At 37.1% G+C, this 72,089-nt stretch overlaps 2 protein-coding genes across 2 annotated transcripts; one reads left to right on the forward strand and one right to left on the reverse strand.

Moving 5' to 3' along the window:
- The first annotated feature begins 29,230 nt into the window (after positions 1-29,230).
- LOC118479577 lies at positions 29,231-32,483 on the forward strand. The gene is made up of 4 exons (XM_035974176.1): positions 29,231-30,794; positions 30,890-31,426; positions 31,801-32,147; positions 32,223-32,483. Exons 1-4 carry the CDS (start codon positions 29,231-29,233, stop codon positions 32,481-32,483), a joined length of 2,709 nt encoding a protein of 902 aa, XP_035830069.1.
- An 11,406-nt stretch (positions 32,484-43,889) lies between these two features.
- Positions 43,890-44,644, reverse strand: LOC110864051. The gene is made up of 3 exons (XM_022113189.2): positions 44,512-44,644; positions 44,112-44,354; positions 43,890-44,030 (listed from the first exon to the last, which is right to left on the reverse strand). Exons 1-3 carry the CDS (start codon positions 44,596-44,598, stop codon positions 44,013-44,015), a joined length of 348 nt encoding a protein of 115 aa, XP_021968881.1. The 5' UTR covers positions 44,599-44,644; the 3' UTR covers positions 43,890-44,012.
- Positions 44,645-72,089: the final 27,445 nt, after the last annotated feature.

The following is a 72,089-nucleotide window of genomic DNA, read 5'->3' on the forward strand; positions in this document are numbered from 1 at the left end:
GAAATTTGGAACAATTTTCATCATTGATTTCCCGAAAATACAATTCCAAGGAATTTAAACGTGTAGAGTTTGCAATGGCCAGTCTCCCACTAACAAGAACTTGCCATATTTGTAGGAATTAAATATGCCACTACTTAATAATGCATAACTTAAAATAAAACTGATTTAAACAAAAGGGAACATGTGCATAATTGAAAGATGTTGCAGAATTATTCTCTTAGGTTGGCGGGCTTCCTGATTTCATGTGACAACCTTGAAAAGCCTGGAAAATCTCATTCAATCTTAGCGACACAACTTATGCTTATTCAATTTTCGGGACGAAAATTCTTTCAACATGGGGATAATGTGACATCCCACACTTTCAGGTTAACGCCATTAACTTTTCTCAGTTAAATCCCTTATAATTTAATGAGCATTGCATTATATCACATGTATGTTATAACGCACGAAAACAACAAAAACTAGTTGGACTAGTTTGCAAATAACATAAACTAGCGGGACTAGTTTCATATATGCAATTATTGGTCGTTTATATTAACTTTTTATACAAGTTTTGAGATTTAGAAACACGAAGAATTAGTTCTGTAATAACACAAAGTTTATGTATTAACTTATTACCGGAATTCTAAAAAGTAGAAACATGAGGGGGCCTTTATGTTAATTATGAAAAGCATAATAAAAAAACAAATCCTAAACCCTATAGTGTTTGGGCGAATGGCTGAAAAGAAAAAAAACGCAGCAAGGAGCATAATTCTTCATCATCTTCATCGATATCTCTCTCAGCCTCTCTCTTTCAATCTCTCTCTCTCGTCTCTCTCGTCTCTCTCAGTCTCTTTCTCTCTCTCGGTAAGTACCACTTTCCATATCACTTGTATTTATACGAATCAAGGTTTTTGTGATACATGATATCTTGCATGAATCAGTTTTTAGGATAGCATGTTATTGTTGTTCCGTGTTAGATGTGTTGTTAAATGATTTAGGTTTGTGTGGGTTACATGATGTTGATGCTATAGGTGCAAACTTCTGATTCACAAGGTTAAAACATGTTAGAATGGTTAGGATTGTGATGATAATGAACCATGTAAACGTTTTATTATATGCAGTAAGTTTTAGCTTTCTTCTGATCAGAAATTTTGTTGTGTTGTGAAAGCCATATCTCGGCCAAAACCTAATGAAACTGGGTACTTCTTGAGTCTAAAACATAGTTCAATGAAATAGCTTTTAAATCCCACTGGGCTCATAATTTTTGCGGCAAGTTTAGGTCAGCAAAAGATTTAAACGGAAACATAGGTACATGCTGCATTTTTTTCTGCAGAAAATAGGTCTTATCACGAGAGTCATAACTCAGTCAATATTTGAAGTTAAAGTCTGAAATTTTTACTGTACATAAATCTAGGAGGTCCTAAGAAGTTCCAATTGGAATTTCTCTAAACGGATTAACGGGGATTTTAAATAAAATAAACCATAAACTGTTGACAAAAGGGATGAATCTGACCCATGTGTGCTAAATAATTTTAGTGATTATTCTGTGAACAATTATACTCTAGCAAAATTACACAAGGTCAACTAAACTTAGTGACATGTATCAAATATTATTTGGAATTTTTCTAGTCCGTTTACTATTTTAAACAAAAATTGCAAAACGGTCCAAATACGGGCATTACGTTGAAACTGTGAAACTTGATGATTATGTTTATAAATGCAATTGCTTGTTGTTATAGGGTGTTAAATTGTTATCTGATATCCATACAAACATCATTGAATGTGTTGCATGTTGTTAAGTGTACACGTGCACATACCCACACGAACGAATAACTAAGTGTCAACGTACGTGCATATTATGTGATAGCATACGTGTAGCGTTTAAGTGACTTGCGTGGATACTTACTAGCAACATAATGGTAACCATATCAGGACGTGGTTGACCACATCTACTCTTAGTCACTTTAATTCAAGCAGAACAAATCAAAAATGAGTTCACGGCCCCTATATCTTAAACTTTTATAAAACACAGGGGAAGAACGCATTTACAGCATTACAGTAATGTAATGTCTTAACGTTATGGTAAAGTAACGCCGCTAGCAATTAGGGGGTTTTTATATTTGTTATGGTCACAAAAGTGCACATTATCACAGGAAGTCCTACATCTCGGACCGTTAATATTGGGTTATAGCGAGGGAATTTTCAGTAGTACATCTCGAATGGGTGTTAAATTTGCCTATCACATCGCCACGGTTAGTGGTAGACCTAGAAAATCAAGGCAACAACATACAATTAGTCAGCTTCGGTTTCGAACGCTTAGTGACATAACGTATAGGTTAGCTACCTACAAATATAACAAGAAACTGCTAATCACTACTAGAACTGTAAACAACTTAAATAATGAATCATTTTACATCTCTGAATAAAGCCTATGAACTCACTCATCATTATGTGTTGACACTTGTTCTTACATGTCTTTCTCAGGTCGTTGAGGTACTCAATCACGGCTAGGAGCACAACACATCATTAAAAACTATTTTTGGTTATTGCATTCATACATTTACTTATGTCGGTTTTAGGCGTTTGTTTTAACGCACTGCTTTACATTACATTTACTTTACGCTTCCGCAACTCATTTACTTTGGTTTGAAAAACATATTTTTATCATATAGAGGTCATTCTATATGGCTAGTGTGTTGGATCCTAGTTTGTCACGCGCCTCGCGCTAAAACCCCACAAGTGAAAATTGAGGGTGTGACATTTCATGTTTGGGCCTCCTCTTAAGCCCAACTGACTGTCCCTTATCTAGCCCATGTGGTTGTAAGTATTGGCCCACATCAGAAACCTATTCCCAACATGAGCCTGTTTTGTTGAGCCCTAAAAGAAATGAAAGAGGTAAACTTATAGGATTTGAACATGAGCCGTTTTCATGAAAGGATTACATGATTACCCATCCAACTAGATACCCTATGTTATTTCCATCATGAAAAATATTCATAAAGATAATTAACAGAAAACCTACAGAGTCATTTGACTTTCGGTATTATAAACCACATATAATATACTTTGGGATCGCTTAACCCAGATGCCCATACATTGGATCCATTATATCGGAAGGAATTTCACATTAACCATTAAGGTAATAACCAATATGGTATTATTCATATAGTCAATGTCGGTTTCCATCCTAGTTAAGTCGAATGAACTAACCATCTAAGATCACACTAAAGATTGGATTTTGATTGCATGATGCATATGAAATGTCAACAAGTTTGAGATACATCAAGCTGAAAATTCCTTATGAACATTTAGGTAAATATTCCACATTTTTATGAAGTCGATTAGTAAAACAAGTAAAAATCTACAATTTTATTTAATATATGAAACATTAGTGTGATTTGAAGGAGAAACTAACTTTCAAAAATATTAAACAAACATACCTTTGTTCCAGAAAGTTTCCATGGCTATGCAATCCAAAAAAAAGGCCACAATATATCTCTTTCACTTAAACATGCCTACCCCACAATTTGTCCCATCTTATAAGTTGGACAGGTTTCTAAAGATTTAGAGCACCCACCAAAACTCATCTTTTTTATTTTGGGATGGGTACCAAGATCATAAAATGATGAGATTTTCTAATACCCTATGGCTCAAGACGTAGCATGTGACAAATAGAACATATAACATATATGATGGGTGGCAAAGATAGCGAAAACAAGAGGCTACCTAATCCACAAGGGGCAAAAGTAGTAGATGGTAACCACTCTTAGTAGTACATAAATTCGAAAGGAATGGAAAGGAAATGAATGTTTTGATTTCAACACGCGCCGACAATAGATTGTTGGCAATTTTAATGTCGTTAAGTTATTTTATTAAACTGAATTTACTTAAAACCAATAGGAAAACATGAAACATTAACACTACTAGAAAACTAGGCAATTTCGACTAAAATTAGCGACCAACATAAGGTTATCGCAAAATTAGTGACCGGTTTGTGACCAAAACCTAAACAATTGCAAAATTAAAGACTAACCCAGATTTGGTCGCAAAACGGTAGCAAATTTTGTGACTGCAATTTTCCAGTCGCAAATAAGTTGAATAATGGTCGGAAAACAGTCGCAAATACGCAAAAAATAAAAAAACAAAAGTCCCGACTGCTTAAATCGGTGGCAAATGCGAGAAAAAATGAAATATATATGAAAGCAAAAGTTGTGACCGTCTAAAACGATAGCAAATGCGAGAATATCTAAATATACAAAATTTAGAGTAGTGTTCTCTTATGAACAAGTTATTCTAATATACCTATTATCTTTTTCTTTCTTCCAAAACTGAAAAAGTATTTATATAGTAGGGTTACAGAATGATAACAAATATGTAAAAAAAAGTAGTGGTAGTTCCGACCGCTTTCCCACCGCTAAGTTTGCGATCGTTTCACAGCGGTCGCAAATCGCAATATTAGGTTAGATTAAGCGGGATCTTAGTTTATTTTATTTCAGCACCCATACATTTTCCCTTTCATCACATTTTTACACCCAAAATTTAGGTGGGATCTCATAACTTTGCTCCCCAAAATATCTCATTTCCCCTCCACTATCTCTGATTCTCTGGAATCATCCTCCACACACCATGACTGTCGATAATCTTCCCTTACTCAATCACTCCAAAACCCTAATCGGCACCAAACGTTGCAACCATTCGATGAAAGTTCAATTTTGGACTTGAAACGCTCGTTTATCTTCCTAATCACCGGTTGTTCTCTCTCATTTCAGCACCAGGGCGGCCGAAATCCACACATTCGTCGTCGCCGTCAACGAAAAACACTCGCAGTTCCTTATTTCAAATCTTCTCTGGCGGTTTTATTGTTTATTTCGGTTAATTGTTAACGACAATTGCAATACAAACTACAATTGTTACCGATATTCATACTTTGTTATTCGTTGATTTAAACATTATAATTGCTGTCAGTTAGGTTAAGTAGAATACAATGAGTTTGTTAGGTTTTGTCGGTTATTATTGTCCTATTTGATGTTAGGGCTTGAAATGAGAAAATTGATTTGGATTTGTGTGTTTTCGGCAACGGCAATTGAAATACAAACTAGAACTGTTACCGGCATTCATACTTTGTTATTTTGACTAGAAAGCTGAGACGATGTATGATGATTTGATATGCTTTTGGTTGTTTGCAGGGCAAGGCATCGATTGTTAGGTATCTAGATGAGACGAGCAATTTGTAGGGTTTTCTAGCTTAGTTGGTTCATAGTATTAAAAGTTTTAGTTAGTATGTTTCAGTTTTGTTAGCTGTGTTAGTTAGTTCAAGGTGAGTACTGCATTTTTTTGAATTTTATCTGCTGAAGACTTGTTAACTGACTTTCTTTTTATTTTATTATATTTTAAGGTTTTGTATCATAGCATGCTTTAGTTTGTTTGACTCGATGTGAATGATTCTATGAGTCGATGTGCTGCATCTGCAGCACCTGCTACTTTTTTACACAAGAATTGGCAAGGCACAAGGATATACTTCCTCAGTTTAGCCTAGCCTGGTTCTTACTTATATTTGTTAATGTTTAGTTTTTTCGCGCTTGTAGTTATGATTCACTGTATTCATGTATTTTTTTTGTATTCATGTTATATATGTGAATGGTACATGTACTTTCAATAGATTTAACTTTTTGATGGTTGTGTTGGATTACGAAGCGACTGCTAGGCTTTGTGATTCTTTGCACATTAATTATTTATAATTTTAAAAAGAAAAGTGCTAAGATGTAGGCCGGCCTAACATAAGTCCTTTCATATCCATCATAGTACTCTTGTACATTTGCTTACGTAAACTCTTATGTGTGCATTTTTTATTGTCTTACTTTGTATTATTTGTGTACATATTGGCCTATTGCTTCCATTGCATTTCATTCTGAAGGTGATTTGCTTCCAGTAACTGCAGGCCATAAGGTCTTGATACCAATTTAACTGCACTCATGTCTCTTAATGTTGTTTTGCTCTCGATATTTGATGAAGTTAAATCATTATGTTGACTGTAGCTTTTTTATTTCAGCTGTATTTATGGCAGTACGACAATAGAGGTGTGACTTCTTCTTCACCTGCTATTATATTGAGGACTAGACGCTCTTTTCGTGCTGTGCATTTCCATCCACATTCTGCCACACTTCTATTAACTGCCGAGGTAATCTCAAATGGGAAAAGAAAGTAGCTAAAAAGGAAACCGTCAAACGAACCAATGGGTTGAACGTGCTAAAAGTTGCTCAAAGTGTTATCTTTAATGTAAGCAACCCCGTATACTTTACAATGACCTGTTTTCACTTTAAGCTTGAAACTATTTGAAACTTGTATTATGTATTGAATCATTGAACTGTTGTTGCAGGTGAATGGTCTTGACTCTTTAGGTTCTACAATGGCACATGCAACATCTTAGTCTTATATGCATTGCCCGCTTCCTGCTGTATATATTGTTGGTGCATCCGTCTGTCGTCTACGTCTTGTATCGAGTCTTGAGTAGAATAGGCTAGATCAGGGCACGAAATTCAAGAAACTGGAATTGAAGCTGATTCCGCTCCAAATGACATCTTGTCATTTGGAGCGAAACCCCTAGATTCTGATTCCGCTCGAGAGGTTAAAGCCTGATTTCGCTCGTGTTGTAACGTCTGATTTCGCCCGAATTGTAACATGCTGATTTCGCTCCTAATGATCTTGCATGTTGGAGCGAAATCAGAACACCTATATATAGGGTGTCTGTTGGAGCGAAATAATAACATAGTTAGGGTGATTGTCTTCCGGTGAGCCACGAAGTGCTGCCGAAGTGTTGACTCAAGTGTAAACGTCGTTCAATCAATAGAATCAACAGTTTAAAGTGAATTCTCGGTGAATTGAACCTGATTTGTTTGTTTCCGCCGTTCAAATCAGGAAAAGTTCTTCTGATAGACTCAATTGGGTCCGAACACGATCCTACAAGTGGTATCAGAGCCAAGGAGGAAGAGCTCTTGCCAATTCAGCCGAAATTTCTGTTTTTCTACACCTTCTACACTGATTTTTGCAAATTGACCAGGAAAAAGTTGTCGAATTGATCTGATTTTTGGATAGTATGCTCAGAATTAGTATCTAACAAAGCCTTAAAAAATTAGAAGTTAATTCGAACTAAAACTGAGTATTTTGCTAATTTCGCTTGAAACGTGTTCGAGAAATGATGACGTCATATATGATTTCGCTCGAAATTGTAGGTTGATTTCGCTCAAAATCTTGATTTCGCTCCAGATTACACTATGATTTCGCTCCTGATCACATTGTTGATTCCGCTCCAGAATTCATTCTGATTTCGCTCCAGATTACACTCTGATTTCGCTCCTGATCACATTGTTGATTCCGCTCCAAAGACATTCTGATTTCGCTCCTAATCACTTGGTGATTTCGCTTCTGATTAACTTGGTGATTCCGCTCCTGATCACTTGGTGATTTAGCTCCTAATCACTTGGTGATTTCGCTCCTGTTAAACTGGTTGATTCCGCTCCAAACAGTAATCTCACCTAAATTGTTGATTTCGCTTGAACCAAGACTGTTTTATGAAATTTTTGAAATCTGATAAATGGAAGAAGAATTTTACAATGCATTTGCTACTTCGGTTACCCCTATGAGTATTGCACAGAACACAATATCGGAAAACGAAACAGGGACGATGCAAAAGCCTCCCAAATTAATGAACATCGAAGAGTATAAGGGTTGGGAAAGCCGTTTCGAGAACTGGGTACAAGCAAACTATCTAGATGCTTGGGAATGTGTGGAAACTAAATATGTGAGACCGACAAATGATGATGAGGAGATTATTCCTCTTAAAGATCTGAGTGCTGAAAACAGAGAGAAATACAAAGATGAGAAGATGATGCTGAATCTGCTACTACAAGCTGTAAAAGAAGACATTATGGTCTTGTTGCAACACAACGGAAGTTCTTATTCTATTTGGAAAGCCTTGAGATCAAAGTTTGTTGGTAGTCAGGAGATGGTCAAGAACAAGAAATCACTTTTGAAGATAGAGTTTGATTTGTTTCGAGGGTTGAAAAATGAAAGTACAAAGCAAATTATTGAAAGATATTGCAATCTTTTAGCCAACATGAGAAGATTAAGCATCGAAAAAGATAATGAAGAGTTGATTGAAAAACTTGCAGACGCATTGCCACACGAAACATGGGGAACATATCTCATGATGCTAAGAAACAAGAAAGGGTTCAACAATTTGACACTTAGCAAATTTATTGAGAAGTTGGAAGCTCAAGAGATGGAGCAAAGAAAAATTGTTAGAATGAAAGATTTCGACGGTGAACAGGATATTGGGTTGTACTACAAAGCAGGGGTGAATGAGAAATCTACAAATTTATCTCCAAAAGTGGAAACTGCTTACAACGCCAAGAATTCAACTGGAAGTTCATCAAAAGGATCAAGCAGCAACACCAGTTTCTCAGCATTTTCATCATTTGATCTGAACATCTCAGCAACAAAGAATGGAAGAAAACTTCAGTGCAATATTGTTTTAAATCTTGAAAATTATCAAGATTATTCAGATGAAGTTGCTAAAAATCAAATGTCTTTATTGGGAATGGTTTTAGAATCTTACAGTTGTTTTGTTGCAGGTCGTATCGGGAATCCAATGCTAACAAAGGAGGATTACGACCAAATAGATGCTGAAGAGATGGAGTTGATGGACATAAAATGGTGTTTGGCCAGTGTGTTAAGGAGAGCTGGGAAATTCAAGCAAATCACGGGGAGAGATGATCTTCGTGAGGCTAACATTTCTACTTTAGGTTTTGATAAATCTAAAGTCACTTGTTTTCGGTGCAGGGAGAAAGGTCATTTCAAGAGGGAGTGCACCAACCGCGAAGCAAGCGGAGCTCAGAATCCTTTCAACAACAACAATGATTACTACCGAAAAGCCATCTACCATCAAGTTGCTCAACAACCATCTCAACACCATCAACACCAAGCTCAAACTGCACATGGAAGAAATGTGATTGAAGATTCTGGAAAGAGAGCTTGTGTGGTTAATCAAGATGAAAAGAAGCCATTCAACTGGGATAAATATGTCTCAGCTGATGGAAAAGCTTGTGTGATCGATCAAGATGATGAAAAGCTACCCGAGGGTTTTAGCTGGGAGAATTTCACCTGGGATGATTATATTCCTGATCAAGCCACAGCTCATACAGCTCACAAAGCTTTCGTTGCAAGAATTGAAGAAGATAGTGATGATGATGGAACTAAGTATTATGCACGAAGAATGGCAGAACACCTGAAGATGATGGCTGAAAACGATAATGAAGATGAAAAATCCAAGAAGAAAAAGAAAAAGGTAAAGACACCGGTGAGTAGTGATGATGAATCAGTACCGGTTGTAAGGCAAAAAGTGAAAGAAGATCGAAAGTTCGAGATTAATGAAGAAGCCATTGCTAAGAAGAGTCCAGTAACTTGTGAAAATTGTGAAGCTGTAAAGAAACAGAACAGTTCATTGATCCCCAACATGAACAGATTGAAAGAATCATATGATGTGTTGAACAAGGCAATGAATATGTACGACGACATAAGTGAAGAGCAGGCTACATCAATGAAAACACTTCAGGGAGCGTTCATGGTCAAGCAAAAAGTTGTGAACAATTATATCGAGAAGTGTGCTGCTCTTGAACAAAAACTGGAACTTCAGAGGATTGAAACTGAAGGAGTTAATCATTTGTTGAAGAGTTACTCATGTTCGTCTTATGTCATTGACAGGATTTATCCGACAGCTGAAAGCTTGAAGGCATTTGAGGACAATGAAGTAACCGAAGAAAAGAAAGTTTCAGAAGAAAAGATTGAAGAAAAGACTCCAGTGAAAAAGATAAAAAGAAGAAAGGCACTGAAGAGACGGCATCTAGTAAGAAACAAGGTGTCAGTTACAACAAGTGTCCACCCCCGCTGGAAAATGGATATCTGGCTAGAAATCCAAATGATGAAAGAGTCAAAAAGGCAACAAATTTACAGTGGGAGTCGGAGTCGTCAGTAAACTTGCCGGATAATATTGATGTCGTTTTTACATCGTCTGACACTGATCAACAATCTCAATTGATGAAGAAAGTCGTGGATCATGTGTTAGATAACGAGGAGACAGAGGAGTCAAAATCGGAGTCTAGTTCAGAGTCAAAGTCTGAGTCCAGCATTCCGAGTCAAACAGAAAAACAGGGCAAAATAGTTTATGACAAAGAATTTCTGTTATCAAAATCTAATTTGGATGATGAAACGTTTAAAGTTGCTTATACTTTGAATGATTCTGACAAATTATTTTCTGACGAGGAATTTCCAATAAGAGGTGTCAAAACTGAACTGATAAAAAAGGTTTTCAAACTTACAGAAATTAATATTTCTGAAATAAAAGAGTTATGTCTTAATGCAAAACCTAAAAAATACACCTCAAGGTTTCAACAGAGATTACACAAGAAAAAAGGTTACGGTTCTGGTTCTGGTTTCCAAAAGAAATCAAACCATAACGGTAATTTCAAAAAGAAAGGTCTTGGTTTTACTCCAACAGAAAAATGAAAAATATATTCGTGATTTTAAATCCAGGATGACATTTGTTTCAGGAAATCATCGGAAGAAGAAGAAAAGAAAGCATTCTGGAGGCAGTCAAACAATGAGTTCCTTGCAAAGAAGCAAGATGAAATGAAGAAGAAGGCTGAGCAGAAGAAAGATACGAGAACCTGTTTCCAATGCAACACTGTTGGACATATTGCCAGAGATTGTTCTAAGGCAATAGCACCAAAACAGGGAGTATCTCGTAAACTCAAAGAGAAAGTGGTTGAGTTTGACCCACCGATTGATAGAACTAAACTGTTCAAAAATTCTACTTTTGAAACTGGTGAATGTTCAAACAGTTTTTACCAGAAGAAAGCTAAATCTAACAACCAGAAATGGGTTGTTAAGAAAGCTGTTTAAAGCTCTAGCGATGATTCTGATAGGTCAAAATCAGAGGAGCTATCTTCTGGCGATGAAACTGATTCCATAAATTCAGTTGAGCCAAATGTTGTTTCAAAAGGTGAAGCTATGTTGAAAACTGAAAATTTAGTTCCGACTGTGAATCATGAGGATTTTCCATCACTTCGGGCTGAAAATTATAAGAAGAAAATTGGTAAAGTTGAAATTTCTAACCAATTTTATTCTGACAAACAGGATTTTGATGCTGAGAAAGTCTTTAACCCCAAGGTAAAGCATATCTTTGGTAAGATGATTGACCGAAAAGTCAAAGGGGTTAAAGAGTTTTATGAGAAGAAGAGAGGAGGTAAGAAACCGAGTGTTGATGACTCAGTGACACCCAAGGCTGGTCAGGCTTGGGTGGATATTTTCTTTAAATGAAAAACCTGACTTGCCGGAGATCCCAAGTTGGTAATCGTGGATCATGAATCGGCATTTCTTTTGACAATTTGATTTGAAAAGTGTGAATTGCCAGAGCTCCCAGGTTGGTAAGCGTGGAGCATGAATCGGCATCTTTCTTGGGAGATTTATTTGGTAATGTCATCGTATAAACGGTAAAAAAGGTTTGTTTGTGTTTGTTTTACAAGTGGTTAGGAAATTTGATTGTGCATACTTGCATATGGTAAATCAAGGACATTAATTTGTACTTGCATTTTCCTACAAGTGGTTGAAAGACAATATGATGAACCACATCCCCGAACCTATTATTGATATACCTACAAGTGGTAAAATCAGCTAAACTTATTTTTCGGAAAAATCATTTTGATTAAAACAAACTTAAGTGTTTTGAAATCTAAATGAGAAAATAGTTTGTTGATAGGGGGAGTTCTGATTGTTTATGCCAAGTGAATGGCGAATTGAAGCAATTTGATATCGGTTGTCAAGTTTCTGTACAGTTTGTTTTCTATTTTCTTTAATGTATTTGCATTTTAGGGGGAGTAGAAAATTTCAGAAAATCCAAAAAACATTAGAAAATTTGAAAAAGACAAAAACATGATAAAATTCAAAAATGAGTTTTTGTTGCATAAAAGAGGAAATGACACTGACTATCACAACATGCTAAAGAAATGTAAAGTTAGAACTGTGATAAACAATCTTACTGCGGATGTGTCGGTAGGTTTTTACACACTTAGTAAATTGTGACGAGATATAAATCTAAAAATTCAAACTTGCTTATTCTGTGGGTAACAACTTCTTGGATATATAGGTAACCCCTGAAATCTTGTTTGAAAGGTCCATTATTCTGAGATACTAGGTCTTTATGCTCAGTGATATCTGGGGTATTATCCCGGGACTTCTGCTGTATGGAAATACTGACCTAGTCCCCGGATAATACTTTCCGCAAAAGCTTGAAATTTAGCGCCGCCCTCAGCAAGTTGATTAAACAATAAAATTGATAGTCACTGCTGTTGAAGAAAAGATCCTCTAAAGGGGACACACCAAAAAAGTCGAAGCCGTCATCTCTCTGCGTATACGGAAGTATCGACCTGAGCTCTCACGGCCCTCGCAATTTAACCCCTTTACAGATATCATCTGTGGTATATTCACCTGTAAGATTGAATATTGGGATCTGGATACGGGAGTATATTCAAGTGGTGGGACACACGGATAAGTTTAAGTTCTTAAGACATTAATATGGTATCTTGAAACAGTTGAAATTTGTGTGAAAATTTAAGAGGACAAACATACTGACAATCTAGGTGAATTGTTTAGAACTGAAAATGAAATCAAGCTTAACGGTGTTGGTGATGAGTCTCAAACCTGATATGATCCTCTTGCACGAACTCACAAAAATATTGTTTGTAAATATTTCTTTTCAGCATTTCATTTTGATTATTTCACAAAAATCCAAAAAGATTTTAGTGTGTTTTAGCATAAATTTTGAAAAATTCAAAAAGATTTTCGACAACTGATGTTGAAAAGCTGATTTTCAAAATTCAAGTGCTAAACATGACGACATTTGGTTTGGGAGAGTGTGTCTTGATAGTTTATATCATACAAGTGGTCATCAAAAGACTTAAATATATTTCTCCTACAAGTGGTTCATCAGAAACGAATTGATAGATCAGTTTGTGATAGGATTTACAAGTGGTGTATGAATACTTAAATGTCTTATCATAAAACTTATGTTTGAGGTAGAGTTTTATGCAGGTTGAATTTGAGCTACGATTGACAATCCTAAGCAAGATTCAAGAATCAACATTTGAGGGGGAGTGCATGTTGTTGCTGATGAATTTGAAGATGTCAACATTCAAGAGAAGGAGTTTGTTGAAGATAAAGTTGAAGAAGCAGTAAGAGCCAGTGTTGATCCTGGAGCTGCATTTGCGCAATCGAGATTGAAGAAGAGAAGATAGAAATCGAGGATGCTTACAGCATCAAATACTTCAAAGAGAAGCTCAGAGACCGATAAAGACTGAAGATGCGAAGACTCGACACTGAAGACTCCGTCAACATCCGAGGGGGAGTTTGTTGGTGCATCCGTCTGTCGTCTACGTCTTGTATCGAGTCTTGAGTAGAATAGGCTAGATCAGGGCACGGAATTCAAGAAACTGGAATTGAAGCTGATTCCGCTCCAAATGACATCTTGTCATTTGGAGCGAAACCCCTAGATTCTGATTCCGCTCGATAGGTTAAAGCCTGATTTCGCTCGTGTTGTAACGTCTGATTTCGCCCGAATTGTAACATGCTGATTTCGCTCCTGATGATCTTGCATGTTGGAGCGAAATTAGAACACCTATATATAGGGTGTCTGTTGGAGCGAAATAATAACATAGTTAGGGTGATTGTCTTCCAATGAGCCACGAAGTGCTGCCGAAGTGTTGACTCAAGTGTAAACGTCGTTCAATCAATAGAATCAATAGTTTAAAGTGAATTCTCGGTGAATTGAACCTGATTTGTCTGTTTCCGTCGTTCAAATCAGGAAAAGTTCTTCTGATAGACTCAATTGGGTCCGAACACAATCCTACATATATATTGGTAATTCATTGCATTGACTGTTTGTGTTTTGCAGATGATATACCATTAGCTCCCCTACAGTTAATGCAGAGGGATGGTGCTTAAAACATGGATATATCTGGTATTGAAGATATGTTGTTCTTTGCAGGTATAACTTTAGGGCTGTTTAAAATAAATTTTAACAACTGAAGTTACTAATTTTGATCCGATTTGCGTGTGTGTATATGTATATTTTTAATTGCTAATTACTCAAAAAAGGTAACCAACTTTGGTCCATTTTCTGTTTAAGGTAACCAACTTTGGTCCTTTTTCTATTCAAGGTAACCAACTTTGGTCCATTTTTTGTTCAAGGTAACCAACTTTGGTCCATTTCCTGTTCAAGGTAACCATCTTTTCATGTTTCAGTTTTAGCCAGCAATTAATAATATACTACCTGGATTGATAATATCTCATATAAATGTGTTGAAATTACTTGCCCTATTATATTTGTTGCTGGAGCGTTGTCAGTAATCAGATAATGGATGAGGACAATTTCTTGTTTGTGTGGGTATTAACTTTAACTAAATTATGCCTACTCATTTTTTTCCTAGTCTGGCTCCAATTTGTTCCTGAAAGTGGAAATGGATGATCCCTCAATTCAAGCTCTAGAGTTCCTAATATAGTAGATGAAAGGAAGAATAAATGGTAAGGCTATCTTTTTGAGGTCTGTATGTGTTGGAGTTTACATTTAAATTTACATTAATGATTTAATGTCCTTGCCCTGTCCCATTCCATTTAGTTCCAAAAGTTGTTATGAACCGTTTCATGTGGGTGTCTACTCAATTACTTGCAAGAGAAAAACCAGTTTCAAATGCCCAAAACTTCCATGTTAAGCTGCCTTTAAGAGAAAAACCAATTTCAAATGTTGTAATTTCTAAAGAACTTGTAGAAATTCAAGCCTTCTTGAGATGGGAGAAAAAGGGCCCATTTTTTTCTCAACCATGTTAGTTTTACAACCCGACTGGTTTGACTCGCTGCATAACCAGCCCACTTTTTTCCCCAAGCTACAACTTGAGTGGTTTTATGATATTGTCATGTGTAGTGAGATAAGCAAAGCTCAAGATAGACTCACGTATTTTCTCAGAATGTATATGTGAATTATCCAACATAGTGAACTTTTGAGAATGTCAACAGTCGGGCGTGGAGGTGAAGGGGATGTTGGGCAGCATATCCGTGATGAAATTCTAGTCTCCAGGTGCCACAATATTCTTATAATTATTTTCTGGTCGATAAAGTTTCATAAATCTCCCTTTAGTTGAAGCTATTATCAATTCACTTATTTTCTAACTATAGAGAAATAACGATTGCGTGGGTGGAATGATGGAAGAATGGCATCAGAAGCTGCATAATAATACAAGCTCTGATGATGTTGTGATCTATGAGGTACAGGGGTGGCTTGAGGGTAAAGCCGCTAAAGCAAAGATTTTAGGCTTCATCTTCTTATTGGCCCTGTCACTCTTTCTTTATAGATATATTCTTTACTAAACTGAGCATAAATGTATTGACTATATTACACATTGCAATTTTTTTAACTAAACTGATTTTTAAATAATTTACATCAAAAAACAAAACAAAAAAAAAATTTAATTTCAAAATTAAAATAGTAATATCTAAACTTTATTGATAACAAGGCCCCTTTTAAAAGTTCGTTCAAGGCCTTTAAATGGCTTGAGAGTCGAGCCAACCCTGAACGGGCATATTGCATTTGAAGCTATATTCATATTCTTTGAAGCTTGTATTACACTTAAAAATGCTTGAGTCAATTAATGGTCTGTAGTTTGTAATTGTGGGGAATACAAGTATACTACCTCACTTTGTTATAGACTCTGTTTATAACTTTATGAGAGACCTTGCTAGTAATTTTGGGTTTATTTGTTAATAAAAATGCCTATTTTTTGTAATATAAATGTTATACATTGATGTTAGTTCATGATTGGGTCCAGATCTAATCTAAGTTTTGTGCTTACATAGGAAACTGATAGGTGTTTGATATTATCTGAGTGGATACGTAGCCGAAAAACAAGATAAGCTTGAATACATTGATGATCCATAAACGAACATTGCTGTCGATCAGCAAGAGATAGTAACGGGAATGGGACCAACATGACCTCCAATGCTGCTGAGCGTTACGTGATGGAAATCAACTACAAGGGTCTGGGTAAGGGTGGCACGAGAGGCTGAGCGTTACGTGATGGAAATCAACTACAAGGGTCTGGGTAAGGGTGGCACGAGATGCTGAGCATCAGTGGCGGTCTTCAAGACGTGTTGGGATTCAGGTTGCATAATATGTAATATGTTAGGATAACTTGGGTCTTTAATGTTTTAATTTGTAAATTTTAATTGAAATGTTTTATAAAATATTGAAAATTCTATAAATGCATGGTTCTAAAATTATAAACATAATTAGCAGGTTTAATATAGAAAATGGCTGCAAAAAAATAAAAAAATAAATAAATAAAATTTGCAACCGCAAAAACGGCCAGAACTTTGTAAAATACAAGAGGTCGCAAAATGGTTGCAAGTTTGTAAAAGGTAAGCGGTCGCAAAACTGTCGCAACTAGATTGTCTTACAAAACCAATGAAAACAGTCGCAAAATTTGCAACCGCGCTTTTGGTTGCAAAACCTGATCACAATGATTTAGTAGCGGTCGCAACTTGGTTGCAATAGGGTAATTGCGACAAGTGTTTTTCCAACCGCATGATCGATCACAAAACAGTCGCAACAGAGCAATTGTGATCAGTAGCAACTACAACTAGTAGCTTCTGCAATCGGTAGCAACTACCACTACAAAAAAAAGCCATTTAGTGGCATCTAACTTTTATGCCATTAATTTAGGTTTTAATGGCACTTTAAGTATGCCGCATTTGCTTAACACCCATTTTTAGTGGCATTTAGATGTTATGCCACTAATTTATACTTTTAATGGCACTTCTATGCGTGCCATAATTGCGTGACATCAACTTTTAGTAGCATTTAATATTTTTATGCCATTGATTCACACTTTCAATTTCAACATAAATTTTCCCTCTCTTAGTGGCACTTTTGCGTATGCCTTAGGAACCGACCCGCACGTCCTTTACTACACGGTTTAATTTATACCTGTTTAGTGGATCGTTTCTACGGTCTCGTGGGTTGACCCGTGCACTGCTTACTTCTAAGATGACCGTTTTATCTTTTAAAGTTTGCTATTAACAAAAACACATAGTATAAGTTTTTTAAGTATATGCTAACACGCAAGAATCCAAAATTAAAGTTATGATGATATCATTCAAAAAGTGCCGTTTTGTTAAAAACTTATTAACACACAATAAGTTTTTTAACCTATATTTATACGAATTCAATTAGTTAAAAAACTTGTTTATACGGATGTGTTTTTGGAGTGAGGATATGCTAACACACTAGAAGTATATGAGGCCACTCATTACTTCCATTTTGGAGGTAACTATTTTATAGCAAAACTTTAAAAAAATGTTGGAGTATTTATACGGCAATTTTTGACCCTCCAGGTTAAATAAAGTATTAGATGCCAATTTTTTTGTTTTTAAAGTTTTTTAACCTGTTAGATTCAAACTTATTTATACGAATTCCAATGGAAAGTTACCTCCAAAATTTTCCCCCAAAATTATTTCCCCCAAAATTATGAAAGTTACCTCCAAAATTTTCCCCCAAAATTATTTCTCTCCAACTTTAACCTGTTTCCCTCGTTACTTTCTAATCTGCCCATATTCCTCCCAAAAAATTGCAATTGTTTGTTTAATGCTCTTATGTCTCTTATTCACAGTAGCGAATTTTGTTGAAGGAGGCCATCAATTGTCACAGAAGATTGGAATTAGGTCAGTCACTATTGTTTTCTCTACTAGGTTTTCTTTTGTTTGTTCTTTAAGATCTGATTGCATTCGTTATTATAGAAGAAATCACAATTTGGACTTGCAAAAACGACGATTCAGACATCCGATTTCAGGTAATTTGGATCCATCAATTATTTTCACCATCACGTCCTAGTTTATATGTGATCATGTAGTAATTATTCTGGTAAAAAATCATTGATTCTTCTATTCTGTGATGTGATATGAACTTTGGTAATTATTTGCTGATGTCTAACAGCCCGGTGCTTCTGTTTGCTGAGCACATGATGTAGAATTAGTGCAGTTGCTAATATCTTTGTCATCCGTTTTCAATATATTGCTGCTAAAAAGGGTTGTATGTTTGCTGCTATCTGTGGGTTTGCTACTAGGAATTTTCATAGCTTGAATGTTGTGATATTTTAGATGTAAATAAGATATTTATGAAGATTTTAACTGCTATAATTAAAATAGAATGATAAAACAAGGCAGTTGTTGCAAAACTAGAAAAATGGTTGAAAGATCTTGTTTTTAACGAATTTGGACAGAAACAACTAATAAAATGAAATGGAAATGAATTCATCTTAGCAAAGTATAGCTCGACTTGCTGTGATTTATGACATAAAAGGCTCTGTATCAATTGGATAATACTATAAGTGGTCAATTTTCTTTAAATTAAGGTAGGGGTAATTTTGTAATTTAAAAAAATGTATTTTATTCCTGCGTCTTTTTCCGTATTTGTCACACCCCCAAATTCCACCTGCGGATAACACCCGCTTCGAGGGCGTGACTGACCAGGATCCAGCCACCAATTATACTGACTAATTAAATTGATAACAAAAGTAATACTTACTAACCACAAGATTAGCAAATATCAAGTTCAGAGTTTAAGGTTTCAAGTTCAAACAGAAATAAGTAGCGGAAGCATAAATAAACAGTTTTAAACAATGTTCGTAAGGTAAGCATGATAAATGCCCAACACACGGGCAGACGACCACTACACATCCCAAGCAGCTGCTCCAGTCACTGGCCACCTGCAAAGCATGCAGTAAGGGGGGTCAACAATAATGCTGAGTGAGTTCACTAGTTGTCCAGTTTTAATTACCAAAAACTTGTTTCACCAGTTAATTTATCCGTTTATACATGCCATGGGGAGCTACCCCAAAAGTTAGCAACTAAACTGTTTTTCCAATACCGAACACTAGGTAACCGTTTGCGTTTCCGCAGGATGCCCCGATGTCAATGTTCTATCATCATTGACGGATGCCTGAGTACATTAGTTCACGACCGATCCCATACCATGGCACGGTGTGAGGTTGGTAAAACCTAAATAGCGCTATCAACTAATAACCCGTTCGCCTGGCCCCGGCGACTAATCGGTATTATGTAGTAGGGACTTGAGTGATAGAGTTGCGTTTAGTGCCGTTTGGTTGCATTCCGTATAAACAGTAATTAACTAAAAGGTTTCCCAATGACAAGGGAAGGAAAAGTAAGTTTGTTCCCAGTAACTAGGGAAAGAATGTAGATGGTATCCCCTTTACAAGGGGATAGGGTTGTTTTCGTCTCGTGTCCCAAACCACCGGGACGCATGCTTTTAAGTTGTGAACTCACCTTGGGTTGCTCGGTAGATATTTTTACCCGGTCAAGTATGTTGGTCACCACGTCCTAACATGGTTACCAAATATGGGTCAAGTCGGGTACAAGTAAACACATAGCGAACACGTATGGCAATACACATTGCAAACACGTATAACATGCAAATACACAAACAGTTGGGTCATTGGGTCAGCCCTAACATACAATCACATAGCCCAGTCAACAGAAAGCCCAACAGTCAAAGCCCAATAACACCAAAATAGCCCAGTCGAGACAAGGGTGGTTGCGACTCGCAACCGAGGTTACGACTCGCAACCGAGGTCTCGGTTCATCACGTTTTGGTTACGAGTCGCAACCAGAGGTTCCGACTCGCAACCGGCGGTTCCGACTTGTCAACAGTGGTTACGACTCGCAACCGGATTCGATGCGCGTTGATTGCGACTCGTAACCGGGAGATCTCGACAAGACTTGATGCGGTCTCGAGTAGCAACCAAAGGTTGCGACTCGCAACCGTGATTACGTGCACAACAAATCTTCTAGAACCTGCAATGTACTGACCAATAGAATTGCATTTTCATGTAACAGTGTACTATCCCCACTAAACATGTTTTCTTGTCTAAATTATGTCTAAAACAGATCAAACAAGGCATATTCAAAATATTTCAAGGACATTCATACATGTTCATACCATATTCAAACACACTCAAGAAATTTCTTATGAACAATCAACCCCATTTATCAACAAACCAACCCCGAGATCATGCATAAAAACCCTCCAATCCTACTCGTAACATCATCCGGACAACAAGCATCATTAACCATCATCATATAACATGTAAACAATTTAATCCGAGACATATTATATTTAATCCACCACAATCATGAATATCCATTCTATCTAAACATTCCAAAACATAAACATGCTAACCGGTTATCCATTTCACACATTTTGATTCACACAAAACATGGCAAACAATCATCATCCATACACAAGAATCATAGTAACACATAATATATATGTATATCCATCCTAGTGACATTATTAACACATGAACATCTAGAAGAGAGCTCAAACCACTAACCGGTTAACTCGAGGTGTAAGAAAGGGGGTGTTCGGGTGAAGATTGATCCGGCCGCTCCTCCTTGTCGTTTGTCTACTTGATCCGAGAGAGGAAGAGGGAGAAGGAGATGGTTTTGGTTGCTAGAGTTCTTAGGTTTTTAGGGTTTTAGTGAGGAAGAAGGAGTGAGTGAAGGTGAGTGTTGTAAAAATGGTTAAGGGAGGGGAGGGTCGGTTTATATAATGTCACGAGTGGGCTTAGGGGTTTCCGGGTTGGGTTCTCGGTCGCAAGGCCCTAACCGGCCCAACACTTGCTGTTCACTCGAGACCAAGCGGTCTCGAGTCGGGTCTCGGCTCGTCTCACATACACACTTATACATATATATATATATATAAATACATATATACGTACACCTTCTCAACAATGAACACGTAACGATAAATCACCGATTTTCATTTAATGACAATATATAAATATAAATACAAGTTGATCAATTACAGAAATGGTTGTCCGGGAAAACCCGAAGTGTCACATTATCCCCAAGTTTTAGGAACTTTCGTCCCGAAAGTTAAGGCAGCCACTGTCAAGCTAGCGTTAGTGAAAGCGTTTCAACGGGGTGTCACATCATCCCCCCGTTAGTTGGGAATTTCGTCCCGAAATTCGGTTGTAGCTTCAGTGCTGGGGTTTTCGTTAGGAAATAGCCGGGGATACTTGTGCTTCATCTGGTCTTCCCGCTCCCAGGTAAACTCTGGGCCGCGTCGCGAGTTCCAACGGACTCGCACAAGAGGTATCTGGCTACGTTTGAGGATTTTGATCTCTCGATCCGTGATTTCAATCGGTTCCTCAGTAAAGTGTAGCTGTTCGTCAATGGTTAGTTCCTTGAAAGGAATTACGAGCGTTTCATCTGACAGACACTTCTTCAGATTAGATACGTGAAATACGTTGTGTACCGCACTCAGTTCTTCAGGCAGGTTCAATCTATAAGCAACCTTACCAATTTTCTCAGTAATTTCGAATGGTCCGATATATCGCGGATTAAGCTTGCCCCGTTTACCAAAGCGTACCACACCCTTCCAGGGTGAGACTTTAAGTAGAACCCGGTCACCGACCTGGAATTCCAATGGTTTCCTACGCTTATCAGCGTAGCTCTTCTGACGGTCGCGAGCTGCCGCCATGCGTTGTCTGATCTTGGCAATCTTTTCCGTTGTATCTACCACCATCTCTGGGCCCGTGATTTGACTATCACCGATTTCTGCCCAGCAAAGAGGTGACCGGCATTTACGACCGTACAATGCCTCGAAAGGTGCTGCCTGAATACTAGTGTGGTAGATGTTGTTGTAGGAGAATTCCACTAGCGGTAGATGCTTCTCCCAGTTCTTGCCAAAATCGATCACACACGCTCTAAGCATGTCTTCTAGGGTTTGGATGGTGCGTTCAGACTGCCCATCCGTTTGCGGGTGATAAGTAGTGCTCATGTCCAAACGTGAGCCAAAGGATTTGTGAATAGCTTGCCACAATTCCGAAGTAAAACGAGCGTCTCGGTCGGAAATAATTGAGGTTGGCACTCCGTGCCTCGAGACTACTTCCTTTAAGTAAATCTCCGCCAAGGTAGAAAACTTGTCCGTTTCCTTAATAGCCAGAAAGTGCGCGGACTTGGTCAATCGGTCTACTATTACCCAAATAGTGTCATTTCCGCGTTGAGACCTAGGTAGCCCTGTAACAAAGTCCATGGAAATTTGCTCCCATTTCCATTTCGGGATTTCTGGTTGTTGGAGTAGACCTGCTGGCTTCTGGTACTCTGTCTTGACTCTTGCGCAAGTCAAACATTTGCTGACGTATGTTGCTATGTGGGCCTTCATGCCAGGCCACCAATAGGTAGTCTTCAAGTCGTGATACATCTTGTCCGAACCAGGGTGTACGGAGTAGCGGGACTTGTGGGCTTCATCCATCACGAGTTCACGTAAATCTCCATAGAGAGGGACCCAAATGCGCCCTGTTACATAGTAAGCGCCATCTTCTTTCTGTTCTAGTTGCTGCCTCGACCCTCGCAGAGACTCAGCCCTGATGTTTTCCGGTTTCAATGCTTCAACTTGAGCATTTCGGATCTGGGTAGGGAGGTTAGACTGGATGGTAAGTTGCAATGCTCGCACGCGCTTTGGTATAGTGTCCTTTCGGCTGAGGGCGTCTGCCACGACATTGGCCTTGCCCGGATGATACTTGATGGCGCATTCGTAGTCATTCAAGAGTTCGACCCATCGACGTTGCCGCATGTTTAATTCCTTTTGCCTAAAGATATGCTCGAGACTCCTGTGATCGGTGTAAATAGTGCACTTGGTACCGTACAGGTAATGTCTCCATATCTGAAGAGCAAAAACCACTGCTCCGAGTTCCAAGTCATGTGTTGTGTAGTTTCTTTCGTGTGTCTTGAGTTGTCGTGAGGCGTAGGCAATAACTTTCTCGCGTTGCATTAACACGCAACCGAGCCCATGGATAGACGCATCGCAGTAAACCACAAAGTCGTCAGTGCCTTCAGGCAACGAGAGAATAGGAGCACTACAGAGGTTATCCTTAAGCCTCCAAAAAGCAGATTCCTGTGCTTCATTCCACTTGTAGGCGACGCCTTTCTGAGTGAGTGTAGTGAGGGGTTGTGCAATCTTTGAGAATCCATGAATGAATCTGCGGTAGTAACCTGCCAATCCCAAGAATTGGCGAACTTCAGTGGGAGTCTTAGGTGTAGGCCAGTTCTTTATCGATTCGATCTTAGCTGGGTCAACATGAATTCCGTTCTTATTAACTACATGGCCGAGGAAATGGACTTCTCGAAGCCAGAAGTCACATTTAGAGAATTTGGCGTACAACTGCTCCTTGCGAAGGAGTTCCAGAATAAGGCGTAGGTGTTGTTCATGTTCCTCCTGACTTTTCGAATAAATCAGGATGTCGTCGATAAACACAATCACGAATTTGTCGAGGTAAGGCTTACATACGCGGTTCATAAGATCCATGAACACTGCCGGTGCGTTGGTCATTCCGAAAGGCATAACGAGAAATTCATAGTGACCATAACGGGTCCTAAACGCAGTCTTGGAAATATCTTCGTCACGTACTCTCAACTGGTGATAACCTGATCGTAGGTCAATCTTAGAATAGTAGCTCGATCCTTGCAACTGATCGAATAGGTCGTCGATGCGCGGGAGAGGGTAACGGTTCTTGATGGTAACCTTGTTCAACTCACGATAGTGGATGCACATTCGGAATGTGCCATCCTTCTTCTTGACAAAGAGTACTGGTGCTCCCCAGGGTGATGAACTAGGACGGATAAATCCTTTATCCAAAAGTTCCTGTAGTTGCGTAGAGAGTTCTTTCAGTTCTGCAGGGGCTAGACGGTACGGTGCACGAGCTATGGGTGCTGCCCCGGGAGCTAGCTCGATTTTGAATTCGACCTGACGGTGGGGAGGGAGTCCAGGTAGTTCCTCAGGAAATACCTCGGGGTAGTCACGTACTACAGGAAAATCTTCAATCCTCTTTTCCTTTTCGTGAGTATTGGTGACAAGTGCTAGGATTGCGGTGTGCCCTTTTTGTAAACACTTCTGGGCTTTCAGGAGCGAGATAATGCCTGTGACTTCTCCACCTTTGTTGCCTTGAACGATGAGGGGTTGGCCAGAACGGCGAGGTATACGAACTGCTTTCTCTTGACAGAGAATCTCAGCGCGATGTTTGGATAACCAATCCATACCGATGACGACATCGAAGCTTCCAAGTTTGACGGGGAAAAGATCGATACTAAACGTGTGGCCAGACAATTCTAGTGTGCAGTCGTGGATCATGTGCGTGGCCTCGATGTTCTTACCATTAGCTATCTCGACGATGTGCTTAGAACTTAATAATGCAGGCGGGTGCTTAAGTTTCTTACTAATGCGAAGGGATACATAACTGGCATCGGCACCGGAATCAAATAACACAGAAACATAACGATCATCAAGTAGGAACTTACCCGCCACGACGTTGGGATCGTTCCTTGCTTCACCAGCTCCAATCACGAAAGCTCTTCCCCTTGCACCATTCCCAGCATTGTTGTTTTGCTCATTGTTCCCAGCTCCCTGATTGTTGTTGCGATTCTGATTCAGTTCAGGGCAATCCTTTCGCATGTGCCCTGTTGCCCCACATTTAAAACATGCTCGGTTATTTCCCTGCTGCTGTTGCTGTTGGGGTTGTTGCTGATTCTGCCTTGCTGGGAACTGACTCCTACAATCCTTGGCTTCGTGCCCCATCTTGTGGCATCGCTGACACTGGCCCTTGTTACATGCCCCATTGTGGTGCCTGTTACACTTGTTGCACTTAGGGTAGCTTCCCCGGTAGCCACCCTGTTGCTGAGTGCCCTTGTTGTTGTCAGTTTTCCTTTGCTGAGCTGGGGCCTGAGTAGAGTTAGCATCCTTGCCCTGATTTCCATCCCACTTTCGTTTACCATCACTAGAAGTTCCTTCCGCAGCACTGATCCTTTTGGGCAACCTGCCCTCCTCCACAGCCTGGTTGGTGAGTTTGTGGGCAAGACGAACCACGGGCTGTATGGCAGTGAGGTTGGCCGAGGTTACGTGGCTCCTGATTTCTGGGACTAAGCCCTTGATGTACAATTCGATCCTTCGGTACATGGGTCGGGACATGTTTGGACAAAGAGCAGCATAGTCGTTGGACAGCTTGGTGTAGGTCTCAATCTCTGACCCAACCATCTTGAGTTCATAGTACTCGTCCTCGAGTTTGTGGATGTCATCCCTGTGACAGTACTCTTCCTTGATCATATCCTTGAAATCTTCCCATGCAGTAGCGTTTGCAGTCTCCAAACCAAGCATTTGAATTTGCGCCTTCCACCATGAAAGTGCGCTTCCCTCAAGAGTACCAGTAGCAAACTTCACCCAATTAGCAGGGGGACACTCGCAGACAGCGAAGACAGCTTCGACCTTCTCGATCCAGTGCAGGAGACCTATGGCACCCTCAGTGCCACTGAATGGAAGAGGCTTGCAATCCATGAAGGTCTTGAAGGTACAGACACGTGGTTGCATAGGCGCAGGCTGACCTGTTGTGAGGAGTGAAGCGAAATAGGTTTAGAGGCGAAAAGACGATGCGGCGGTAGGATCTAAACATCCTAAAACAACGAGCTTACCTATAGGGTGAGCTGCGAAAGCTGCAGCCACTGTGTTGAGTAGGTTAGTGAACTGAGCCTGAGTCATGTTGACGTTTCCTCGTCCGCGTCCACTCATTGTCTTCATAACCAGAAAACATAGTATGAGTGTGGTGTCGTAACATAGCGGGAATAAGATAGAAGAGGGGAGGCGTATCTATCTAATCCGGCAAACTAGTACGTATAATAAAGCAGAAAGCATAAGACAAATAAGCAAGTAAATATGGGTCCGAGCTATGAGGTCAGATAAGTCGAGCCTTGCACTTGGAGTGTAGTGTCGTCACGAGTCACGGGTTATAGTCTGGTTTTTCTCAAAAAGATTTTTCCCCTTTTTAAAACCAAGTTCACTATAACCAATGGCTCTGATACCAATCTGTCACACCCCCAAATTCCACCTGCGGATAACACCCGCTTCGAGGGCGTGACTGACCAGGATCCAGCCACCAATTATACTGACTAATTAAATTGATAACAAAAGTAATACTTACTAACCACAAGATTAGCAAATATCAAGTTCAGAGTTTAAGGTTTCAAGTTCAAACAGAAATAAGTAGCGGAAGCATAAATAAACAGTTTTAAACAATGTTCGTAAGGTAAGCATGATAAATGCCCAACACATGGGCAGACGACCACTACACATCCCAAGCAGCTGCTCCAGTCACTGGCCACCTGCAAAGCATGCAGTAAGGGGGGTCAACAATAATGCTGAGTGAGTTCACTAGTTGTCCAGTTTTAATTACCAAAAACTTGTTTCACCAGTTAATTTATCCGTTTATACATGCCATGGGGAGCTACCCCAAAAGTTAGCAACTAAACTGTTTTTCCAATACCGAACACTAGGTAACCGTTTGCGTTTCCGCAGGATGCCCCGATGTCAATGTTCTATCATCATTGACGGATGCCTGAGTACATTAGTTCACGACCGATCCCATACCATGGCACGGTGTGAGGTTGGTAAAACCTAAATAGCGCTATCAACTAATAACCCGTTCGCCTGGCCCCGGCGACTAATCGGTATTATGTAGTAGGGACTTGAGTGATAGAGTTGCGTTTAGTGCCGTTTGGTTGCATTCCGTATAAACAGTAATTAACTAAAAGGTTTCCCAATGACAAGGGAAGGAAAAGTAAGTTTGTTCCCAGTAACTAGGGAAGGAATGTAGATGGTATCCCCTTTACAAGGGGATAGGGTTGTTTTCGTCTCGTGTCCCAAACCACCGGGACGCATGCTTTTAAGTTGTGAACTCACCTTGGGTTGCTCGGTAGATATTTTTACCCGGTCAAGTATGTTGGTCACCACGTCCTAACATGGTTACCAAATATGGGTCAAGTCGGGTACAAGTAAACACATAGCGAACACGTATGGCAATACACATAGCAAACACGTATAACATGCAAATACACAAACAGTTGGGTCATTGGGTCAGCCCTAACATACAATCACATAGCCCAGTCAACAGAAAGCCCAACAGTCAAAGCCCAATAACACCAAAATAGCCCAGTCGAGACAAGGGTGGTTGCGACTCGCAACCGAGGTTACGACTCGCAACCGAGGTCTCGGTTCATCACGTTTTGGTTACGAGTCGCAACCAGAGGTTCCGACTCGCAACCGGCGGTTCCGACTTGTCAACAGTGGTTACGACTCGCAACCGGATTCGATGCGCGTTGATTGCGAGTCGCAACCGGGAGATCTCGACAAGACTTGATGCGGTCTCGAGTAGCAACCAAAGGTTGCGACTCGCAACCGTGATTACGTGCACAACAAATCTTCTAGAACCTGCAATGTACTGACCAATAGAATTGCATTTTCATGTAACAGTGTACTATCCCCACTAAACATGTTTTCTTGTCTAAATTATGTCTAAAACAGATCAAACAAGGCATATTCAAAATATTTCAAGGACATTCATACATGTTCTTACCATATTCAAACACATTCAAGAAATTTCTTATGAACAATCAACCCCATTTATCAACAAACCAACCCCGAGATCATGCATAAAAACCCTCCAATCCTACTCGTAACATCATCCGGACAACAAGCATCATTAACCATCATCATATAACATGTAAACAATTTAATCCGAGACATATTATATTTAATCCACCACAATCATGAATATCCATTCTATCTAAACATTCCAAAACATAAACATGCTAACCGGTTATCCATTTCACACATTTTGATTCACACAAAACATGGCAAACAATCATCATCCATACACAAGAATCATAGTAACACATAATATATATGTATATCCATCCTAGTGACATTATTAACACATGAACATCTAGAAGAGAGCTCAAACCACTAACCGGTTAACTCGAGGTGTAAGAAAGGGGGTGTTCGGGTGAAGATTGATCCGGCCGCTCCTCCTTGTCGTTTGTCTACTTGATCCGAGAGAGGAAGAGGGAGAAGGAGATGGTTTTGGTTGCTAGAGTTCTTAGGTTTTTAGGGTTTTAGTGAGGAAGAAGGAGTGAGTGAAGGTGAGTGTTGTAAAAATGGTTAAGGGAGGGGAGGGTCGGTTTATATAATGTCACGAGTGGGCTTAGGGGTTTCCGGGTTGGGTTCTCGGTCGCAAGGCCCTAACCGGCCCAACACTTGCTGTTCACTCGAGACCAAGCGGTCTCGAGTCGGGTCTCGGCTCGTCTCACATACACACTTATACATATATATATATATATATATAAATACATATATACGTACACCTTCTCAACAATGAACACGTAACGATAAATCACCGATTTTCATTTAATGACAATATATAAATATAAATACAAGTTGATCAATTACAGAAATGGTTGTCCGGGAAAACCCGAAGTGTCACATTATCCCCAAGTTTTAGGAACTTTCGTCCCGAAAGTTAAGGCAGCCACTGTCAAGCTAGCGTTAGTGAAAGCGTTTCAACGGGGTGTCACAGTATTCCAAACAACACAAAGTAATTATTCATTCCATTCTTATAGGGTAACCAAACAGGATAATGGAATGATAATGATCTATTCCATTCCTTTCCTCCGTCCATTCCGTTCACTCGCTCATTTCGTTCCATTTCGTTCACTCGCTCACTTCATTACATCATGCCCTAATAAAAGTAAATACAACTTGAAACAATTTGATTATTAACTGATCCTAAATTAATATGTATTAGACTTGCTAAAACGCTACTTACTTCAATTAATAAGATCCTAAATTGCGTTGTATGTTAGATTTTTAATCATTTTTTTCTAGCACAAGAAGATTTACTATTTTTTTCTTATTTAGTTAATTGATATATTTTTTTTGTTGCTTTTCGGTTTTTAAATGTTCTCAAATTTATCGTATTATTAAGTAAATGTCGAAACGGTACGGGTTGAAACGATCCGCGTCGAAACGGTACGCGTCGAAACTGTTCCGTTGAAACGGTACGGGTCAGATCGGGTTTTGGGCCGGGTCGGGTTGGTTAAAAAAATGTTTTTTTAAGTGATTGTACACCAAGGGGCAATTTTGTCACACAAACATGCCGCAACAGTAAGCTGCTGGCATATTCAACCCAAAACAAATAGTTGTGAATAATACTTATAAAGTTTGTTATGTTTTATTATGAATAGTAAAGTAATGGACAGATCATGGATGTACCTTGCACCAAGATCAAGTCAAACTTTTGTTAATGGGGTGCAAACGTTCTTAAATTTTGCATTTGAGAGAGCATGTGTCAATGGGGGGTTGATAAAGTGTCCATGTACAAATTGCCTAAATATGAAATATAAGAGTAGACAAACTGTTCTAGGTCACCTTATATGTTCAGGCTTCCGACCTGAATACTTGAAATGGGTATATCATGGGGAAGGCACAACGGTTGCATCAACGAGCACAACCCATAATGAGGAAGAACATATATTACACCACGAAATGCATGAAATGTTGGATGATATATTCGTAACAGAAGGTGGAAATGGAGTCGGGATGCATGAGACTGCGTCAAGTAATAGTGAGGAGACGAATACCAGAAGAAGTACATTTGATGACCTTGTGAACGAAGCTGAAGAAAAGGTGTACCCGAATTGCAAATACAACAAGTTATCTTGTGTGGTGCATTTGTACCATTTAAAATGTCTCAATGGATGGAGTAACAAATCTTTTAATATGTTGTTAGAGTTTCTAGAGGATTTATTACCGGAAGGAAATTTGTTACCTAAAACAACACATCAAGTGAAGAAAATCATGGCCAACTTGGGATTAAGATATGAAAAAATCCATTCATGTCCTAATGGTTGCATGTTGTTCTGGGATGATAAAGAGAAAGATGAAGTTTGTTCTTTTTGTGGATCTTCTAGATGGAAAGTTTATGAAGTTAGTCCAGAAGATGAAGAGAGTCCTCCCAAGAAGAAGGCTTCAAAAATATTACGGTGGTTTCCTTTAAAGCCTAGACTTCAAAGACTGTTTATGTCATCAAAGACATCTAATCTTATGAAGTGGCATCATACAGACCGTGTGAGAGATGGAAAATTGCGACATCCAGCAGATGCCCTAGTTTGGGAAGATTTTGATGAAAAGTTTCCTGAATTTGCTAGTGATCCCCGTAATGTTCGTCTAGCTCTTTCAAGTGATGGCTTCAACCCATTTAGGATGAATGTGCCACATAGTATTTGGCCAGTTTTTCTGATTCCTTACAATCTGCCACCATGGTTAGTTATGAAGCAACCAAATTTTATTCTTTCTTTAATCATCCCAGGTCCTAAAGGTCCAGGAAACAAGATAGATGTGTATATGCAACCTTTGATAAAAGAATTGAAGGAGTTATGGGAGGATGGAGTTTCTACATTTGATGCCTCAACGAAACAATACTTCCAGTTGAAGGCATCTATTATTTCTACCATATCCGACTTTCCAGGCTATGCCAATCTGTCCGGGTGGAGCACTAAGGGAGCACTTGCATGTCCTGTATGTGGTTTTGATACTGATTCCAATTGGCTTAGTCACGGCAGAAAGTGGTGTTACATGTGTCATCGAAGGTGGCTTCCATCTGACCATCGTTGGCGTTCAGACACAAGATCCTTTGTTGGACACCATAAATTCAGAGCTGCTCCTGTTTCTTCTTCTGGAGAGGAGATTCTACAACAACTAGACAACACAGAATTTCTTGTCGACAATGATGTTCATGGTCCATGGAAGAAGAAAAGTATTTTTTTTTTATGTTGCCATATTGGGAGCATTAGTTGTTGCGCCACAATCTTGATGTTATGCACATTGAAAAGAATGTTTGTGACAACATAGTGGGGACTATATTGGGACAAGAAGGAAAGTCAAAAGATAACTATAAAACAAGACTTGACTTACAACAAATGGGTATAAGAAAGGAACTGCATCCAAAGAAGCGGCCTAGAAGTAATATCACTTTCATGCCAAAAGCTTGCTATCAAATGACTCGGGGTGAAAAGACTCAATTTTTAAAAATCCTCAAGTCAATCAAACCTCCCGATGAATTTTCATCTAATATCTCTCGATGTGTACAGTTAAATGAGCGCAAATTAATTGGGATGAAAAGTTATGATTGTCACTTGTTGTTGATGCAAGAATTTTTGCCGATTGCATTACGTGGAACTTTACCAGACCATGTAAGCTCGGTTATAATTGAACTATGCAATTTTTTTAAGATCATTTGCTACAAGGATTTATCTGAAGTTGATCTGCATTTTATTGAGTCTAAAGTTGCTCTCACTTTATGCAAATTAGAAAAGATATTTCCTCCGTCATTCTTTACTGTAATGGTGCACTTGGTGATCCATTTAACGAGAAAGGTTAGGCTTGGAGGTCCTGTTGCATTTCGGCGGGTACCCTATTGAAAGGTAAATACCATTTCTATATATCTTATGCATTATTTGCCACATTTTGTATTTTTTAAAATGATTAGGGACATTTTTATCTTATGCATTACTTGTAACTATCACATGAACAGGGACCTTTTGAAACTGACTATAGACGATAATGTTATAGCTTAAATTATTAACCTGTTCACAATTAAATAGATCAGAATTCGGCTCAGGAGCATAATAAACAACTTTTAATAATTTAAACTGCCCATCATGAGTGTTAAATCTAACTTCACATTTACCATTCAAAGCAAGTCAGTAAGTTTTTGTTAATGGGGTAAATATTGATATTTGTATTGCATCTTTTTTGAATAGATATTATGGGTATGCGCAAGGGGCTACATATCATTTCTACGGACCTCAGTGAAACTGTTGAAGACCATGGTGAAGACAATGTTGAAGACAATGGTGACGACCATGGTGACGACAATGTTGAAGACCATGGTGATGGCGATGACACTATTGAAAACCATGGTGAAGACAAGGTTGAAGACCATGGCTGCCAATCAAATTCTCATGATGGTAATGAGTATTTACGATTAAGACAACTGACAATTGAGAAGAACAATAAAAAACTAAGAGAACTAGGAATTAAAAACATTATAAAGTCTTCAGCTAGTTTGGAAGAAAGTCAAAAAACAAAGAAAAAAACCATGAAGAAGGTAATTTGATTATCAAAACTTAATTTATTTTGTTTTATCTACACATGTTGTCTAATGAAAATAAATTTGTTATAGCAACACCGTCCACAATATATTCCACCAATGTCTTCGAATAGAGTTGCTAATCTAAGGAAGCTACGTCGAGTCGTTGCTCCAAATGTCTCTCAAAAGCTTTCCTCAACTTCAAATACAACAAAACCGAATAAACAACCAACAGTTACCATGAGTGAAATAATCAAAGGTGATAAAGGAGGAGCAAAGAAAAAGTTGGTTCTTGTTGATGAGGATGATGAGATATTTCAAGGTATCATTTTGTTGTTCATAAAGTTATTTTAATTAATAGTATCTTTTATATTAATTTACTCTATTATTTTTATGAAGGGGATATAGAAGTAGATGATGTTGATCAACATGAGATACAGATGGCAGATCATGACTATTCTAATGATGAAGTCAGTATTCATGAACAAATACAAGGCCCTGAAAAACAAAAGGCAACAAGTTCTAATATAAAAGGTAATAGTATAGGTAGGCGTAAGAGGCTACATATCACTTCTACCATCTCAACTGAGCGTGTTGAAGACCATGTTGTCGACGACCAAGTTGAAGACCACCAAGTTTTTGAAACTCAAGGTCATCAAGCTAGTGAAATACAAGGTAAAAATTGTACACAATTTGTAATGATGTTTTAGACACAAAACAATAGCATATATGTTCAAATTTGTTAATAGACCGTTTTTTGTACCTGTTTGTTTTTTTCGAATTTGTTAGGTGCTCCTAAAAGGGTTCGAGGCTATACAACAAAAGCTGAAATTTGGAAGATGGATAGTACAAAAAGAATAGTTGTCACATTCAACAAGTCTGGAAAGCCTGTTGGGGCTGAAGCTAATGAACTTGCTCAATTCCTTGGGACGCTCGCGAGGATGGCTGATCATGTATCCATAGAATATTCTGACTGGAGGAAAGTTCCAATACAAAAAAAAGAGGACATGTATTCACTGGTTAAGGTATATGTCTTTATCAAGTTTCAAAATGTATTAGTAGATAAGCTAAGATATATATTCTAATTTACATATAATTTTTGTTTGTAGTCTAAATTTGTTATTCATCCAAATGAAACAAACGAGATTAAAAATTGGATCTTTCAAAGCATCGGAAAAAAATGGAGAGAATGGAAAGGTTCTTTAAAGGCATGTGCATATGATCCAAGCCTTACTGTTGATGAAATTGTGGCACAACAAGTTAAAAATGATGACCGAGTGAATCCAACTCAATTTAAAGAACTTGTACTCGTTGGTTCACTCCGGAATTTCAGGTAACAACAATGATGTAATGTTGATTGCTTATTAAATATATCTAATTATGGTATTAGATCGAAGAAGTCTTATCATGTATCTTTACCATTTACTGTAGAGTACATGCGGTGTTAAAAGAATGAGCCGCTCAAAGATGAAGGAGCCTCATGTTAGTGGGACAAAGTCGTTTGCTAGACTTACTCATGAAATGGTATTATTCGAGATTTTTTTTTATTTATTAATTTTTGAATATTTTGGTTTTTATTTCCCTACTAACCATCAAACGTAAATAATAGGCAACGAAGAATAATGGTATACATCCAACACGAGGAGAAATGTATATAAAAACTCGCACTCGTAAAGATGGAAGCATTGTTGATGATAACGCTACTCAAGTTGTGGTAATGTATTTTAATGTTCTTATATATCATGGGTGTGTTTAATTTTCTTATGATTATCTATTTTGTTATGTGTTTAATTAGGCTTCATTAAAAAAAATTACAAATGACTCTACAACCCCACCCGACGATCCAACTGATTTTACAAACGATTACTACTCAAAAGTTAAAGGCCCGGAGAAAAGAGGATACGTTCGATTAGTTGGAAGGATGCCAGCCGCAAAAAGTAACATGACATACTCACAAACTAATGATCAGCTAAAGAGTGTTATCCAAACTAATGATCAACTAAAGAGTGTTGTCAATGCTATGGCTATCATCATCCAAGAACATATCCCCAATGCAAATTTATCTTCGGTTCTTAGCAGTATAAACATGCAGGTAATTACATACATGACCATTATTTGTTCTTTTACGAATATATATTTATGTACTAGCATTTGTTTGATTTATATGTTTTAGGTCCCTGGTATTGGGTCTTTGGTCCATAACAACTCTTTATCATCTTCAAAAAGTCAATATGATAATGGTAATCACTTTTAACTAGTTACTTTTTTAAAACTATTTCGAATTATTATATGGATATGATTATGTTGTTGTAATATTGGTATGAAATTGATTAGCCAAAGCTTTCCATTTTACAGGGCAAGAAAGTCGTTCGGACAATTGATCTTAAAGTTTTGTTGACATTGCAATTTAGGTAATATGTTGGTTTTTTGTCTAATTGTTAGGTATTCGAGTCAATTATAAACGGTATTATATGTTTGTTTTTTTGGTCTAATTGTTAGGTGTTCAGGCCATTTTTTACATGTTTGTTTAATCAAGAACAATTATTTTAAATAACTTCTAGTTTTTGAATCAATACTAATACTTGTTTACATGTTGATGATCGCAGGGTAGATATCATGAGAAGCTTTGGAGCTAAGTTTTATGATACTGGAATTTTCACCCGGAAGAACGTTTAGACTTCTTGTTTAAATAATTGGAATTTGGAATATGTTAATTATTCATGATGTTTTCCTAACATTTGAAATATGTTTTGGATCGAATTTATTATTGAAGTTATGATATTATGAATTTTACATTTACAATTTTATCTTTTATTTTATATTTTATATTTTATATTTTATATTTAATATTGTAAATAAGGTAACTTTTATGTCAAATTATGTGCCACTAAATATAATAGATATATTTAAATCGAAACACTTTTCACCAACACAATATTTATGCCATAAAAGGTTTTTTATATCGTGGCAAAAAAAAAGTGCCACTAAAACTAGTATAGATATGTGGCTATGATTACTTTTTAGAGGCACAAAAATTGTGCCACAAATGTTTTTTTTATATTGTGGCAAAAATTTAAGTGCCACTAAAAGTCCAAAAACTTTGTGCGGCAGATTCAAAAAGTGCCACTAAAAGGCTTTAGCGTCAGCGCTTCTAGCGTCACTTTTTTTGTGTGCCACCCATTCCTACAAGGGTCTTTAGTGGCACTTTTTTGTTATTTTATGGCACTTTTTGTATGTCACTAAATGGCTTTTTTTTGTAGTGTACTATCAGCAACAACTAGGGGATCATTTGTAACTGCCAATTGTTTTAACCATCAACTGACACACTCCTCTAGAAGTACTACTGTGTCATTTCAACAGTTGTGATAATTTACCAACTATAAAATGAAAGTATTTGTTTAACTTTTTGGTATACATTCAACACGAAACACGTATTCATTCTTCACCTTTGAGAGCATAGTCGGAATATAATTGTGATCATACATGATTTAGAGAGATTATCCAGACATATACAAGTTAAAAACTTGCTTGGAAGTTGTAGTATACAGTATACTGTGTGGTAATATGTTATAACATATGAATCAATATTGAATATGACAATATAGATATAACACATGAAATAAAACAACAAACCTGAACTTTAATAAATGCACATGCCCTATTTGTAATTTTTCTTTCTTATATATCTTTATATATAAATAATTAACAAAATAATAAGTTAATTATTGATATTTTTAAAGTTAAATAACGTTCAATAAGCAAACACAATGAATACAATATACAATTAAAATAATCTTATGTTCGAAAAAGACCAAATTTTAAAGTCAATCATAAAGTTTAAATATAGCAAATAAAAATGTGACATATATATATATATTTATATAGGGTAATGCTAGACAAAAAACCCTAAAATTCTTAGAAAACTCTGGAAACCCAAATCTCCCCCCATTTTTACCCAACCTCCCGACATTTTTTTTTTGAAAAAAATTACACATGTAATATACATGTTTTAGAGTGTTTTGGGCCAAAAAAAAACAAAAAAGCGCCGAAGGGATTTTTTTTAAAAAAAATAAACAAAATTCAGTGCCTAACATGTGTTAGACAAAAATGCTGAAAGTTGCTGATTTTTTTTTTTAAATTATCCCTTCGGCGCTTTTTTGATTTTTTTGGCCCAAAACTCTTAAAAACATGTATATTACATGTGTTATTTTTTTCAAAAAAAAATGTCGGGAGGTTGGGTTTTCTAGGGTTTTTTATATAGATAGGGTTTTCTATCTAGCCCTACCCTATATATATATATATATATATATATAGGGGAAGGATGTATAGAAAACTTATTTGTAATAAGAAAACCTAGGAAACTCACTTTATAACCATTGATCATCATCATCTAAGGGTTAGGGAAATTTGATGGTTTATTGATTTAAATTAAATACATTACTTATGTTGATGAGTGGGCCAGGAGGGTATTTGTGTAAAAGCAAAGAGAACCCAGGTACATAAAATATTATAAAATATTGTTGATTTGATATGAGCAGTGTATCACCATCAAATCCATCAAACCATCATCATCTATATCTCATTCTCTCTCTTCTTCTTCTTTTGAGAATTCAAAATATCAAGAATTCCCATCATGTTCATCAAGAAAGAGAACAAGAATCTCAAACGTATTCATGTGTGATAGAAACATTTGTTGTTTTAGAGAGAGAAAGTTGTTGGTTAAGAAAGAGAAACAAGAATCTCCATCGTGTTCATCTGGGTTTTTAGAGAATTTCTCCATCGTGTTCATTATGTTCATCTGGTAGAAAGAGAAATTCTGATCGGTGAATGAATGGGGATGAAGTTTTTTAGAGAGAGAAACAGCAATCTTCATCATGTTCATCTGGAACACCAAGAACATACACACAAGTGTGTGAGAGAGAATCAGATTTAAACCTAATTTACTAAGATTTTAGAGAGAGAAACAATTATTTTCATCATGTTCTTCTTGAACACCAAGAACACACGCACAAGTGTGTGAGAGAGAAGCATGTTTGAACCTAATTTACCATGATTTTAGAGAGAGATCCCACAATCTTCATCGTGTTCATCTCGAACACCGAGAGCACACGCACAAGTGTGTGAGAGAGAAGCAGGTTTGAGCTTAATTTACCTTGATATTTTTTTGTTAAGGCTATTGTTAATATGTTTTTGTGTGCTCAAAGTGGTCTAGTAATGGGTAAATGTTTATGTAGCTAACAGGTTTTTGTTTTTGTATTAAAACCATTTTTTTTTTTGATATTATTCAGTTGTTATTAACTTACTATATCTTTTTAAATGTTGAAATGTTATTTTAGATGGGTTGTTAGTTGTCTTGTATAAACTTCACTCGGATATCACATTTTCGTTACCTTTAGAAAGTCCATAATTTAATAGTTGATGAGTTGATGATCTCTTTTATTTTATAAATAAAAAGTTGTTCTTTTTGCTGGCATAATTAGCTACATATGTTGTAACAATGTTACGCGTGTTATTTATGTTAAAACCAGCCCTTTCTTGGACACAAAAGGGGCTACCCATATGTAACACATGTTTGTAACGTGTGTTACACTGGAGGGTAACACATCTAAAACAATTGTTGTGGGGAGCACAACTGTCCAGTCTAGAAAACAAAAACAAAAGCTATAGATGTAAAAAAATGTGATACAACGACAAACAAATACGAAAGGTTCTGCTAACATATGTTACATGTTTTTTTAGTGCTTGCAGCGAGGGAGTTGGTTCCACCGGATAGTAGTTTGAAATGTAGGAAAAATAAAGGTATTTATGGTAACTGTTTACATATGTAATCTTTTTTTGGGTGGTTTTATTTAGTTTTTTTATATGTGAAATGATGCAGATAAAAACTCAAAATTTGGGGAATCTTCAACTTCAGGGCATAATTGGGTAGAGGGTAACTTGTGTTAGTTATGTTACTTCAATTTTTTTAATTAGTAGAATAAAAATACTGGATTGTGACTTGTGTTATTACGACTTGACCATAGCAGTTGCAGCCAAACGAGAAGGGATCTTGGTAGGAAGAAAGAGAACCACAATATCGGATACGACAACATGTGGCCATAAAGCGAAAGAAGATAGATGGAGAAACCAATGAAGAATGGGAACAAGAAGTCGATGAAGGGCAGGTGGTGGGTACCTTTGACGTTGCACAGAAGTTACCCTCAAATGTAACACATGTTACAAACATGTGTTACATATGTTCAACCCTTTGTTACCAAAAATCAGGGCTGCACATATGTAAGACATGTTTGTAACTTATGTTACACTAGAGAGTAACACATGTATGATCATTTTTGGATCATTTGTATATATTTAAGTTTGTATAAACATTTTTGTTACGTTTAAGTTTTATTGTAATGTGTTGTGAAGGCCATGTTTTTGGATGAAGACGGATGATCTCGTTTATCTTATAAATAAAAAGTTATGTTTTTTTTTTTTGCTGGCATAATTAGCTACATATGTTGTAACAATGTTACACATGTTACTTATAGTTACACCAGCCATTTCTTGGATACAAAAATGGGCTACACATATGTAACACATGTATAGCCACGCTACACATGTTACATATAGTTGTTACATGTGTTACAACCAAAGTTTACACATGTATAACATATTACACAAGATGTAACATGTGTAAATTGGAAACACTTATGTAACACTTCAGTGTAACACATGTTACAGGTTGTATCCCTTAAACTCCAAAGTCAACGTAAGTGATTGTGATTGAACAAGAAATTTCACTCAAACCCAATGTCAACGCTCATCCAACTTCTCTATACATGTTACATGATGTAAGAAACCTACAACATCGATACCCACAAAAAGGTTACACGTGTTACGACAAAATGGGAAATGTTGTTTCACTCTATAGTGTGTAACATGATGTAACAAACCTACAACATCGATACCTACAACAGCGTTCAATACTGTTGTTTCACTCTATAGTGTGTAACATGTGTTACGGCAAAATGGGAAATGTTGTTTCACTCTGTAGTGTGTAATGTTGTTACTACATATAAGTAACTTTTTTATTTGTAAAATAAACGAGATATTCCGAAGAAATTATGAAGTTTCTAAAGGTAATGAAAATGTGTTATCCAAGTGAAGTTCATCTAAAAAACATTTTTGCATTTAAAATCACTATTACGTTAAGTATATATGTGTAACTCCCTGTAACAACATATATTACCTCAAAGTGTAACACATGTTACAAGATATAGCACAAACAGTTTAGAATGCAACTGGCAGAAATGTAACATACGTAGCTAATTATGCCAGCAAAAAAAAATGGCTTTTTATTTGTAAAATAAACGAGATCATAAAAAGTATATCCCCCCCCCCCAAAAAAAAAAAAATTAAAAGCCAACTAAAAACAATCATAAGTTAACCAAAATCTAACTATGCTTCGCTTCTTGATAACCATCTTCATCTTGAGCACAAAACATCCATTCACCTATGAACAAAACAAGTAAATCACTATTAATCTCCTGTAGTTAAACTTATTAATCTACTATGTAATATGTGTACATGTGTAAAGTTTTGCTATAACACACGTTACAAACATGTGTTACATATGTGCATCCCCCTTTGTGTCCAAAAAAGGGGTTGGGGGTAACTATAAGTAACATGTGTAACGTTGTTACTACATATAAGTAACTTTTTTTATTTGTAAAATAAACGAGATATTCCAAATAAATTATGAAGTTTCTAAAGGTAATGAAAATGTGTTTTCCAAGTGAAGTCCATCTAAAAAAACATTTTTGCATTTAAAATCACTATTACCTTAAGTATATATGTTTAACTCCCTGTAACAACATATATTACCTCAAAGTGTAACACATGTTACAAGATATAGCACAAACAGTTTAGAATGCAACTGGCAGAAATATAACATACGTAGCTAATTATTCCAGCAAAAAATGTAATAACGTACATATACATGTAACATGAGTATATGCACCACAAGTAACATGAGTATATGCACCACAAGTCATACGCATGTTACATGTGTGTATGAAACACATATGGTATATATGTGTATGAAAAACACTTGGTATATGTAACGTGTATACATCCAAACATGCTAGTACATGTGATTTGTAACACAAGTTACAAAAGTATATGCAACACATGGGAATCATTGTCATATAATATAAACCAAGTAACCGCATAACAACAGTGTTTAACACAAGTAATACATGATGGTTTCATTGGTTACCGAATTGGTTACGGGGGTGCACCCTTAAAAAAATAGGCCCGTAAACATGTTAGAATGTATTACACATGTTAGAATTGTCCATTGTTTTGAAGTAACAATAGGCATTCTAATATGTATCTGCATAATGTTGTGAAATAAGATTCCTTCATTGTTACTTCAAAGCAATATGCTTTGCTCCTTGATAACCATCTTCATCTTGAACACAAAACATCCATTCACCTATGAACAAAACAAGTACATCAGTATATGTTATAACATGTGTACTTGTGTAAAGTTTTGTTGTAACACGTGTAACAACTATATGTAACATGTGTAATGTGGCTATACATGTGTTACCACTCTAATGTGACACAAGTTACAAGCATGTGTTACATATGTGCAGCCCCCTTTGTGTCCAAAAAGGGTTGGGGTAACTATAAATAACATGTGTAACGTTGTTACTATATATGTATCTAATTATCCCACAAAAGACACTACTTTTTATTTTTAAAATAAACAAGATATTCTTAATAAATTATGAAGTTTCTAACGGTAACACATAACACATAACATATAGGATAAACAAAAGCCCCAAACATGCAACATATAGGGGCTTGCACATATGTAACACATGTTTGTAACTTGTGTTACACTAGAGTGGTAACACATGTATAACATGTGTTACATGTTACACGTGTGTAAACTTTTTGTTGTAACACATGTAACATGCCTATACATGTGTTGCCGCCTAGTATAACACAAAAAAAAAACAGTTAGTATTCAGATCAAATGCCCCAAACAAGCAACCAAACTAACAAAAACAGTTACTGTTCAGATCAAAAGTCTCAAACAAGCAACCAAACCAAACACAATTTTTTTAATAAAATAAACGAGATCATCAACGATTAGATTATGGACTTTTTAAAGGTAACTAATATATAACAACAACAACAACAATCATTATCTCAATTCTAATTTTTTTAATACATTTAAAACAAAAAAAAATACCCAACAAACTATCAAATCTATTTTACTCATACACACACAAAATCATTCAACTTTTACCAAATAAATAACATTAAGACACGGAACCAGTCCATGTCATACTTGTGAGTATGTTCTTTGTGTTCTAACAACTTTTTCTCTTAACCAAAACCCATGAACCAAATGATTTCTGACCTGCTTCTCTCTCACACAATTGTGTGTGTGTTCTTGGTGTTCTAACAACTTTCTCTCTCTAAAACCCATGAACCAAATGATTTCTGACTTGCTTCTCACTCGCATACTTGTGTGTGTTTTTGGTCTTGGTGTTCCAATAATTTTCCCTCTCTAGAAACTCATGCAACTAAATGATTTCAGCCTGCTTCGATCTTCAGATCTGGTGGCTTTAAAAGAAAGGGATGAGTACATGAACACATGGTGTCTTCGATCTTCAGATCTGGTGGCTTTGATCTTTGATATTCAGATCTTGTAGCTTTGATGGTGGCTTTGATGAAAAGGTGATGTTTCTCTCTCTAATATCTAATGAATTATTTTGAAAATGGTTGGATAAAAAGTGATATATGAGAGAGAGAGAGATGTGACATAAAGAAAATGATGGGATAGGGAAGGGTGAGGTAATGGTTTGAACAAAATGACTAAATTGCCCTTTGATCATGTGTTTTTAATAGATGATGTGGATCAATCCGGTCCACACAATCCAGGTTCCCAAGTTTTCTAGATTAAATGGGTTTTCCATAGATACTTACATTATATATATATAGGGCAAGGATAAATTGAAAACCTACTTGAGTTGAATAAACCCTGGAAACCCAATAACAACCATTGATCATACTTGATGGATGGCTAGGATTCACTTTTGCCCCATCAGTTGCTTTTGTGTACTTTGTCTCAATTTTTTAATGTATTTCATGTATTGAAGGGTAATATTGGAACAAAGAAAGTGCAGTAAAGTTACGTCAGTCATTAATTTTCTAGAAACTCAAAAATACTTTTCTTTCATTATTTTATGTTTTCTCTCTCTGATGATTTTTAGATTGTTTTTATTTCATTTTTTATGTTTCTGTCTTATTCTTTTGAATTAAATGCTACGAATGATGTTGCATTGTCTTACATAATTTGAAGGTCCAATGTACTTTGTAAAACATGAAGGAAAATGGGCCAAAGGAAAGTTACACATTAAATATAAAAACTTTGAAATCAATCCAGGAGTACAAATAAACATTGTGGAAGTTACAACAACAAAAATCATAAATCAAGTAATGGTTTTCTTCTTTCTAATTTCATCTTCACGAGCTATAACCTTAACTTGTAGCCTGTTAATAGTTCTCAATAGTCAATAGTCCCGGAATAATCATAGCAAATCGGGGGCACATGGGTTGGTCGACCCACCTTGTAAAAAAAAGACAAAAATGGAAGATTAATCAAAACCTTTAAACATGTTACACATGTATGACTTTTTAACTCTGAAACTGATTATCATATTGTAACATAAAAAAAAGTAACAACACACTTTATTTTTACAATAATCTAAAAAAGTGTAACAATGCACTTTATTTTATGTAAACGTACATTATTTATGTGACACAGAAAAATGTAACATGCATTGTTTCTTGAACAAATTTTACACAAAAAATTGATAAATCAAGAAATTAAAAACATTCATCTTCTTGAACAAAAAAAAAACAACATATCCAGAAAAAAGTTGCATGTAACAACACACTTTATTTTTACAATAATCTAAAAAAGTGTAACAATATACTTTATTTTATGTAAACGCACATTATTTATGTGACACGGAAAAATGTAACATGCATTTTTTCTTGAACAAATTTTACACAAAAAAATTGATAAATCAAGAAATTAAAAAAATTCATCTCACTACAACAAAACTGGGTTTTTAGTACGTGCAAAAGCGTCCTAAAATGCTATTTTATAGGACCTTTCATTTAATAGGACCAACGGTAAAAGCGTTTCATGTAAAGGGGTCGTAATAGGTCCCGGATCTAAAAAAGCGTCCTAACATCTCAAATAAGATTATGAAACCAATTTTATGGTCGCGTAATATGTCTTTGAACAACCAAAATAGTGCCCTAATAAAAACATATTAGGACACTTTTACGATGTTCTAACACGTGCTTACATACTTTTAATCTTTTGATACACTTACAAGCATCCTTAGAAATTAATTGATAGGACACTTGTGATGTAACATTATAGCTAATTTAGTACCAAGATAAGGGTCCTAATATACCAAATAAGATTATGAAACCAGTTTTATGGTCGCATAATATGTCTATAGATAACATAAATAGCGTCCTAAAAAGAACATATTAGGACACTTTTACAATGTTCTAATATGTGATTACCTACTTTTAATCTTTTGATACACATACAAGCGTTCTTAAAAATTAATTTATAAAACCAATTTTATAAACAGACCATCAACATATAACATCCTAATAGTTATTGTATAACATCAACTAATGAAAGAATCATTATATTTCAAATAAGCATGTTCATAACAAAAACACTAACCATAAATAAATTATAACATTATCTAACATAAAGTCTTAACATTTAACAAAGAAATTAAAAACAATTAAAGAAATAAGAAGCATAAAATCTTGAGTCATCATGTGTCCTCAATCCTCATGGACTACCTACAGATAAACCACCCATGTATAAGCATTAAGTTCCATGATATTAAAATTATTTGTATCACAAGTTTAACAAATACATACCGAGATGAATGCATAGGGCCATGCGATGGATGCACCAATACAATCTTGAATTGTAGAAAATAAACCATATGGTCTTACCAAGTTTTCATCTTTTTTTATTGGTAGTTGAACGTTTACCTCACACCATTCTGGTCCAATCTTTGTATCACCAACTACATCATTTGGGTCCAAGCTCTGGACCCTTCCTCTTGCTACAATCTCGGTAGAGTTTAGAATGCTTTTGAGGAAAACTTCATCTCCGACCTAGATTTTAGTTTTCAACAAATATTTATTAAACTCTAGTCATAATAGTGCAAAAAATCATTTTAAAAAAAAATAATAAAGTTTTAAACTAGCAGGCTAACATTTTTATAGAAAAACTAATGAAAATTGGTTTTAAAATATTTATATAGAAAAATACCCGTAAACGTTGATGTCCATTGGTTACATTGGGGAAATGTTGTGATGCAAGAGGTTGAACACTGGAACCACCCCTCGACCCTTCCATCTCTGATACTTGGGTTCGTAACTGGACCACAGTACTAGTAAGTTCTTCACATTGAAACTTCAATTGGATGTTTTCTCTATGGCATGCCGAACGACTTGGTATTACACCCCAAACATCAGCAGCACGAACACCCAGACCATGGTATAGTTCCTTAACTCTTGCCCTCCAGCTCTTCACCTTCCGCCCAAATGATTGGAATATTCAGCCTTTAGCAACTTCAGGAATATCAATTTTTTTCTAAAAATGAAACAGGTTACATGAGAAAACAAATACTTAAGTCATTAACATACATATTTTTAATTATGTACCTTTAAGAGTGCAAGCAACGCTTGTTTTTTGGTGGCGTTAACTTTATTCCATGGTTTATAAATCGGACAATACTTTCCACTCCTTGAAAGGGTTCCTATGAAATGGGTCAGTTGACTACTTTTGTCATTAATTAGTTGTCCGTGTGCATTAACTAAAATAGGAATTCTATCCCCTTTTTCTTGGGGCCAAACCTTTGGCATACGCGTTGGTCCTCTCACTCTTTTACGTACATTACGAACTACAAAAAGTGAACATGATTTACAATGTACATGTATACATTAAAAATACTAAATAATAGGATTTAACAAAAAAAAAATGAAGCAATCAAGTAGATTAAATAAACCTGCTTCATTTTCTTGTTGTGAAACTCCATGCGTGATTATGTGGTCCCATGCATGATTATGTGGTCCCGTGCGTGATTATGTGGCCCCATGCATGATTATGTGGTCCCATGCGTGATTATACCCCTGATCCAACGGTTACCATTGTCTCCTACGTGATGTATGATAAGGCTTTTTGTATGTTAATCTTACTATATATATATATATATATATATATATATATATATATATATATTGTAAACATAAAGCAAGGGGTAAGATCAAATAAAAAGTTTATTTTGCCTAACTAGGATGAGAAGAAATCTTAACCATTCATTTTTCAAATCAATGGTTAAGATGAAAGTGTAGGAGAAAGGAGGAGTGCAAGGGTATCTTCGGAAAATCATATTTAGACCATGTGTAGTGGGACGTTTTCTTTAAAAAAAATTCAAAAAAAAAACGCCCTATAACGCCTACCCCACCATTACATGGGGCGTTACTTTTCTAAATTTTGGAAAAAATTTTCGTTCGGCGTTTTCTTTATAACGCTCAAAGCAAACAAAGGGATGAGGGTTGAACTTTGACTCACCAATGGGAAAACATATTAGTGGATGACTATGAATAAGGTTTTTTTTTTTTTTTAATCCTTTTTAATAATTGGAAGGGGCATTATTAGGCATTATGCCCACTACACCACTTTTGCTATAATGCCCCATGCTGACTTGGATGACACGTGTCGGATAATGCCCCATGGTGGGGGCATTATAATTCTTCACCACTACACATGGTCTTATGGACTTTCTCTCTCCACATGCAAGGTACATGCATATTCCACCCCCGTTTTTAACGTTTATAACTTTTTTATACGACATTATTTTTTCATAAAAATTTCACCGTAAAATCGAACGTCTTTTTATCTTTAATTTGAGTACCATATTGCTATATATATAAAATATGAAGATTAAAAAAACTCACTAAAATGTGTTGTATTTCTATGTTGTATAACATTTTTTATGCTTGATTTTTGTACTATATTTTTGTGCTAATTTTTTTGTGCTGAATTTTTTTGTCTTAAATTTTTTTTCTCAATTTTTTGTGCTGGATTTTTTTGTACTACATTTTTTGCTGAATTTTTTTTTGCTATATTTTTTATACTATATTTTTTATGCTATATTTTTTTGTACTACATTTTTTTGTGCTATATTTTTTTGTACTATATTTTTTGTGCTATATTTTTGTTGTATTTTTAAAAAACAAAAGGGGTGTCACATGTCATTTTTACTCATATTTATAAGGACCAAAATGCCCTTAATTCTTACTTATTAGGAGTGCCACATGTCATCATCACAATCTTTATTAGGCTACGTAGGCAAAACCCACATTTTTGTGGATCCTTCCCCCATAAAGCAATATATATATATATATATATATATATATATATATATATATATATATAAAATTTATTTTATATGATTAATTTGGGTAAAAAATAGTTTTTTCATATATTTTAATAGACTAGAAAAAAATCAATAATTTCACCCAAAATTAATTTATTCTTATAGTTTTCCTCTAATTAAAAGACTTCTCTTTTAAACGGTCAAACTTTCCCTCTCACGCATTCTCACCAAAAATTAATTTTGAAGGGAACTAGAGGAGTTTCGGAGGGAACTAAGAGGGAAAAGTAAGTACATAAAAAAAGTTTAAAGGGAAAAGTAATTAAGTAAAAAAAGGTTTAGAGGGAAAAGTAATCAAATAAAAAAAAACTTTGGAGGGAAAACAGAAGAACGAAAAAAATTGGGTTTTATTCGGATATTAACAAATTAGAAAATAAATTTATATCATGTTTGGGAAATAAAAAATATGCTACGACTACAATTCAGCCCTGGCTAGTTTGGAATTTTAGTTTTATAAAACTGTAAAGTATTTTTTAATAACAATTTATATAAAAATAAAAACAAACCTTTGGAATCTGATTATGATATTTATGGGATAATATCAAAAGTTTATTAAGTTTTTAAAATTTCTACTCACGGCTAAGGGTAGCAAAAAAAAAAAAAAGATACCCCTTTCATTTTAGAAATAAAGACATCCAAACCAATTTTTGTTTTTATTAAATTATTCAGCATAAACTTTTTTGGTTGTGAGAGTTTATGGGCAAATAAGTAAATTACGTATGACACGATACTACGTATATTTGAATGCAACCTTTTATTATAAAAGTTGCGTTTAAATTTTGTTAATGCAACATTTCCGACAATGTCGCAAGCTTAAATAAAATTTACAACATTTCAAATAAAAGGTTATAAATTTTAGTAAAATTCGCAACTTTTTAATTGAAAGGTTGCAAATTTAATCTAATTTTGCAACTTTTTATGAAAAATGTTGTATTAGATCTTTTAATGCAACCTTTATTTTCAACGAAGTTGCGTTAGAGTCAAATGCAACTCATTTGAAAACGGTTACTTCTAAAAAGTTACATTAGGCATGTTTTCTAGTAATGATAATAATACCACAATGATTAAGCGTCCTATAAAGTTTAAAGTTATAAGATCCTAATGTCAAGTGTCCTATTAAGTTAAGTTCTAATATGACTTCGACAAGAAGGGGTCCTATAACACTTAACATTTATGTCTTAACTACAACGTGTCCTATTAAATTATGTTATAATAGGACCCTAGATGATCAACTGTCCTAATACAGTACCACATAATAGGACATTAACAATTAAATGTCTTATAAAGTACTATATTAGGATCTACAGTTTAAGTGTCCTATTAAATTATATGATAATAGGACCCCAAAAAACCATCCATCCTATTAAATAGTTTTTTAGGACACCGGTTTAGTATAGTATATTATAAAAGGACCTCAAAAGTTCATTAGTCCTATTAAATAGTTTTTAGGACCCTCTTTTACAAGTGTCCCACAGAAAAGGTCCTAACAAGCCATTTTTGTTGTAGTGTCTTCTTGAACAAAAAACAAAAAAACAACATATCTAGAAAAAAGTTGCATGTAACAACATACTTTATTTTTACAATAATCTAAAAAAGTGTAACAATGCACTTTATTTTATGTAAACGTACATTATTTAAGTGACACGGAAAAATGTAACATGTATTTTTTCTTGAACAAATTTTACACAAAAAATTGACAAATCAAGAAATTAAAAACATTCATCTACTTGAACAGAAAACAAAAAAACAACAGATCCAGTTCAAAAAAGTTGCAGATCTACAAAATACAAAAAAATGAAGAACTACAAAACGCAAAAAAAAAAATTGCAAATCTGAAAAAAAAAACTGAAACATACTTATGGACCTGGAGGATCTTCTAGATCTGGAACATCATGTTTAAACATCGAACATCTTTTGGGTCATCTTCAACATCGAACCGCCATCACATCATCTTCAACATCGATCATCTTCAACCGGATCTGGAGGAGGATCTTCTAGGTTTGGAATATCATGTTCAAACATCGAACATCTGGATGATAATCTTCTAGATCTGGAGCATCTGGATGATGATCTTTTGAACCGGAACATCTGGAGCATCTTTTTTTATTCGGAGCATCTTTTTGTTCGGAGCATCTGGAGTTTGGGTGGTTGATTATGAAGGATTTTGATAAGAAAAAGAATTTTTTTTTTTATTTCAGATCTTAGATCTGGAATGAGGTAGAGAAGTGTGAGGGTAGAGAAGTGTTTACATGGAATGAGGTAGAGAAACATGGTGGATCCAGATCTACATGACGGTCCAGATCTAGATCTAGATGGCGTTTACATGGATATGATGCTCATCAGTTTCTTGATTTCATTTGTGATCTTGTTTTATATCTATTAGAACAAGAGAGAGATAGGGAAAAGTATGGTGGAGAGGATAGATGAATGAGGAGAGATATAGTGAGATCTGGTGAGTTTTTTTGTATAAATTATAGAGAGAGAAAAGGTACAAAGTTGTCATTACAAATCTGCTTACATTTTCTGACAATAGGTAAAATGACGTATATACCCTTTAGTTCATCTTTGTGCATATGTGACGTGGCTGAATTCTAGCCACACATGTGGGTTTCTTGAGTTTTCTCAACTAGAGTGGGTTTTCTCCTTATAATTAGCCTATATATATATATATATATATATATATATATATATATATATATATATAGGGTAGGGTTCCAGCGTGAACAACCTCCCAAGAGTGAACTGCGTGAACAGATATGGACCCTTGATTTCCTTTTTAGTTGTTAAGGGTAGGATTGTAATTATATAAAAAATTAGATTTAAATCATTATTTTAATAATTGAATTAAGTTACATCTTTCCTAATTTAATTCATTATCCACATTATGTTTATTTATTAATAAGACAATTATCAAAACAAACAACAAATCACCAGATTTCAATTTTAATTTTTATTTCAGATTTCATCACCAGAATTCAAATTTTGATTTTTAAGATCCACGTAACCTTCGTATTTCAACGGTATACACATGTGTACTTGGATATAAATATAACAGTACACATGTGTACTCAGCATCGTACATATGTGTACATTAATTCACAGGTGTACATCAACATTCAATACAAAAAAAAAAAATTCTGAGATATCACAAAAACAGACGATATACACATGTGTACATCGCATTAAAAAGAGGGCAAAATCAGAATACACATGTGTACATCGCATTTAAACAAATATTTATTTTAATAATTGAATTAAGTTACATCTTTTACTAATCCTTGATTTGATTTGTGAGAGATTTATGCAATCAATTTAAGAGGATGATTGACTACTTGATTTGTGAGAGATTTATGCAATTAATTTAAGATTAAAATTACACATATACCCATTTTGTATTTAATTAAATTAAAAAAATTAACCTAATAATTACCATCATGCCACTCACTTTAATCTCAAGATCATAAAAATCAAGGGTCCAGATCAGTTGACGCAGTTTACTCTTGGGATTTTGTTCACGTTTGAACCTAATCATATATATATATATATATAGGGTAAGGTTCATGCGAGAACCACCTTTATTGCGAGAACCGCGAGAACCAATGTGAACACAAGCTAAAATAGCTAAAAAAAACCTAAAAAAAACCCTAAAAAAACCTAACCCCCACCCCCCCACCCCCCAAAAACCTAAACCCCCCCACCCCCCCCCCCCAAAAAAAAAACCTAACCCCCCCCCCCCCCCCAAAGCTAAATGCTAAAAACTAAAACCCTCAAAAAACCTAAAAAAAACCTAACCCCCCCCCACCCCACCCCCCCCCCCCAAAAACCTAAACCCCCCTCCCCCACCCCCAAAAACCTAAACCCCCCCCCCCCAAGCTAAAATGCTAAAAACTAAACCCCCCAAAAAACCTAAAAAATCTAAAAAAATCAAAAAAAAATCTAAAATTTTTTTTTATTTTTTCACTATTTTTTATGTTCAAATCGCTACTTTTAGTAGCGATTTTTATATAAAAAAAATTAAAAAAATAATTTTTTTTTGGATACTAAAAGTAGCGATTTTTATATAAAAAATAGTAAAAAAATAAAAAAAAAATTTTTTGGGTCTTTTTTAGATTTTTTTAGGTATTACTGTTTGTGTTCACACTGGTTCTCGCGGTTCTCGCAATAAAGGGTGGTTCCTAACGGATCTTTGTCCTATATATATATATATATATATATATATATATATATATATATATATATATATATATAGGGAGCCGCTAAAATAGGAACCACCTCCAGTTGTAAGAACCGCGAGAACCACTCTCAGCCAATCAGGAAAAGGGGTAATTTGGTCATTTACTCTTAAATGTCTAATCTATTCTCTCTCTATTTAATGTCACTGACATTACTCTCTCCTCTCTCATTTAATTTGGTCATCTCTCACTGACATTACTCTCTCCTCTGTCATCTCCATTCAAGATTCAAGATCTGGTTAAAAATTTGGTGGTTGGCCGATGATGATAACGACCAGTACCCCACACCCGGTCTTCCGATGATGATGGTATTCGCGGCGAAAACCACCAGCCAAACACTCCCCCCCTCCGCCTCTACAGTAATCGCCGGCCACCCCCACCAGCCGTCGATGATGATGATGATGATGGTCCTTTAAACTGTTGCCGATTTATTGTTTTTTCTAGATCTAGGGTTTGGTTACGGCATGCGATTGGTGATTTTGTTCGGTGGCAAGGCGATGGTGGGAGGTGTTTGGTCGGTGGTGGGAGGTGGTTGGTAGGTTGTGGAAGACGGTGGTGGGATGTGGTTGGTCGGAAGACAGGGGGTGATGGGTGATGGTGGGGGCAGTGGTTCTAACAGTGGGTTACGGTGGTGGTCGGTCGGCGGCGGTGGTTCTAACAGTGGGTTAGTGGCTGGTGGTGGCGGTTCGACGGCTGGGTGGTGGGCCGACGGCAGCGCCGCCGTGAGCGGCGGAGGCCCTGGTCTCCTCCCGACGAGTTGATGATTTCTCTGGTATTTTTTTGGCCTGTGTTCTTCTTTTTTTCTGGGTTTTAGTTGATTTTTTCTAGTGATTTCTTGGCCTGTGTTCTCCACATGTGTTCTTGAATGATGATGATACCGATGGTATTTTGGTATGTTTGGTATTTTTGATCTTGTTTTGATCTGTTGGGGATTTTGATCTTAATATTTGTTATGATTTGGTATGTGTGTTTTTTGGGGGTGGCGATGATGCAAAAAAAAATGTAGATTTTTGATGACGATGGCTCGGCAATGATGGTGGAGGGTTGGTCTTTGAACCCGCAACCCCACTTTGCAGCCTTTTAATTATTGAAAAAAATCTGAGCCAAACCCTTTTTTTTCGAGATACACTTTTGTTTTTTTGTTGTTGTTGGTTTTTTATATTCTTTCCCCCGTCGATGACGATAAAAATCAATCCGAGACACCTACCGACTTTGCGATTTATGGGTGCGTTAGTCTTTGCGTAAACAAGTTTTCGTGTAAAAAAGTTTTTGTGAAAAAAAAGTTCAACCGTAAACTTTTACGTAAAACGTAAAAAGTTTAACGTAAAACTTAAAAGAGTAAAACGTAAAAAAGTTTATCGTAAAACCTAAAACTTAAAAAGTTTTACATAAAACGTAAAATTTAAAAACATAAAAAGTTTAACGTAAAACGTAAAATGTTTTACGTAAAACGCAAAACGTAGAACCGAAAAAAACGTTAACGTAAAAAACCCGGGGCGTAAAAAGTAAAAAACCGACATGTAAAACGTAAAAAACCGACGCGTAAAACGTAAAAAACCGACGCGTAAAACGTAAAAAATCGAGGCGCAAAACGTAAAAAACCGACACGTAAAACGCAAAAAACCGACACGTAAAACGTAAAAAACCGGGGCGTAAAACGTAAAAAACCGACGTGTAAAACGTAAAATAGCGTTAACGTAAAAATTGGCGCGTAAAATGTAAAAAAAAAAAAACATTAACGTAAAAAACCCAGGGCGTAAAACGTAAAAAATCGACACGTAAAACGTAAAAAACCGACGCATAAAACGTAAAAACCCGACGCGTAAAACGTAAAAAACCGGGGCGTAAAACGTAAAAAACCGACACGTAAAACGTAAAAAAACGACGCGTAAAACGTAAAAAACCGGGGCGTAAAACGTAAAAAACCGACACGTAAAACGTAAAAAACCAACACGTAAAACGTAAAAAACCGACGTGTAAAATGTAAAAAACCGGGGCGTAAAACGTAAAAAACCGACTTGTAAAACGTAAAATAACGTTAATGTAAAAATTGGCGCGTAAAATGTAAAAAAAAAAACGTTAACATAAAAAACGGCGCGTAAAACGGGCCGTATGAACGGCGCGTAAAAACGGGACATGAAAACGGGACGCTAAAACGGCGTGTTAAAAAAACGGCGTAAAAAAACGGCGCGTAAAAAATGGCGTTAAAAAAACGGCGCGTTAAAAAACGGCACGTTAAAAAAACGGCGTAAAAAAAACGGCGGTAAAAAACGGCGCGTAAAAACGACGGTTGAAAAAACCCGGCGTGCAAAAACCGGCCCGCAAAGAAAATTGTCTTTTGTTAAAAAAATTTGAATTTAAAAATGTTTTTACTAAAAAAATCTTTTAAAATAATAAAAAGTAATATAATAAAACTAAAAAGTAATATAATAAAACAAAAAAGTAATAAAAAATAATAAAGGCAAAAAGACAAAAAAAGAGTTATTTTACTTAAATACTCTTTTGGATTAAAATAATAAAGACAGAATAAGAAAAAATCTTTTTAATATTATTTTTTGTTACTTTTAATCTCATCTATTCATCTTGTTGATCCAAAGGATAGAAAGTGGTTCCCATGGTTTTTACAACTAGAGGTGGTTTTTATTTTAGCGATCCCGTGTATATACACACACACACACACACACACACACACATATATATAGAATTGCGCTAAAATAAGAACCACCTCGAGTTGTAAGAACCGCGAGAACCACACCATCCGGGTCGCCGTTTACCATGATTTTTTTTACAACTAGATGTGTGTATTATAAACACAGCCGTAAAAAAAAAAATTTAAACGCCGCGGCCGAGGGGGTAGTTTTTTACACCACAAGTTTGGTGTAAAAAAAAGAAAAAAGAAAAAAAATAAAAACACCACAATTCTTATATATATATATATATATATATATATATATATATATATATATATATATATATATATATATATATATATATATATAGGGGCTGCTAGAATGAGAACCACCCCGAGTTGTAAGAACCGCGAGAACTACACCCCACGGAGCGCCGTTCGCCATGATTTTTTTTTTACAAGTAGATGTGTGTATTATAAACACAGCCGTAAAAAATCATGGCGAACGGCGCTCCGTGGGGTGTAGTTTTTTACACCACAAGTTTGGTGTTTTTTAATTTTTTTTCTTTTTTCTTTTTTTTTTCACCAAACTTGTGGTGTAAAAAACTACACCCCACGGAGCGCCGTTCGCCATGATTTTTTACGGCTGTGTTTATAATATACACATCTACTTGTAAAAAAAAATCATGGCGAACGGCGTTCCGTGGGGTGTAGTTCTCGCGATTCTTACAACTCGAGGTGGTTCTCATTCTAGCGGCTCCCTATATATATATATATATATATATATATATATTCAAGATTTGTTTGTCCAAACCATGAGCAATATTTTGAAACTGGATCAGCTATCAAACCATTCATTCTATTGGTCGAATCATACTAAAAAACATGATAACGTTATAACTAACTTTATAAATATTTATTATTACAAAAAAGTCAATGCTATATTAAAGTTTTGGATATATTTTAAACTATAAAATGAAAATATAACTTTCTTAAAAAAAGATTAAAAAGATAAATATTTAGAAGGGGTAGTATTTAATTTAGCAACTCATAAAAATAACATTTAGTTAATGATGTATAAAAGTTTTCAAGTAGCTAATTCAGGAACCGGCGAGTTTGACGGAGCCTCGGTCCCTATACGACGTGTTCGGTTCGTTATTATTGTTGGAAATTTGGTGAATGGATATTTAATATATTTATAATTTAATAAAATTATAAATATTAATTAGAATCTTCATGTGGTAAATAAAAGAGAAACTCTTGAGTAGAGCTTCTTAATGACATTTAATTAGTTTTATTAGAGTTTTTAAGTCTCTAATTAAGTGAATAATTAAGTGACAATTTAAGTGAAACCTTTCACTAATCCTTAAGTCTTGTACAAATAGTAGGCTATGTGCTTTCTTTTGTTACAACAAGAATATGGTATTGCTTGATACATGAAGAATACTAGAAGGAGGATGAACACTTGAAGACCAACTAGAGAGATGAGTACTCTCTACTTGTTTTCCACCACATGAGTTCAAACACTACAATTACCGAATGTAACCTTGGGCCCGTGAGCCATCTCCGGAAGTACATACTGCTTCGGCTGTTGTACCCTGGGAGACAGACGCGTTGTCTTTAGTAGAGGCGCGAAATCTGTTTTAAGGGAAGCGTGTTGAACACGTGCCTCAACCAAAATCGTCAACGTTTTAGTGTGCTCTTTGTTGCAGTCAAGGAGTATTTTTCAAGACTCAAGATGATGAATACTCGAGTCTAGGATGCTATCAAGTGCGTGTGAAGGACCCACCAGAGATGCGGCTTGAATCAAGATTGGTATATATAATTATATTTTATATTCTTTTTATTTAGTTATTGCAACCGGTATTGTACTGTGATATTTCCTACGAATAACGAGAGTCTCGTTATTATATATTTTGTAATTATATTTTAAAAAAGGTGAACCTAATTCCTACATACTAAGAAAGGTGTAGAAGATAGATACGACACCGAGCAGTCACTTATAATCTGGTCTCTATTAAAATCTTGACAGTTACATTACCATGAGACCAGTTGGACAGCATGTCCCCTCTGGGAACCAAAAGCTTATCCAAATGGGAACCCCAAGTCCCTATTTATAGACAACCACCTACACCCATCCGGATGACACTATGTTCATCCGTACGGATGGTCATCCGTCCGGATGGACTTTGACAATTACAATACCGTGTCCAACTTTCTCTTATTCTATACAATAGTCAACACATGCTCTATATAACTGTTCGCGCAGTGGCAGACGTACGAAATATGCAACAACATATTCCCCCTCGGCTGTCACTGTCGAATCGTCTCTAACACTTTGAGAACCTTGAGCCGTGTTTGAATATTCTGTAATCTTCAACTTTTCTGCAACTTCAATCAGGCATCTTGAAACCTGACAATAGATTCCCCCTCGATTGATGATTCGGGTTTGATTTGACAAAATAAAGCACTAATTCCCCCTGAAATGAAACTTTAGGTCTTTTGCACAGTTCACGACTCGCCTCTGATTTGCTAAGCTGCAACCTTCACGAACAATCACCAACTTGAAACTAGTCAATGCAGCATCCTCTGTTTCAGCTTTAACCGCATCCGAGCTCAGTTTTTGATATGACATGTCTGCACCACGATCTAGCATTCCGCCTGCTCGATCTAAGAATAGTTCCTCGTTTGTGGACCCGAAGATAATATCATCAACATAAAATGCAAAAATACAAAAACTCAACCAGCAATTGATAGAAACTTCAAATACCCCACTAGTTAACTTCAAATCCGTGATTACCCCTGAAGATCTGATATCCCGTTTTCCGTGATCAATGTTAACGCACCGTAAGAATGACAGATCCGTGTAAACGGTATTTGTCACACCCCCAAAATACCACATGCGGAATTCCCCGCTAGGCGTGTGACGTACCAGGATCTTAGCCACCAATCACATTGAACTCATAACAATAAATCAATTAAACTTTCAATTATGAGAATAAAGCGATATAAAACATTATTTATTAATCAGCGGAAGCATAAAACAATAGTTAATAATTTCGTAACTCAAGTGTATAAAAGCCATTAAACTCATCTTGTGATTCCTTGTAGCTTGACCCATGACCACTCCAGCATCCTAGACAGCAAGTTCCAACAACATGTACCTAAAGGCCTGCAAGCATGCAGAAAAACGTGTGTCAGACAACGCTGGTGAGTTCACTGATTTGTTAAACCGTTCGTTACCGATTACCGATTCATGTTATGTTATGTTATGTTGTGTTATGTTGATAATAACTCGATACCGCAGACGACCCGTTTTGCCCTTCTCCAATGCTCTATCAACATTGGTCAGTTTTAAGTTATTAGTTCACGCCCGTCCTATCCAGGTACGTTGTGAGGGTGGCAAACCTAATAGCGCTATCAACTAATAACCCGTTGCCCTACAAGAAACTTATCAATGGTAGGATGGGACTTAAGTGATAGAAAGTGAGTGTATTATCCAACGTTAACCTTTACTGAAAACTGCCTCATATTCCTTACAAGAATATAGGTTTGAGAAAACGGCCTCATATCCCCTACGAGGATATGGGTTATTGAAAACTGCCTCACATCCCCTGCAAGGATGTGGGTTTATGAAAACCCATTTAACTGTTTTGTTTATTTGATTGTCCCCATTAGACGCATGCTTGTTTTGAGAGAAGTGAACTCGCCATGGTTTGCTCGGTAAGGTTAATTTCTTTGTTTAATAGTTGATCAAGCACATCCTAACATAGTTACCAATAGTAATCAGTTTCATGTGCACATATACTACATATTCCGCGTATGATTAATTCACGTATTCCTTAATCACATAACACACAGTTTAATGTATAGGTGACTCACATACAGTCCAAGTCATAACAGTTAACATGTCAACAACAACAAGTAGTCTCTTAGCATGTGTTCTGTTTACATCAATTTCACACCATGATTTCATCATGTACAAGCCACACATAACACTTTGTTCGTTAATACAAGTATACGTACAACAATTAAGTTGATGGCCCAACCAAGACTTGTGCGGCCCAGTTAATACTATAAAGCCAAAATCAAATATGAAACCACCACCACTTCCCATCCATACGATGAAACTTCATGGACGACGAAGGATGTATTTCGTTGAGGCTAAGCATGACGAAACATCCCTATGTTTCGTCAGGTTACCTTATGACGAAACATCCCCTATGTTTCGTCGGGTTCAGTTACAAGGCTACGTGACGGTAATTTACGGTTACACTATTTCTGTGGAGTTACTGAATCAACAGCCGTTACTTTGCAATTATCATAATGAACATTCAATCATCATTCCAATCTAACTTATGCATATCATTCAGTAGTTATGGCCACGTTTTAATCAAGGTAATCACTAATAATCTGCACATGAACAACTCTAGGGTATCAACATTAAGACCAAGTTATGGGATTAGATTTGTCATTCAATCAAACTAGTACATTAACTTCTTGATTTACGCTAACAGTTTCTTGACCCAACAATCATCCGATGAGAAGGTGCACTGCGAAAGAAAATTATATGTGACGGAACCTAAGTGTTTCGCCGTGATCAACATTGGCAAAACCTAAGTTTCGTCGTGAACCATATTGACGAAACATGAGTTTCGTCGTGAACAACATTGATGGTCATGGTGTGCCTGCAACCCTAATCGTCTAACTGTTTCAGTGCATCGACTTAATAATCATCAATACTCAAGTCAACATCCATCGATACTAACCCTAACATCTCACGCAATAACATTTAGCATTCACCGATTTGTATTAATCTATGCATTAGAACATCATGGTACTCATTATTCATGCAGTATATTCGAATGATCAACATAATCAATTAGTTCATAACATTATACCGAGTTATGTACACAAAGAACATATAAGCACACAGACATGATCATCAAGCGATAAGCTACACGAATGTAATCATGGTTACCTGAATACAAGAGAGGAAGAGGGCTTCGATAAGAGGGGGCTTCCGTCAGGTTGTTCGAGAGGGGTGAGGAGGGGACTAGGGTTTGTAATCTTGTGTGGAATGTAATTCTATGAAGTTACGTAAGGCATCAAGTATTGACATGAGGTATTAACCTATAAGGGGGGGGGGGGTTGGGTCGGCTTGGTTTGGGCTTAATATTCATGGGCCAGAATTATTGTGAGAGGGGTGCGACCTTAGGCCCAAGTGTGTGGCTCGGGTTTGAGGTGCGGCCCGTTAACGTTACACATAGACATATAACATCTAACAATTTCGATTCCTAAACTTTCATATCAACCATACATCCAATCATCCCTATATCGTACACAATTAAAATCAAATAATTATTTATCGGTTCATTCAGTACCCACACGTCAAGCATCGAAGGAACTAGAGGAGTATTGAAAACACGGGTTATCACATCATCCCCAACTTGAAAGAAATTTCATCCCGAAATTTGATAAGCAACCCAAAAACAGCGAAGTGATAGATCATGATCAGGATGACTATGGATTTTCCGCGGGTACCACATCATCCCCAACTTGAAAGGGAATTTCGTCCCGAAATTCGATAGTGACATCAGGAGTTACTGCAACCATTTGAACAATCGAGAATACTAGAGCTTATACCGATCATTGCGTTCCTACGTGAACTCCAGTCCACATCTTGAGTTCCAACGAACTCTCACGATTGGAATTCGATTATGCTAACGAACTTTGACGTCCTGATCCACTAGTAAAGGTATTACAAGCGTTTCATCGGACAAACACTGCCTTAGATTCAAGGCATAAATATCATCGCGAATGTTATCTAATCCGATAGTTAACTCGAGTTTGTGAGCCATGTCACCGATTCATTCCAGAAATCCGAATGTCCCGACGCATCGTAAACTTGGCTTGCCACGTTTTCCATAGCGTACCGCACCCTCCCAGGGTGAGACTTTCGAATATGATACGTTCACCTATAGCGAACTCTCAGTGTTTCCTAAACTTATCAGCTTTTCTGACGGTCACGCATTGCCGCCAAACGATTTCCGATCTAAACAATCTTCCCAAGTGGTTCTAGTACAAATCCTGGATCTGTGATTAAGTTCTCACCCACCTTATTCCAACAAGGAGATTAACGTTACTGTCCATGCAATGTCTCAAACAAAGCTGTCTGAATACTAGACTAGTAACTGCTACTGTAGAACTCAGCCAAAGGTATGTGTCCTTCCAATTTTCACTAAGCCAATCCCACACATGCTCACAGCATGTCTTCGAGTGTCAAGGGGGGGGGTTTGCTTACTCTGACCATTTGCCCTATGGTGATAAGTAATGCTCATGTCTAGACGTGAGCCAAGAGTGTCGTGCATTGCTTGACATAGATCAGGTATAGATAAAAAATCAGGGGTAACAGGAGTTGGCACCTCGTGGCTCAAAACCGCCTCTCTCAGAGGAATATTCATAAGCTGTGAAGACTTGTCAGTTTCCTTGATTGCAAAAAAAAGTGTGCTAGTAACGTGAGATCATCAACGATCACCCAGGTGATAGTGTTTCCGTTTCGAGTTGTAAGTAGACTAGCGACAAAATCCATGGCAGTCTGTTCTCATTTCCATATGGGTGTTGCTGGTTGCTGATGCTTCACCTTGACTTTCCCACAAGTCAACCATCATTCACATACATAGCTAGGTGTGCCTTCATGCCCGACCACCAGTACAAGATTTATAGAGCCTAATATCTTCTATCGAAACCCATACGACTAGAATATCGAGGCCGGTGTGCTTGCTCAACACAAGTTCCCTAAAGTTGCGTATAATGAGATCCACCTTCGTTCCATGAGGTAGCGAATACCATCCGACCTGCCAAAGGTTGCTTTTCCATGCCCCGCATGGGTTCAACCTGAAAATCCTCTCCCTTCAGTTCTCCAGTTTGAACAGAGCGAGTCTGATCAGGTAGGTTAGAGTCGATAGTGAGCTGTAAAGCTCGTGCACATTCAAGTTTCACAGTTGTAATCATCCAAAAGTTCCATCCAGCGACGCTATTAACTGATTTAGCTCCTTCGAAACCAGGGTACACGGGAGGCCCTTGTGATCAGTCTAAGTAGTGTATTTCGTACCGTCCAAGCAATGCCTCCAACTTAAATCATAAAACCACGGTTTCCACCGCAGGTTGTGTGTCATGCAGTTCCTCATTGTAACTTCATTACGTAAATCATCACCTTCTCATGTTGCATCGACGAGTAACTGGGACTCTGATTCAAACCATCATGGGATACCACTAGATCATTAGTACTCTCGGATAGAAGCGATGCTCCGTGCATTGAAGAGTTGGGTTTCAAAAGCTGAAAAGACATCCTCCAATCTTGTCTTCCACGAACACAGCACCCTGCTGTGCTAAAGAGATAACATCTAGCGAAACCAAGAAAATGCTGTATCCCCGAGGGAATCTTTGGTGTTGGTCAGTTTCTGACATGATTGATCTTAGCGAGATCCACGTGCATTCCCACTTCGTCGACTACGTGGCCAAGAAAGCGTACCTCCCAAACCCTGAAGTCACACTTAGGTAAACTTTGCGTGGAGTTGCTCCTCCTCTAGGAGCCCTATGATAAACTACGAGTGATGCTCATGGTGTTCCTTTCTCTGCGTTTGAAATGTCGTCTTAGGAACAACCTCCTCCTTGACTTTCATCTGATGATTGCCCGATCTCAAGTCGGTTTCCAAGTAGATGATTGACCATTGCGGCTGGTCATGAGAGTCGTCAGTGTGAGGTAATGGGTGATGATTTCCGACTGACATCTTGCGGAGTTCTCGATAATCAGTACATATGTCCAACGAAAAGCTTATCCTCGCGGATATAACTGGGGCTCCCCAAAGTGAAAAGCTAGGTCCGACAAAACCCTGACCAACGGTTCTTGTAGTTGACTAAACATTTCTTGCAACCCTCCTGGTGCAAGACGGTATGAAGTACGAGTAGTCAGGACTGCCCCTGGCGTGAGATCAACTGCGATTCTACCTAACAGTTGTGGAAATAATCCTGAATGTTCCTCGGGTAGCACACTGAGAGTAATCACGAACATCTGGTGGATCCTCGATCCTCTTTTCCTTAGCCTTATCATTAGTAACTTTGCTACCATAGTGGGGTAATCCCTCCGTAGACACTTTTGGGCTTTCATAACCAAAATGGTGCTAACCTTTGCACTGCTCTGACGCTTTAGAACAGATATCGGTTTTCCACTAGGAAGAAGGATATGCAAGATTTCCTTCTCACAAGGCATGTCTGCGCGATCTCTGGATAACCAACCTACACTAACTACTGCATCGAAGCCATCAAGGATAACAGAAGAAAGGTCGATGTCTAACACTTGTCCCACAAGGTCGAGTTTGCATCCCTACAAACTTATGAGGTTTCGATTGTCTTGCCATCAGCCGATTCCACAACAGGTTCGGTTTCAAGAAGCATCAGGGTTAAACAAAACAGAGACGAAGCGATTAGTTCCCTTACAAGCTACCATGTTGCTATTTTGTCTAGCGTCACTTACACCAATCCTAAATGCCCTTCCACAAACATCATTTCCAGTGTTGTTGTTTTTGTTAAAAGGATTTCCAGTACTTTCGTTATTCCCTTGGTTGTTGTCGTCTTGAATTATCATCGGCCTATCCATACCGTAGGCACCTTCATTTCTATACTGTAAGCTATGATTACAAGTACCTTGATGTTGCCGTAACTGTTACCTCTACTGTCGTTGCTTGAAGCGGAGCCCTACTACCTTTCACTGACAGGGTCCCTCTTTTCTCGTCCATTCACATACTAAGATGCTACTCATTGTGCTGGCAGCTACGCATTCCACACCACAGTCGATTGTCATTGCTTATGTCTCGATTGATTCGTAAGAGTTTACTCCCATGAGTCACTTACTAGGGTTAAGGATTTGATTGAAGCTAATTTGCTAGTGTTTGTTGCGAGAAACCAAGGTCGTTCTAATATGGAAGTTGGTGAGATACTACGATCATCCTCTTACCCCTCGATCTTGCAAGTTAGTCGAGTCATACACAGTGTGTTTCCAGGGTGTTGCAGAAGTGATCGCACTTCGGGGTCTAAGTTGTCAGTACATTGAGTTCCAGCATACCAAGAAAGGTGATAAAGGTATAGACCAATCATTTAACCCTGCGACGCTCAACTCAGGGGCGTCCATACAAGCACCTAACATTCTACACGGTTCGCTAGGCGTCCATATGGGTGTTCAGGTAATAATCGATAGCATCAAGGTTCACAAGGATTTAGTGTGAAATGAAAGGATCACGCTCGAGTAGGAGACTATCACTGCTATGACTCCTATAGACGGTTGTGTTTCACATCGATCAAATAACGGAACGAAACCCCTTTTTCACTTGTTAAGCCTCACTGGGACTCGTATGCACCCCACATTATTATTATGTGTGCACCCACAATAATATTACGATTTGCATGCTCATCTCAGCTCCTCCTAACTCATGTCAAATGGTTCCTCAAACTCGAATGCCAAACAGAGGTTATCAAAACGATAAGATCACAGAAATCCAAGGACTAGGGCATACTATCAACGCATCATGAAGTGAACAAGTAATCCGTGTAATCATGCAATAGTGACGAGTGTGTGTGTTCGTATGCTACATCATAAACAAATGTGTACTAGCCATGTAATGTATGCAACAAGTGAGAAAGACGAACCTTGCAGTCTGGAGCTGAGTGTCATGGTTTATTCACGTATTCGGAACTTGTTGCAGGTTATCCTCGCGGATATAACTGGGGCTCCCCAAAGTGAAAAGCTAAGTCCGACAAAACCCTGACCAATGGTTCTTGTAGTTGACTAAACAGTTCTTGCAACCCTCCTGGTGCAAGACGGTATGAAGTACGAGTAGTCAGGACTGCCCCTGGCGTGAGATCAACTGCGATTCTACCTAACAGTTGTGGAAATAATCCTGAATGTTCCTCGGGTAGCACACTGAGAGTAATCACGAACATCTGGTGGATCCACGATCCTCTTTTCCTTAGCCTTATCATTAGTAACTGTTGCTACCATAGTGGGGTAATCCCTCCGTAGACACTTTTGGGCTTTCATAACTGAAATGGTGCTAACCTTTGCACTGCTCTGACGCTTTAGAACAGATATCGGTTTTCCACTAGGAAGAAGGATACGCAAGATTTCCTTCTCACAAGGCATGTCTGCGCGATCTCTGGATAACCAACCTACACTAACTACTGCATTGAAGCCATCAAGGATAACAGAAGAAAGGTCGATGTCTAACACTTGTCCCACAAGGTCGAGTTTGCATCCCTACAAACTTATGAGGTTTCGATTGTCTTGCCATCAGCCGGTTCCACAACAGGTTCGGTTTCAAGAAGCATCAGGGTTAAACAAAACAGAGACGAAGCGATTAGTTTCCCTTACAAGCTACCATGTTGCTATTTTGTCTAGCGTCACTTACACCAATCCTAAATGCCCTTCCACAAACATCATTTCCAGTGTTGTTGTTTTTGTTAAAAGGATTTCCAGTACTTTCGTCATTCCCTTGGTTGTTGTCGTCTTGAATTATCATCGGCCTATCCATGCCGTAGGCACCTTCATTTCCATACTGTAAACTACGATTACAAGTACCTTGATGTTGCCGTAACTGTTACCTCTACTGTCGTTGCTTGAAGCGGATCCCTACTACCTTTCACTGACAGGGTCCCCCTTTTCTCGTCCATGTCACGTACTAAGATGCTACTCATTGTGCTGGCAGCTACGCATTCCACACCATAGTCGATTGTCATTGCTTATGTCTCGATTGATTCGTAAGAGTTGACTCCCATGAGTCACTTACTAGGGTTAAGTGTCACGGCCCCCGACCCGGTTTGACCCGTTTCAGGAGCCGCGGGACAGAAATCCTGCAGTATTTAAATTTTAGGTGACAGCGGAAGTCTTTTTAAAACAGGATCTTTTAATAATTTAAAACTGCTCGTTTCATAACTGAGGGATAAATCCCATAATTTACAATAAAGTGATTTCTCCGTGAAATCTTTATTTTCAAAACATGTTTCTTTTATTTATTTACAATGAGCCACTTTTCTAAGCTGGTAGTGCTTCCTGGCACTTTTCTTTGCTCACAACAGATCACCTGAAACATGTTTGAAAAAGGTTTTGTCAGCGGGGAAATACTGAGTGAGTTCATTCAGGTTTTAGGAAATGATCCATAGTTATAATTTACAGCATAAGAGCGATTACAATGGTTCCTATCTTATCTTTATCTGGCTTTCTGTCACAATGGTGACAAGTCACAATGGTGACGATGGTCATACCACTATTAGGTCAATGAACTCTAATAGTGACGTTTCTCCCTAGTAGGTCAATGAACCTAACCGGGAGAAATAGTAATGTGCACAATACCCCACTAACCAATAAATCAAGATATCCACGACTTAGTCCCTGTAATTATAACACTTTGAAAATAATTTGAGGTATTGTAAAACAGTTGATAAAAAGAGAATGACTCACAAACTGTGAGAAAAGAGAATAGACTCACATTGTAGATTTAACGAGCAGAATATAAGCCTACTGATTAGCCTTGATTAACCTAATTTAAATAATAATGCACACACACACACAACCGGGTTAATGATCAATACAGCATTTACAATAACTCACGAGATCAAATTCTCACAACGAACGACAAAGTGCGATACTTAAACATCCATCGGTTTAACGACGAACGAGAAAGTATAACCCTATGTGGGCGGCACTTAAACATCCATTGGATATATTGATCGGTCGGAAAATGAATCGTAATAGCGATTGAGTTATTACCCTGATTGTGGCAGCACTTCGTGAATTAGTGTGTGTTGTGAACTGATTTAACTATAACTCGACGTCAATTGAGAATTTGAGCGTCGTTTTAATCACAGAAAGCTAGTGCCAATGTCCTCTATTTATACCCAAAATTTGGCCTCGCTTACGGACCGTAAGCCTAATCCCTTACGGTCCGTAAGGGACACCTAAAAGGCCTAGGCTTGCCACTCGTGGGAGTAGCCTAGATGAGTCAAAATTTGGTCCAATTAGACTTAAACAACGGTTTAAGTAGATAAACATCCAACTAGGGTTTGCCCCCCTTGAGTTTTAGGGGCCCTGATCCTGATCCTGATTGTTCCGGAAATTTTAGGGTTAATGCAGAATTACTTGGGTGTCTCAATTATGTTTTTCTAATTGACTTATTATCATCCTAAGTATTGATTTTAGTGAGAGTTGTTACATCCTCCCCACCTTAAGAAAAATCTCGTCCTCGAGATTTACTGAAATAGATGAGGGTATTTCCGCTTGCCGTTTCGACTGTAAAGATTTATCTAATGTTTGCACCAGAGTCAAATAATACTTTTGTGTAACCGTTGTAAACTAAGAACGTACCGGCTATCACCTCTGGAATGATTTCTGCTTCTTGAGTAGTCAGTTGGAAGGCTCTTACATTCCTCTTTGCTCCTTCTGCAGGTTTGGCTTTATTGTCAGATGGTTTGTTCAGTTTTGGACAATCTGGCCTAAGATGTCCAGCTTCTCCCCAGTTGTAGCAGACTGAAGATCTCTTCCTCCTGCAGTCTTCTTCCTGATGCCCTGGAATTTTGCAAAAATTGCAATATCCCTTGCATCTTCCAAAATGCTTTCTTTTACAAGAATTGCAAAATGGACTAGTGGAAGATTGTCCATTCCCTCCTTCCTTGAAATCGTTATGGTTACCCGAATGGATTACCTGGGTAATCTTTTGGGCTACTTCCTTCCTTCTATTTTCTTCTCTTGTTCGTACTAGTTCGTCAGTCAGAGTATTGGCTAAATCCACCGCATCATCAATCGTGCGAGGTTTCACAGCCTTGACGATGTTACGAACTTCAGAAATCAATCCCCAAATATATCGAGAAATAAGTACCGGCTCTGGCGAAGCCAGGGTTGGTACTACTCGAGCATACTCGAAGAATGTCGAAGTATACCCTCGACAATCTACATCCACCATCTGGTGGGTTAGAAACTTATTTGTCATTTGTTCCTTTTCATATTCGGGACAAAATTTTCTTTCTACCAAGCTCTTAAATTCTTCCCAGTTCATAGCATACGCCATCCTTCTTCCTTTTGCTTGTAGTACCGTATTCCACCATTCTAGCGCTCCTTCTTTGAAAAGATTTGACGCATACATGACCTGATCATCCTGAGCACATTTACTTATGGCAATTACTGCCTCAGTTTTCTCTAACCAACGTAGTGCAGCAGTCGCTCCTTCATTGCCTGCAAACTCAGATGGTTTACAAGCAAGAAATTCTTTGTAAGTGCAACCAGGCGTTGCAGCTTTTATTTTCTTAGGGAGCGGAGCTTGTCGTGGTTCATTATCATGATTAACATGATTATCGCCTCCGTTTACGCTGTTACTGAAGTTGTCTTCAGAAATACGTTTGCTAGGAATGATTTGTTGTGGTTCTATTGGGTTTTTAACAGCAGCAACGATTGTTGGAATAGCATTGGCTATCCCTTGAGCAATCATTGTTGGAATAGTGTTGGCGATTCCTTGAGCAACGATATTTTCTATATCATGCCTAGTCATATATTGATCACCTGATTGGTGTTCAGATTGATTAATCTCGTTAACTGGTTCGTTATTAACGTTTTCCATCTGATAACTACTTTATAGATAAATAATTAGTATACAAGAAATAATCCAAGTTTACACTTAATTGCACATAGTCATGTAAACAAAATTTGTAAATTTTCTAAAATTTCATTTGTTTTATTGATTATATCATACTTTTATATACAACCATTTTATTATTTATTTTACACATACTGATTTTACTATTACCATAGTTCCATAATCTCTCATCCTTTGTTAGATAATATTCTAGTAACGGCGATCCCTCTCATCTGTCCCCCCAATCTCTTGGATTCTATTCCCATTATCCATTAGTTCTTCAGCAAAGTGGAGTTCATCCGTATTCTCGTTACTTATTGGTGGATTTGGTAAAGGTTTCGATTTGAACTGAGGAAAAAGCTTATAGGTATGGTTTTGTAACTGTATTTCGTTAATCAACCATTCGTCTATTTGCGAGTGGATTGAAGGGTTTGGAATAGCTGGTTCTATGTTTATTGGTAGTTGTGTTTCAAGAGAGTGATTGAAAATATTTTCATTAACAGGCTTAATAGTATTATAGCTTGTCATTATAAAATCTAACTCTTCCTGAGATGGTAACTTTTCAATTTGCCTAGAACTTTTCCCAATTTCTATTTCCTTGGGCTTGGGTTTCTCGAGAGGTAAAGCATCAAATTCTATAGGTTCTTCTATGTCTGGTATATATCTATTGAAATCTCTGGAAACCTCTACTCTTACTGGATAGAGATTTAAATTCTAAAGGGCCTCAGACAAGTTACTCATGCTGTTTAGCAAAATAGACATAGTCAGAATTCATAAAATTTATAGAAAACTTTTTTTTTAATATTAGTTCCTACTGGGTACTATTAAAATAACTGAAATTTACATCACACGAGCTTTTATTTGTAAATTTTATGATTTTCCTTGATAAGACTTCTAAACTGTAGATAATAAAGGTACTAATACTTGAGTTAAAGTATTTAAGAAATTGCATTACTGGTTACATTGATTAGCATATAAAGTTTGCTCATACTGTACACAATTAGTCAGATAAATAAACAAATAATCATAAAATAGCAATTAATGGAAGTTAAGTATTTTCTAAATACTTAATTAGCTTAAATCAGTGGTTTGAGAAGTGGCTCTGATACCACCTTATTTCTGTCACGGTCCCCGACCCGGTTTGACCCGTTTCAGGAGCCGCGGGACAGAAATCCTGCGGTATTTAAATTTTAGGTGACAGCGGAAGTCTTTTTAAAACAGGATCTTTTAATAATTTAAAACTGCTCGTTTCATAACTGGGGGATAAATCCCATAATTTACAATAATGTGATTTCTCCGGGAAATCTTTATTTTCAAAACATGTTTCTTTTATTTATTTACAATTTTTCTAAGCTGGTAGTGCTTCCTGGCACTTTTCTTTGCTCACAACAGATCACCTGAAACATGTTTGAAAAAGGTTTTGTCAGCGGGGAAATACTGAGTGAGTTCATTCAGGTTTTAGGAAATGACCCATAGTTATAATTTACAGCATAAGAGCGATTACAATGGTTCCTATCTTATCTTTATCTGGCTTTCTGTCACAATGGTGACAAGTCACAATGGTGACGATGGTCATACCACTATTAGGTCAATGAACTCTAATAGTGACGTTTCTCCCTAGTAGGTCAATGAACCTAACTGGGAGAAATAGTAATGTGCACAATACCCACTAACCAATAAATCAAGATATCCACGACTTAGTCCCTGTAACTATAACACTTTGAAAATAATTTGAGGTATTGTAAAACAGTTGATAAAAAGAGAATGACTCACAAACTGTGAGAAAAGAGAATGGACTCACATTGTAGATTTAACGAGCAGAATATAAGCCTACTGATTAGCCTTGATTAACCTAATTTAAATAATAATGCACACACACACAACCGGGTTAATGATCAATACAGTATTTACGATAACTCACGAGATCAAATTCTCACAACGAACGACAAAGTGCGATACTTAAACATCCATCGATTTAACGACGAACGACAAAGTATAACCCTATGTGGGCGGCACTTAAACATCCATTGGATATATTGATCGGTCGGAAAATGAATCGTAATAGCGATTGAGTTATTACCCTGATTGTGGCAGCACTTCGTGAATTAGTGTGTGTTGTGAACTGATTTAACTATAACTCGACGTCAATTGAGAATTTGAGCGTCGTTTTAATCACAGAAAGCTAGTGCCAATGTCCTCTATTTATACCCAAAATTTGGCCTCGCTTACGGACCGTAAGCCTGATCCCTTACGGTCCGTAAGGGACACCTAAAAGGCCTAGGCTTGCCACTCGTGGGAGTAGCCTAGATGAGTCAAAATTTTGTCCAATTAGACTTAAACAACGGTTTAAGTAGATAAACATCCAACTAGGGTTTGCCCCCCTTGAGTTTTAGGGGCCCTCATCCTGATCCTGATTGTTCCGGAAATTTTAGGGTTAATGCAGAATTACTTGGGTGTCTCAATTATGTTTTCCTAATTGACTTATTATCATCCTAGGTATTGATTTTAGTGAGAGTTGTTACATTAAGGATTTGATTGAAGCCAATTTGCTAGTGTTTGTAGCGAGAAACCAAGGTCGTTCTAATACTGAAGTCGGTTAGATACTACGATCATCCTCTTGCCCCTCGATCTTGCAAGTTAGTCGAGTCATACACAGTGTATTTCCAGGGTGTTGCAGAAGTGATCGCACTTCGGGGTCTAAGTCGTCAGTACATTGAGTTCCAGCATACCAAGAAAGGTGAGAAAGGTATAGACCAATCATTTAACGCTGCGACGCTCAACTCAGGGACGTCCATACAAGCACCTAACATTCTACACGGTTCGCTAGGCGTCCAGATGGGTGTTCAGGTAATAATCGATAGCATCAAGGTTCACAAGGATTTAGTGTGAAATGAAAGGATTACGCTCGAGTAGGAGACTATCACTGCTATGACTCCTATAGATGGTTGTGTTTCACATCGATCAAATAACTGAACGAAACCCCTTTTTACTTGTTAAGACTCACTGGGACTCGCATGCACCCCACATTATTATTATGTGTGCACCCACAACAATATTACGATTTGCATGCTCATCTCAGCTCCTCCTAACTCATGTCAAATGGTTCCTCAAACTCGAATGCCAAACAGAGGTTATCAAAACGATAAGATCACAGAAATCCAAGGACTAGGGCATACTATCAACGCATCATGAAGTGAACAAGCAATCCGTGTAATCATGCTATAGTGACGAGTGTGTGTGTTCGTATGCTACATCATAAACAAATGTGTACTAGCCATGTAATGTATGCAACAAGTGAGAAAGACGAACCTTGCAGTCTGGAGCTGAGTGTCATGGTTTATTCACGTATTCGGAACTGTTCGGTTATAGTCTGGTTTTATACAAACATTTTTAAAACCAAGTTCACTATAACCAGTGGCTCTGATACCAAACTGTCACACCCCCAAAATACCACATGCGGAATTCCCCGCTAGGCGTGTGACGTACCAGGATCTTAGCCACCAATCACATTGAACTCATAACAATAAATCAATTAAACTTTCAATTATTAGAATAAAGCGATATAAAGCATTATTTATTAATCAGCGGAAGCATAATACAATAGTTAACAATTTCGTAACTCAAGTGTATAAAATCCATTAAACTCGTCTTGTGATTCCTTGTAGCTTGACCCATGACCACTCCAGCATCCCAGACAACAAGTTCCAACAACATGTACCTAAAGGCCTGCAAGCATGCAGAAAAACGTGTATCAGACAACGCTGGTGAGTTCACTGATTTGTTAAACCGTTCGTTATCGATTACCGATTCATGTTATGTTATGTTATGCTGTGTTATGTTGATAATAACTCGATACCGCAGACGGCCCGTTTTGCCCTTCTCCAATGCTCTATCAACATTGGTCAGTTTTAAGTTATTAGTTCACGCCCGTCCTATCCAGGTAAGTCGTGAGGGTGCCAAACCTAATAGCGCTATCAACTAATAACCCGTTGCCCTACAAGCAACTTATCAATGGTAGGATGGGACTTAAGTGATAGAAAGTGTGTGTGTTATCCAACGTTAACCTTTACTGAAAACTGCCTCATATTCCTTACAAGAAAATGGGTTTGAGAAAACGGCCTCATATCCCCTACGAGGATATGGGTTATTGAAAACTGCCTCACATCCCCTGCAAGGATATGGGTTTATGAAAACCCGTTTAACTGTTTTGTTTGTTTGATTGTCCCTACTGGACGCATGCTTGTTTTGAGAGAAGTGAACTCACCTTGGTTTGCTCAGTTTCATGAGCACATATACTACATATTCCACGTACGATTAATTCACGTATTCCTTAATCACATACGACACAGTTTAATGTATAGGTGACTCACATACAGTCCAAGTCATAACAGTTAACATGTCAACAACAACAAGTAGTCTCTTAGCATGTGTTCTGTTTACATCAATTTCACACCATGATTTCATCATGTACAAGCCACACATAACACTTTGTTCGTTAATACAAGTATACGTACAACAATGAAGTTTATGACCCACCCAAGACTTGTGCGGCCCAGTTAATACTATAAAGCCCAAATCAAATATGAAACCACCACCACTTCCCATCCATACGATGAAACTTCATAGACGACGAAGGATGTATTTCGTCGAGGCTAAGCATGACGAAACATCCCTATGTTTCGTCGGGTTACCTTGTGATGAAATATCCCCTATGTTTCGTCGGGTTCAGTTACAAGGCTACGTGACAGCAATTTACGGTTACACTATTTATGTGGAGTTACTGAATCAACAACCGTTACTTTGCAATTATCATAATGAACATTCAATCACCATTCCAATCTAACTTATGCATATCATTCAGTAGTAGTTAT

Source organism: Helianthus annuus, chromosome 6, assembly GCF_002127325.2.
Source record: "Helianthus annuus cultivar XRQ/B chromosome 6, HanXRQr2.0-SUNRISE, whole genome shotgun sequence".
In the NCBI taxonomy this organism is placed as follows: domain Eukaryota; kingdom Viridiplantae; phylum Streptophyta; class Magnoliopsida; order Asterales; family Asteraceae; genus Helianthus; species Helianthus annuus.

Coding starts and splice junctions, on each gene's coding strand:
- LOC118479577 (XM_035974176.1), top strand. CDS start 29,231: ATGGACAGATCATGGATGTACCTTGCACCAAGATCAAGTCAAACTTTT. Junction 30,795..30,889: donor TGGTCCATGGAAGAAGAAAA/GTATTTTTTTTT, acceptor GTGACAACATAG/TGGGGACTATATTGGGACAA. Junction 32,148..32,222: donor AGAAAAAAACCATGAAGAAG/GTAATTTGATTA, acceptor AATTTGTTATAG/CAACACCGTCCACAATATAT.
- LOC110864051 (XM_022113189.2), bottom strand. CDS start 44,598: ATGGAAGGGTCGAGGGGTGGTTCCAGTGTTCAACCTCTTGCATCACAA. Junction 44,355..44,511: donor ATGGACATCAACGTTTACGG/GTATTTTTCTAT, acceptor ACTAAAATCTAG/GTCGGAGATGAAGTTTTCCT.